Source organism: Notamacropus eugenii, chromosome 1 (genome assembly GCF_028372415.1).
Source record: "Notamacropus eugenii isolate mMacEug1 chromosome 1, mMacEug1.pri_v2, whole genome shotgun sequence".
NCBI lineage: Eukaryota > Metazoa > Chordata > Mammalia > Diprotodontia > Macropodidae > Notamacropus > Notamacropus eugenii.
Window position 1 is genome coordinate 585614747 of NC_092872.1, and position 72089 is coordinate 585686835.

General features: G+C 37.2%; 1 protein-coding gene across 2 annotated transcripts; it reads left to right on the forward strand.

Annotated features, from left to right (window-relative positions):
• The first annotated feature begins 7127 nt into the window (after positions 1-7127).
• Positions 7128-56676, forward strand: BTBD3 (BTB domain containing 3). 2 transcript variants are annotated; one of them, XM_072634470.1, is made up of 5 exons: positions 7128-7211; positions 45602-45860; positions 46347-46437; positions 47074-47192; positions 52798-56676. In XM_072634470.1, exons 2-5 carry the CDS (start codon positions 45718-45720, stop codon positions 53828-53830), a joined length of 1386 nt encoding a protein of 461 aa, XP_072490571.1. In that variant the 5' UTR covers positions 7128-7211; positions 45602-45717; the 3' UTR covers positions 53831-56676. The 2 variants fall into 2 exon arrangements, with proteins under 2 accessions (XP_072490571.1, XP_072490570.1); XM_072634469.1 differs by lacking the exon at positions 7128-7211 and having other exon boundaries at positions 43472-45860.
• The last annotated feature ends 15413 nt before the right edge of the window (positions 56677-72089 follow it).

Genomic DNA, 72089 nt, shown 5'->3' on the forward strand with positions numbered 1-72089 from the left:
AGCTCTACTCATCAGTAATCATTGGTTTTTAGGATTTAGGCTTTCATGCTAATCTTTATGAATTAGAAACATGTTAAGAAGTCAAATAATAGCTTTTATCCTCACTTTAGATTTCTTAAAGTTTTGCATAGAAAGTTTGCTCTGACTCACTATCCTAGAGCCAAGCTGTTTACACCTGACTTTCAGAGTTCCAAGAATACCATTAGGAGGTTGAGGGTGGTCTCCTCTTGGAGCCCCTTCTGGGCTCCTCCATCTGCCCTTCAATCTGTTAGTTGCCACTAACTGATTAGCACTCCAGTTCCATTAAACCACTTAACATCAATTAGCTTTTGGAAAAGGAATTTATTTTGAAGATATAATAGCAAAAGTACAGACATCTCTCCTCTTCCCAAACTTTGGCAGTATAATCTGCCGTCTCTCTTTGGTCTCTTGGGAGATAGACTAAAACTTAACTCAATTCTTGCATGGCATTAGTTCCACCGAGTTCACGTCCAGACCCTTTGTGCATTAATGCTGCAAAACCCAGATGCTGAGATGCTAGTATGACAGTGGCTTGCTCTCCTGACCTTTTAAAACTCACAAAGGTGCTATATCCTTTCTCTACCTAAAAGTTAAAAGAAAAATGCAAAAATCAAGGTAATTCAAGGTTAAATGTCACCTTCAGTGAGTACGGTCTAAGGGTTATCTGCTTACAGCATTGTCACCCATCAGACACTTTCAGTACAGAAGTTAAACCAAGAGCATAATAGCTAAGAAAACAAAAAGAAAAAAAACAATCTGATATTCTATTCCCTAGCGCTTTTTGAAAGCATTCACAGTTTCAACTACACAACAAATAGGAAAAGCTTCTCTTAATCATGTCATTAGCAGACTGGAACCAGTTATGGAATTACTCAAGTCTCTTTCAGGTACATTTTATTTCTCTCTAAAATAAACTCCTCCCTAAAGCAAGTTCTTTCTCATGGGTAGTAGCATCAAAGGCACATTCATCAGATCCTTTTACATTTTCAAAATAAAGTGAATTTCTAGTTCACTTGTTTCTCTTTCACACTTAGAAATACATTTGAATTTCACTGGGGGAAAAATACTGCTAAAAATAATGTGCTGGACCTAGATTTAATAAACCAAGCTATGACTTCCACGTCCAACAATTGAGGGTTGTGTGGTTATACAGCTTTATATTTCAGATTTGGTTTCCACATGAGTTGAATGGGAGCAATAATACAAAATACTTTCACCTAGAGAGAACTCCTACCCTGGTGCTCCACTGTTCTAAATAATGAGTGCTTCATACAATCCACTACATTTAGGTGGCCTCAGGCTTTACTTTAGAGGTATCAAACATGGGGACTGTGGGCCACACGAAGTCCACAATACCCTTAAGTACTGCCCAAACCAGATTCAAATGTAATTGGGAAATACTGAACAAAATAAAAATGATAAAACATAATTAATATTAATATGTAATTTTCTAAATCAATATGCCACCCACATGGATTCTTAAGATTTCTACTTAAGTCTGATATTACTGCGTTACTTTATGACCCAGATATATGCCATGTTGCAGTTCTAGAGCCATAATCAAATTCACATTGTCATTGCTACTGAGAAGGGTAAATCAATGTATTCCTATATATGACTCCACTCATTATCTTGTGATTTTTCCAGAACAAATTATCTATCCCTCCCTGAACATTTACCTATATGCCTTTCTGGTTTTGTTTTTGTATTCACTGTACTTAGCAAGGTGCTTGGTACATGTAGTAAGCACTTAATGCTTTTTCATTCATTCATATTTGCTACCTACCTTACCGATTTGTTGTGAGGAAAGCACTATATAAATCTTAAAGGACTATATAAGAGAGTTATAATTTTTAAAGGAGTTGTACTAACTCTAAATCTCATGATCCTTTTTCCTGGAGCTGTTTTATAGCTTTGTTGCTGATGAAGAAGCAAGTTCTCTGGTTATTTTTTTCTTTGACCAATCTCCCAAATTCTGACCATGTTTCAGTGGTGCATCAATCAATCAATATTTATTAATTACCTACTATGCATCAGGCCCTGGGCAATATTTCACAGATATCAGCTAAGAGATGTCCTTTGGAGGGAATAAAAATAGCCCTGGTGGGTGATTTGGAACAGCTTGTATTTTTTGTATTTCCCTTGCCAGAGTGAATACCTGACAGATGCATATATCTTTCTGTTTACTTGCTTCCCTCTATTGTATATGATTGACTTATGAGAGGAACAGAGTAGGTAGGGCAAGAAAGGGAGGGAAACTCCAAGCCAAAGGACCCTTTGCATCACTGAGTTGGGTGGGGCCAATAGTTGGCCCAGCAGGAGTTAGATGTTTCCATGACACCCTTTGTCTTTGTTCCCCAAGGGCGATAAAGTAAACTCTGGTAGGCCAGCATTCAAAAGGACATCCTCTTCCAAGTTCATTTCTCTTCTGTTAGAATGCTTTCTCCAGCTGTGACATTTGGCTTTTCCTTCCTTGTGGAGATTTAAATAGAAGTAACCCCTTTAAAAGGGCAAACATCATAACATAGGCAGGTGTTGTTTTCTTAGTCTATTTTTTTGTCATCTCACATTGGCACTAAATACTGGGTGGCAATTCAGAACTCTTCGAATGGCAATTTATTCCTTTAGGGTTATAATCTAATAGCAAATAATTCAGCATGCCTATGTAAAAGAAAGAAATGGATTGACTACAGGATTCTGAGGCTCCAAGAATGTCAAATAAGTAATCTCAGAGCAAGAATTATGCCTATTTTATGTTCTTAAAACACAGCTTAGTCTTATGCTTTATTGATAAAATAAAATGTACTTTACTTTGATGGCTGCTTTTAAGAATATATTAAATTTCCAGCGTGTTTTAAAGAGCTATTGGTTTCAAGTGTGCAAAAAAAAATGATATAGGTCACTGACTCCATGATATTTGAAATTTGAGTGTACCTTCAAAGGAAAATAAAGAGCCTTCACTGCCCCACTGAACTAGAATTCCGAATATAGAAAGGAAGGTTTGAATATTTATATGATTAAAAAAAAACACGTCTGATGAAGAATATGTTTACATCTCATAGAGAAGATGAATTTTTTTTTCAAGAAGAATTCATCTTTCAGGAAATGAAGTAGCTATTACAGCAGGGATCAGCAAAATGCTGAGCTTGGTTGTGCTGTTTTGCTGCTGGTTACACAGGAAAATTTAGCTTATTATGCATCTCACTTTTGGTACAAATGTTTATTTTTTTGAACCATAGTTCCTAATTTCTACTGAGGTTCTCCTTAGCATGGAAGTAATCCTCTATTTTCAAAGGCATTGCTAGCAGAATACACTTTCTAGGAAGTTCTCCACCAGCGTGGAAAGATTTCAAGAATGTACATTGTGTGCTTCGCTTTTTCTGTCATCAATTGTAATGGGTTTTGACCAATTGGGAGCATCGTTTTCAGAACATTTGCAGCGTGCTCTGTCCCAATTACACAACTAACAAATTTTCTGCTTTATATTATTTTAGTCAGTCAACAAGCATTTATTAAACACAGTGTACTAGGGACTAAGCCGAGTGCTGAGAATATAAATACAATAAAAAATATAGTCCTTGCCCTTGCAGTCTAAGAGAAGATAACACATAAAAGGTAAGGAGAAGTCTGGAGTACAGTTTGGTGAGAAATGAACTGATGTCTGGTCTGACCACCTCCTTATATGGAGATTCTAGGAAGAGTCATTCAATCAAAGGGAGGGACTGCAGGGGCAGAGGGTACCTTTGTGGTGTGAATTCTATGGCTGAAGCTGTGTTCCAGGATGAAGGGGTTAAAATTATGGGTTTATACTAGTCATTTTGTGGGTAAGTATGGTACCATGGGGAAAAGCACAGTCTGAAGCCAGAGGACACCAATTCTACCATCAGCTTTGCCATCTACTTACCTGTGTGATCCTGGGCAGATACCTTCTATGGGCTTCACTTTCCTCATCTGTAAAGAGAAGAGGGAGTTAGACTAGAAATCCTCTAACGTCCATTTCAACTTTAAATGTATGATGCTATGTTTTTTAGGGAAGAAGAAGATAATGGCATTTAGGATTTTTAAAGATAGCGCAGTCATCTAAGGAACTTTTCCTTATCAGATTCATTTAGCCCCATGCAATAATCAAAAAGTTGTAATGTTTTATTTAGGACAGTGTTTAAAAGAACAACACCACTGACTAATTAGTAGAGTCTTTTCATGTAACTATGACATTTGATAATTGCTATTTAACATTATAATGATCTGTGATTTGGGTGGAAGGGGTACTCCTTCCACTGCCATAAATTGTAATCTCTCTCTGCCTTCCCTGTGCCTTTGCATAGGCTGTTTCACAACAGTGCTCACCTCCACTCCCAATCTCTTCTTCTCATGAAGAACAATTTGAGCAAAACCCAACAGACCAAGGAACTGACTCATGGCATGTGCAACCTTTCACACCTGTAGTCTTCACAAGTCAATCCATGTATTTTAAAACTGAGCTGGTAAATCTCCTAGCTCAGTCCCTCACACAACACCTATTACAATCTGTAGCATTTTTCAAAGTTTAGCTCAATTACCATCTCCTACCTTATATAAAGCCTTTCCTGAATTATTACCACTCCCCGCCCCCCCCCCCAAAAATAACCTTTGTGTTTGCTTTCTATTTGTTTTGTCTTCACTGATACAAATGTACGTTGTTTGCCCTGATAAAATGTAATCCCTTTGCTTTATATCTCAGCTGTCTGGCACATATTTAGAGACTAACAAGAGCTTGTGGATTAGTTGAGATGTTTTAGTTGATAGTTTCTAGGAACTGCTATGTAATATAAAAATCATTCTACAACTAAAATGATGATAGCCTTTCTGGACTTAGCTAGATTCTTCTTCAGGTGAGAGATACTTATTCTGTCACTGGACCATACTTGAGTTATTTCTGAGTATGGGTATGATCTTCCAGGTTTTGTTGATGTTGCCTTCAAGACTCCAGGGCCATTTTGTAACAGTGATCTAAATACAAGAGGAGGAATCTGTTGAGTGGAATTCAGTAGACGTTTCCTGGAGGACTGTTATTTTGTGACCCATGAAATGTCTTTTCTCTATTTGTTCACTCTATCCTGGTCCTAAATACCTTGGAAAAAAGAAACAACATGCTAATGCTCCTTTAACAGGAAGATTGTCCATGAAGGCAAATATTAGGCATTGCCAGAACATGTTAAGTATCTCTGTGAGTTAAAAAACAAAACAAAAACATCCATTTAAAATACATGTTACAACTAGAACATCATCATTAACATTAATCATAATTATGCTATTACAAATCTTTATTGGGAATCTACACTGATAAAGGCATAATGGAATCAATCCATTGTGGAGTGATCACACTTGCCCTGCAGGGTATCAAAATAGGCAGGGTTTTATTTGTGTTGCAGTTTTTAACAGTTTATTGAATAACAAACCATAAGCTTCAAGAGCACGTTTCCAAAAGAAACTTAAATGTTGTTTTTCATGGGGAGAAATCAGATAATTCAGGGAAATAATTGGGTTATTTTGCAGAACCTCAGGGTTGTCTCAGAGGCTAACCCCTATCCAAACAAAAATCCATCTATCACATACCTGATATACCAATTTTTCCTTAAGAAGCTCTTGTAAAGGGCAGCCTTTACAAGAAGCAGTCTATTCATCTTTTGAATAGGAGGGATCTCCCTATACTGATGAAAGCACTAGTCCTGTTTGAAAAAACAGGTAATGTGTCTTTGTAAAATAAATACTAGCTCTTCATTTACTCCATACTTTATGTCTGCCTCTGTCATGGTTTCAATAACGTATGGGGCATTAATCCATACAATACATATACACATACAAATACATACAATAACGTATGTATTTTTTTAAATTTATTTTTCAAATAATAATCTACACTTTTTTACATTACGTTCCATTATATGCTCCCCTCCTCCACCCTCCCAATCTTTTCTTGTCATGAACAACAATTTCAGCAAAACCCAAAAGACTAAGAAATTGACTCATGGCATGTACAACCTTTCACACCTGTAGTCTTCACAAGTCAATCCATGTATTTTCAAACTGAGTTGGTAAACTCCTAGTTCAGTCCCTTACATAATACCTATTAAAGATGGTGGTAAAATGAAACTAGACTGCCTGATTTTCAGGACTTCTTTGGATGAAACCTTAAAAGACCCCCAGCTCTAAACCAATGCATTATGAAGTCCAATGGAACTTGCTTCAGTGCCTCCTAAGGATGCCTTGAACATTGCATGTGGTGAATGCAATGTCTCTCACACCTGTCTTTACCTTTCCATTCCAATGATCACCGCTATAATTCGGGGTTGTTTTATAGTTACAACAATACTCAATACTCCAGCTTCTCCTTGGAGACGTCTATGAAGGGGGCACCCCCCCACCTCTCTAAACAACCCATTTCCCTTATGAACAGCTCTCATGGTTTATGAAGTTTTCTGTTTTTTTTTAACCTGACATTAAGCCTAAATCTGTTTCTTTGCAGTTTCCTCCTTGTATTCTGAAGCTCTCATAGTGCGGATAAAGCTGTCACGGCTTGGAGATGGGAAGAGCCCGGTCCAAAGTCACCGAGGGGCCCGTCGGGCTATCCGGGTGTTTGTGGTTGGCACCGTTACCACCGGGGTGCACTTCACCACTCGCTGCCTCTGCCATCTTGCCTCTCTCTGGGCCTCAGTTTCCTCCCTGCTCCGGCCCCAGGTCCCGCACTCCGGTCTCAGGCGTCTTTGTCTTCGGCCCCGGCGGACACAACGCCTCGGGGGTGCCTCGGCTCCGTTACGGTCCGCGGACGGAGGGTGAATGAATGAACAACGGGCCCCGGGTCCGAGCCAGGCAGGGGATGCTCCGTCCGCCGCCGGCCCTCCTCCTCTTCTCGGGCTCAGCCTTCCTCGCCTTCACACTCGGCCTGGAGCGTTCCAACCCCGGCCCGACCCGCCCGAGACCCAACAAAGGCGAGCCCCCGGGGCCGGCCCCGGACGGGACTGCGCACGCTCCGCGTCTCCTCTCCCCGGGGAGCTCGGGCTAGCGCCGCCTCGGCCGCGCGCCTCGCCTCGCCTCGCCTCGCGCCCTCGCCGGAGCGTGCCCTGCGTGCGGGTGCCCGCGGACCCCCGCTGGGCGCTTTCTCCTTAACTGCCCCGTCCTCGCTCCGAGACGGCCCTCGGACCCGACGTACGGTGAGTGGCGCCGAGTGGGCACTGGCGTGGGCAGCCGCGAGGGGGACGGGGCGGGGCACAGCCGTTCCTCGCGAGTGGGATGGGCAGGGCGGCGGCAGCTGCACCGCGCCCTCCCAGCGCGTCTGGGACCCAGAGCCGAGGGTGCGGGCCCGGGCGCTGGGAGCCGGAGCGACCGCGGAGGGGCGGGGGCGGCCGAGCATCTCCTGGAGCCTCGGGCGGGGAGGAGGAGGGGCAGAAGGAAGGGGAGCAGGGGGGCCTTCCTGAGCCCTGGGGGGGCCGCGGGGCAGCCAGGGTGCGGGGTCCGGCAGGGAACGACCCTCCAGGAGCGCCCCGCTCCCCAGCCCGGACGGGGAGAGCGAGAGCCAACTTTGCACGAAGTGGGCTGGAACTCCGTCCCCGAGTGTCCCAGAGGCGTCCTCCGCGTGCCCAAGGGGGAGCAGCCGACGCTCAAGCCCCCTGCTCGTGGTGCGGGTCCCGGGACTCTGGGGCCGTGCCTTCCTGCGGTAGCGCCCAGCCCGGGGCCACGGCTGCACGATCCCCGTTCTAGAGCACGGTCTCGATGGTTGGTCCTGCCCCCCTGGCCCAACCTTCCCCCTTCTACGGGAAGCCTCCCTAATCTCTGCTCATGTCCCTGCCTTCTCTGTTGGTACCTCCAGGGTGTCTGTGCTTGTGTTTGTAGGTATGTGCATGTTTGTATTTCTTTCTGTGAGTGTTTGCATAGATGTGTGTGCACACATTGTACACACCTACTTGTGTACATGCATGTGTGTGTGCATGTAGACATGCATGTGTATGTGTATGGGTGCACATACATGGTGCCTACTTGTATATACACCTGCATGTATATATCCATATAGGTGCATGTCTGTATATGGGAATATATGCTTCTTTTGGTTCGTTGGTTGTTTCCGACTCATTCTGACCTCATTTTGGGGTCTTCTTGTCAAAGACACTGGGGTGGTTTGCCATTTCCTTCTCCAGCCTATTTTATAGAAGAGGAACTGAAGGAAACAGACTTGCCCAGGATCTCACAACTAGTAAGTGCCTGAGATTGGATTTGGTCTTCCTGATTCCAGGGCCAGCGCTCTGTCCACTGCTGTGCCACCTAGCTGTTGTGTGTGTGTGTGTACATATATATATATATGTACACACATGCATATTTGTATATGGTGGTTGGTTGGTTGGTTGGTTGTGGTCCTTCTCAAAGAGGACCAAAATGACCTCACTATGTTAGAGTCAAGCCACAGGCTACAGTGTGTCGACTGTGACTGATTAGATCAGTAAGAGCTCAGAGTGTTCTACCGCAGGTTGGACATAATTGGTTCACATGAACATTTGGGGTGAATTCTCTAAATTTGTGGATCTCTCATTTCTTTTGAGCTGCTTCAATTCTGCTTTGCTCATACAGCACAGCACCTTCTCTGATGTGGGCACATCATGCTGAGCAGTTCTGTGCCTATGTCTCCCATGTTGCACAATCATTTCCAAAGTTCTTGAGAGAGACTTTGAGAGTGTCCTTGTATCCCTTATTCTGACTACTATGTGAATGCTTGCCCTGTGTGAGTACTCCATAAAATCCTCTTTTTGGCGAGCATATGTTTTGCATTTGAACTGCGTGGTCAGCCCATTGGAATTGTGCTCTCTGAATCAGTAGAATTTGAATGCTTGTCAGGTTAGTTTCAGTAAGGACCTCAGTGTCTGAAATCTTATCCTGCGAGGTGATCTTCAGAATATTCCTAAGACAATTCAAATGGAAGAGATTCAGTTTCCTGGCATGGTATTGGTATACTGCCCAGGTTTCATGGGCATACAGCAATGAGGTCAGCACAATGGCTCTGTAGACCTTCATATTTATATATGTGTATATACACATATGAGGCAGCTAGGTGAGCTGTTTGACCCAGGGTTAACCTGTTTGCCTTAATCTACTGGAGAATGAAATGGCAAACCACTCTAATAGCTTTGCCAAGAAAACCCCATGGACAGTATTGGTGTTCTGTGTTCCACTGGGTCACAAAGAATTGGATGCAACTGAATAATAATACACATAAATATTTTTTTTATATATGTGTGTGTACATGTACATATATTTGTACATTTATTTGCATATGTGCATATGCACATAGTATAGTAAGGGGCAGCTAGGTGGTGTAGTGATAGGAATTCTGGGCCAGAAGTGAGGAAAACTCATCTTTGTGAGTTCAGATCCAGCTTTAGACACTTACTAGCTTTGTGACCCAGAGCAAGTTACTTAACCTGTTTGCCTTAATTCGCTGGAGAAGGAAACAGCAAACCGCTGCAATATCTTTGCCAAGAAAACACCATGGTCAGTATTGGTGTGCTGTGGTCTACAGGATCACAAAGAATTGGACACAACTGAATAAATATACACACCTGTTTATGTGTATGTGTACATATATATGTATGTGCATGTACATGTACATATATTTGTATGTACACATATTTGTGTATGTGCATATGCATATAGTGTAGTAAGGGACTGCTAGGTGGTGTAGTGCTAGGAGTTTTGGCCCAGAAGTCAGGAAAACTCATCATGAGTTCAGATCTAGCCTTAGACACTTACTAGCTTAGTCACCCTGGGCAAGTCACTTAATCCTGTTTCCCTCAGTTTCTTCATCTATAAAATGATCTAGAGAAGGAGATGGCAAACCATTCCTGTATCCTTGTCAAGAAAACCCCAATGGGGTCACAAAGATTTGGACACAACTGAACAACAACATATTCTCATATATATCTGTACATTTGTATATACATATGCTTGTATGCTTATATATTTCTTTATGTGAATACACATATACATATGCACACACATAATGGCTGTTTAAGTGCACAGGTATTTGTATAGGTACACATGTGTATATGCATATGTATATATGTATCGGCATATATACGTCTGTGTATGTGCATATGCTTATATGTGTATGTATATATATGCACATATGCCTGTATATCTAGTTTGTATATTTGTCTGCTTATCGATATCTTGTTTGTACATGCTTGCTTCTCGCTTTATACTGCAAGCTCCTTGAGAGCAGGGAACAGTTTTTGCATTTACATCCCCAGCAATTGGCACAGTCCTTGGCACAGAGTTGAAGCTTAATAAATTCTTCTTGACTGTTCTATTGTCATGAGTCCTTCCCGGTGAATGAATGTGACAGACATCCTGCAGGAGGTCGTATAATATATGAGGTGAATGTTTGCGTGTACGTAGTGGAGAGTTAGAGAAACTCTCACAGATACTGGAAGTCTTCATTAAAAATAACAGTAACACACTAGGCAGGCAACTAGGTAACACTGTAGCTAGAGTTCTGGTCCTGGAGTCAGGAAGATTTATCTACATGAGTTCAAATCTCGCCTCAGATACTTACTAGCTATGTCACCCTGGCCAAGTCCCTTAAGCCAGTTTCCTCAATTTCTGTAAAATGAGCTCAAGAAGGAAATGGCAAACTACTGTAGTATCTTTGCCAAGAAAATCCCAGATGGGGTCACAAAGAGTTGTACATGACTGAAAGTGATTGAATAACTAATAACAACATGCTGGGCAGAGAGGTGGTTCCTAATGAATAATACTGGAAGTATTTTGAAGATATTGGTGAGAGCAGCAAGTTAAAATTAAGGGTATATCAGTCTCCAGATTCTTAGAGGTTTCTTCTAATAAAGTGGCAAAATAATACCTTCTTTATGTAGAAACAGCTGCAGTTATTGAGAATTTAGTTAGAAACCCAGAAGGAAGAACCTCCCCTATGTTCTTAAAAAAGAAAGAAAAACCTCAGAAGAGCCAAAATGTTACAGAGACCATATTAACATACTCTGTTCATAGGAGAGGCTCCATTCTCGTTTAGAACCTATTTACTTTTCTTTCCAATACGATTCTGACAGATTTAGTTTTCTGTTTGTAGAACTGTAGAGTTGGAAGGTACCAAACAACAAATTAGAAGAGGCCCCGGTGGAGACAGACATGGTAATAACAGGAAGAAATGGTAGTTATCCTCTTGACAGGGGAAAAGACAGGAAAATGAAATCACTCAGAAGCTTAGCAGTCTGGAACATTTAGTGGAGGGGTGCTTCAGAAATGTTGGAAGATGATGCAAGATAATTCCAGCATAGTACATATTGATGTCCATAATCATGACCCTGAGAAATCAAGAAAAAGGTTAAATTATGTTCCATATTGTTTATGAAAACGGGAAAGAATGCCAAACATTTTAGGAAAAAAAATTGGAAATAGTAGTTGAAATTAAAAAAAATTTCTCAAGCTTCTGGAAAATTCTTATATCTGAAAATTTAAGTTTAAGAGTTCATATATTTGCAATAAATAAAGCATATTGAGTTTTGTGATTCATAAAGCTATAGAATTTTAGAAATGGAAAGCACTTCAAATGATTAATTTACTAAAAATACTTTATTTTACCAGTGAGCCCAGAGATACAGTGTAACATATCAAAGTCACATAGCTAGCCTCTACTGGAATCCAAATCTCCTGCTTCAGTGATTTGTCCATTATAGCATATTATTTGTACCTAAGAACCGAATTTCTCATAGAAAAAAAACTTATAAATCTTACAGTCTCAAGTAAAAGGCTATTATCATGTCGTTTATGGATTGTTACCTATACCAACGGAGAGAGAACCCATATCCATAAAGTTGTCTCTCTTGATGCTATAGCTGAACTGTTCTTCACTAAAGTCTCATTCTGATGCCATGTTTTGGGGTGAAGGTGGTGCTAAGTTCTTAAAGCCTCTTCTATGAAGTACAAATTCTAGCAGACATGTGTTGCCTCGTATTTCACTGAAAAGGGTGTGGCCCTTTTCTTTCTTCTTCAGTTCACATCTCCCAGATTCTTTCTATGTCTACGTTCATCGTTGTCTTACATAATTTCTCTTTGCCCAGGCAGAGCCCTCTATGTACATAAGCAATCCCATTCTCTTCCAGCAGATTGTCACCTTTATCATCCCTCCTCTTTCACTTAATTTTTAGTCTTTCTTTGTCAGCTGGCTGCTTCCCTACTATCTGTGAATGTGACCATGTCTTGCCCATCCTCAAGGATTCATCCAATCCCCGTTAGCAGTCATCCCATAATTCTCCTGTCTTTTGTGGCTAAAATTTTTGAGGTCATTTGCAATAGCTGCCTTCACTTCCTTTCCTATCAGTCCCTTAATTCTTTATATTCTGACTTATGACCGCATCATTCATCTGAAATGAATTCTAGAGTTACTATCAATCTCTTAATTGCTAAATTTTCAGTCCTTTTCTCAGTCCTCACTTTTCTCAACCTTTCTGCAGCTTTTGACATGATTACCCTTTTCTAGGTTATTTTTTTTTTTAATAATACAACTCTCTCCTGGATCTCCTTATCTGTTCCTTTTAAGTCTGCTTTGCTGGATCTTAGGTTATGCCAACTATGGATATCCCTCAGGGTTATGTCCTGAGTTACCGTGACTTCTACCTCTCTAATATTTCACTTGGTGATCTCCTCAGCTCTCATAGATTGAATTATCTCTGTGCTGATGAATCTCACATCTACTTATTTAGCCTTCGACTTCTCTATTGACCTCCAGTCTTGCATCTTCAACTACCTTTTGAACATTTAGAACAAGATAACTCATAGACATCTTAATCTCAGCATGTCCTCAATTGAACTCATTATCTTTCCTCCCAAACTCTCCTTTCTTTTTAACTTTAGTGTTACTATCCAGGATACCCAGTCACCCAGGCTCAAATATGTCATTCTCATTCTCATTCTCCTTAGCCAATCATTTGGCAAGACTTGTGGAATTTACCTTTGTTGCATTCCCTCCCCTGTGATACTGCTACCGCCCTGGTGCAGGCCCTTATCACCTCATGCCTGGACTATTGTAATAGACTGCTGTTTGGTCTCCTTCCTGCAAGTCTCCCTGCTCTAGTTCACCTTCCACACAGCTGCCAAAGTGTTCTTCATATCTGTAGTGGCTCCCTTTTACTTACATGATCAAATGTAAAATCCTCTTTGGTGCTCAGTGCCCATGAAACCTTCTTTACTTTCCCCCAGCCCCTGACCTCTTTCCAGTCCTCTTGCCCCATACAACCCTCTGCCTGCACGTACTCTGTGTTGATCACTTTAGCATCTTGTCTACTCCTGTGTTCTAGTCTCAGAAAATAAGGTGGTCCTTGTTCTTATTAATGTTATTTCCTGTATTTGTGGCCTTTATTTCATCCTTTCTGATTTTTAGGAGGTTGACAATGCCCTTTCTCTAATTTTCGACATCTCCTTATCCTTTGGTGCCTTCTTTCATGTCTACAAGCATTGCCAGACCTGAATGCATCTTGTCAAGCTATGAATCATCTTCCTTTCTCCTCCCTTTTCCAGAGTGATAGCTGTATGCCAGTCATTGTGCTATCTCTTAATGATACAAATGCAAAATAGATGCCTTTGTCTTTAAGGAACTCCATTTGAATATGGGAAGACAGCACCTATTGGGGAATGGTGGTTGTGGAAGGGTGCTTTGGTCTTCTTATAGGGATAGTGAGTATGTATTTACTTCTGTCTCAGTTTCCTCTTCTGAAAAATGGGGATAATAATAGCATCTTGGCAAATGCCAGTTATTATTTTTATTATCTTGTCCACTTCAAGTAATGGTCTTATTCCTGGTTTGATCTTTTCCCCAATATGGTTGGTTAAACAGGACTGGACCTATGATTCCATTCATTTAGGAACTCCTACCAAAGTAGATTCATACCTTCTCTGCAATTTAGAGTCTCTAGACTGCTTTCTTCCACCAAGTACTTTTGAATAGACAGTTTTCCAGTAGTTTGGAAATTTTTTAAACACTGGACTTCTGTATTTGTTTCTAGGTTTTGGTTAGCAACTCTTTTTCAATAATCAACTTGTGTGTATCTGTGTGTGCCTATGTGTCTATCAAATATGAGATTGTCTAAGTACTACTTTGTAATATAGTTTTAGAACTGATATCACCAATATAATTTTCTTCCTACTTTTTTTCATTATATCTTTTGTATTATTGATGTTTTCTCTTCCAAATGAATTTTGTTATTTTATAATTCTATAAGGTTTATCCTTAGTAATTTGATTTCCATAATATTAAATCTGCAGAGTAATTTGGATAGTATTATCAAATCAAATTGTTTATGATAAAATGATTTTGTAGTTGTATTTATATGAGTCTTAGCTGTGTATTAGGTTATACAATTTATCCAGCGTTTGACAAAGCATATCATATTCTTGTGGAGAAATTGAAGAAATATGGGCCAGGCAATAGTCCAGTTAGGTATATTATGAACTAGGATAGTGACAGCACCCCAAAAGTAGTCCTTAATGGATTAATGTTAATCTTACAAGAATTTATTAAGCTTTTCCTTTACGCAGGGTATTGTGCGCAGGGCCGGCAGTCCAGATACTAACATGAAAACAAAAACCCCCACAGGAGCTGGCATGTTACTGGAAGGATATGGCATTTGAACAGATAAATGCAATATAATTTGTGAACAGAAATAGCAATAACAGCTAGGGGCATCAGGGAAGATTCCCATAGGAGATGTCATTTGAATCAAGCCTTGAAAGAAATTAGAGATTCTAAGAGGTGGCAGTGAGGCAAGAGCTCATGACAGGCATTTGGGAGAGCCTGGGCAAAGAAGGCACAGGAGTTGTGAGGATGAGGTGCTAGATTCAGAGAATCCATCAATCTAGTCTGGATGGGAGCAAAGTGAGCCTGGAGGGGCAGGCTGGAGCCAGACTGGGAGGGATTTCAGATGCTAAGGAGGTTTGCATTTTATTCTTGAAGCAGTGGGAAAGGGGAAGGGAACAGGCTCTTTCGAAGATTTACAGGTGACATAGTAACTGTCTTCGAGTACTGGAAGAGTTGTCATGTAGAAGAATTAGACTTGTTCTGCTTGGTTCATGGGTGTAAATTGCCCAGAAGCAGCTTAAAGCTTGAGGAAGAGAAAAGCTTCCTAACACAAAGAAGGCTATATGTTGAAGAACAGTTGCTGATCTACTTTGTTAGACAGTTTCCTCCTGGGAGGTTCTACACAAATAAATGAAATGGTCCCTTTCAAGTTGTGATTTTTTTTTGCAGTTTGAACTTTCTTCTTTTTCCCATCAAATGCCCACCACAACATTCTGCGCTAGATGTGAAGGTGTGAATTAATGTTGAATTAAAGAGGTCTGAGTTGAGTCATTGTTTCTTAAGGTAAAGATGTTTTTCGCTCATTTTCAAAGAATTACCTACTGTACAGTCCAACAGAGTGGTAAGTTGGATCATCATGACCAAGCATATTATAGAAGTTTTATCCAGTCTGCAAATCTTTGATCTTGGTACATATCTTGAACAGTTTTAAAATGTGGAAACCTCAGTTGTTTTTCAAACCCCTAGAATAGAACAGTATGTCTCTTTCTGCTTCAGACTTTCAGTTCATTTTTTTTCTGTACAGACTAAACATAAGAATTATATTAGCATTTTTACTTCAAAATTCAAGATCAGTAAACTATTTCATATATAAAGAAGTGTAAAATATGCTGTTTTAAAATCTTTAGTAAAAAGAATTTCACAAATTTAAGTACTTTCTATGAAAGATGCATTTAAACAGTCAAAACTCAGCTGTTCCTAGGTGACTGTTAGACCCCCCCCCCCCCTTTTTAAGTTAGGGTAATTACAAGGTGGTGATAGTTTAAAATAACAAGAAAAAGGAACATTTAGCCCCAAACTAAACTATAAATTTTCTTCTCCTTAAAAAGAAACTCAATACAAAAACAAAACTCCATAAACAAATTAGTCATATATCCTTGTTGGATTCCTAGGACATTGTTAATAAGTGGATTAGGATTTTAGTTTTAAAATATTTGGTGAATTTTTAAAGACTTTTAGACTTTGTCATACAAATAAAGGTCAAAACTCTACAAGCTGGTTTTAATTTAGAGATCTGTCAGGTGCGAAGCTTTAGTCATCAGTCATCTTTTACGTATTACACATTTGATACTATTAGTTTTGCATTTATGGTCATCTCTCAATTTATTCAATAGATGCATTCCAGCAAACTTGGCTGTAGAACAACTTCCATAAAACCATTTTCCTGTTACATCATAAAATTACCTTTTGACCCTTTTGGCTGGGTAGCAGGACACTTCTGTAGACGTTCAATCAGAATGAGATGAGGTGACTCCCTTGCTTTTGATGAAAACACTACCTGGGCCCCTTCAGCAATCAGTTTCTTGCACAAGATAGATCATGTAGGCCTTTCTCACCTGAGTCCTGAATTATTGCTTCCTTGTTGGTCTCCCTTCCTCCCAAGTGTCTCCGCACTTCACTCTGTCCTCTGCAGAACTGCCAGAGTGATCTTCCTTAGACCCTGGTCTAATCAAGTCATTCCCCTTTTCAGGAAATTTCAGTAGCTGCCTATTCCCAGGATTAAATGAAAAACCCTGTATTTGGAATCTTTGTCCTTTTCTGATCTCACACTTTATTCCCTTCCACATTATCTTTAATCCAGGGACACTGACCTTACTTTTCTCATATATTATACTCCATCTTCTGAATCTGTGACTTGTGACTGGCTGTCCACTATGCATACAATAATTCTTGCTCTTCACCTCAGACTCCTGGCTTCCCCAGCTTCACAACACCATTCAAGTCCTACCTTTCACAAATAGCCTTTCCCATTCCTCCCAATGCCCATGGCTCCTTTCTATATTGTGTATGTACATAGTTGTTTCCATGTTGTGTGCTGTATTAGAATTTGAGCACTTTGAAGGCAAGGACTATTTTTACCTTTTTCTGTATCCCCAGTGCTTAGCGGAGTGTTTGGCACATAAGTACTTAATAAATACTTGTTGACTTTTTCTTTTTAAGAAAGGGAAGAATAATAATATATTGGCCATTATCAAGGACCAACAATATTATAATAGCCTACTAAGAGTAGTAATCTCCTATCATCATTTCCCTTTTTTTCTTTGCAGTTTTTTGTGATGTCATGACTAATCAGCTTGCTTTGTAACAACCTTCCTGCTCTTACTTTTGACTATAGAAATTTGTCTCCTGCCTTCAGGATTCCATGATTCTATGCTCATGACATCAGGAACTTTATTTCTTCTTTTTCCTGTTTGTTTATAATATGCTAATAGACTTGGAGTATCCCAGTTAGAATCTTAAAGAGAGAGAAGCACAAGGAATCATTTTTTCTAACCTCTAGCCTCTTCGGTAGGCTGAATCATTTCCATTTTTATAGGTGAGGCAGCTGAAACTCCTAGAGCTCATGAGACTTCTCACGTGGCTAGTTAAGTGGTTGAATGAGGACAAGAATCCAGCAGTATTTTTCCATCGCACTACATTGTGTCATCATCACACCATTTATGGCCAGTTACATTCCAGGGGAAAAAATGCCATGAGGAAAATCTTTATTTTCTTCCGTAGAAATGACTCGAATCAGTTCAAGTCATTGAACATTTATTAAAGCACCTACTATGTGCTAGATGCTGTACTGTGTACTGGAGATTAAAAAAGAGGCAAAAGACAGTCCCTGCCTCAAGGAGCTCAGTATGCAAATAGGATATGTACAAAGCCAGCCATAGACAGCTTAAATAAGGAACACCTGACAGGGAGGGCACTGGAATCAAGGATTAAAGACCGCTTCCTATGAAATGTAGGATTTTAGTTGGGACTTAGAGGAAGCTGCAGAGGTCAGTAATCTGAGTGGAGGAAGGAGAGTTCCAGGCATGGAGTTCAGTCAGAGAACATGGCCACAGCTGAAAGATGGAGAGGCCAGGGTCTCTGGATGGAAGAGCAAGCTGTAAGAAAACTGGTAAGAGGAGGCTAGATTATAAAAAGCTTTATCTACTCCGGGAGGCAATAGGAAGGCACTGGATATAATTGAGTGTGTGTATGGGGGGGGTGGGGGGGGTGTATGTTATATAATCATGCCTGTGTTTTAGGAAAATCACTTTAGTGGCTGAATGATAGACTGGAGTGGGGAGAGATGTGAGGCAGTCTGATGTATGAGCAGGCTATTGTAATAGTTAAGGCATAAGGCGATGATGCCACCAGTGTAGTGACAGTGTCAGAGAAGAGAAGGCTGCATATTCTAGATATGTTGCTAGGATGATTCACAGGCCTTGGCAGTAAATGACTTGGAGTGGGGTGGGGTGAGAAAGTGAGGAATCCAGGATCACTCTTAGTTTGTGAGCCTGAGGGACTTAGTCACTACCAGGAATGTGTTGCCCTGTACAAGTAATAGGTAAGGTAGGATGTTTAGAGGGAAAGACATATTGAGTTTCAGGTATCATTGGATATTGAGTTTAAAAGAGTTGTAGAAGTGAGATTGGAGGTCAGCAAAGAGACTGGGGCAGGATAGGTAGATGTGAGAAACATGAACATAGAGAGAGTAATTAAATCCATTGTAGCTGATGAGATCACCAAGTGAAGTAGTGTAGAGGAGAAGAGAAGAGGATCCAGGACAGAACCTTGAAGAACACCTATTGTTAGAGGGTTTGATCTGGAGGAGGATCCAGCAAAGGATTGAGAGGAGTGGTTAGATAAGTAAGAGGAAAATCTGAAAAGAGTGGTGTCCTGAAAACCTAGAGAGAAGAGAGTTTCAAGGGAGAGAATGATCACCACTGCAGAGTGGACAGGAGAATGAGATTGCAAAAAGGTCTTTGGATTTGGCAATTGAGACATCATTCGGAGCTTTGGAAAAAACAGTTTTGGTAGAATGATAAGGCCAGAAGCCAAATCATAAAGGGTTAAGAGGAAGGTGAGAGGAGAGTAAGTAGAGGGGCCTATCTATAGATGACCTTTTTGAAGAGTTTAGCTCCAACGGGCAGAAGAAGAAGAAGGATGGACAGCAGGAACAGAAGGATTAAGTGTGGGTTTCTTTCAGGATAGGAGAGACACAGGCATGTTTATGAGCAAAATTAATTGAGAGGGAGAGATTGAAAGTAAAGAAAAGATTGGGATTGATGGAGAGGGCAGTCTGTTGGAGGAGACAGGGTTGGAATAGTATCACTTAAACAACTAGAATAGTTAGCTTTGGTAAGGAGTGAGGTTGTGTCATCAATCTGGGATGGAGGAGAAAGTGGAGGAAGTCCTCAGAGAAGGGGGAGTTCGAAGCAGATGGCCTCAGTTTTTTCTGTAAAGTAGGAGACATAGTTCTCAGCTGAGAGTGAGGGGAGAGGAACCCATGGGAGGTTGGAGGAGGGATGAAAAGATTTGGAAGAGCCGCTGAAGTGAGTGAGGTAGTGAGATTGCCTAGGTGCAGTGAGCGTCCACTTGGGGTTATAGAACATAAATTTGGAACGGACTCAGAACTGTTGCTTGATTTTCTCCACCTTTGTTCAGCAGCAGATGTGTAAGAGTGAAAGCTTGGCTGAGTGTCACTGGCAATAGTCTTAAGGAAGCTAAGCAGTTCAAAAGAGGAGGACAATGTAGAGTTGAGTTGGTTCACTAAGGAGTCAAGATGAGGAGAAAAGGGGAGATGGCCTTAGAGAGAGTTGAGAGGTAAAGGGATTGTAGGTCACAGTGAAGTTGAAGAGAAGGGTTATATAAGGAAGGGGAAAAGAGAGAGACAGAGACAGACAGAGAGATATATGAAAAGCCAGTAGTTTGTGGTTGGTTTGGGGTAGCTAGACGGTCTGGAGTCTTGGACCTGGTGTCAGGATGACGTGAGTTAAGATTTGACTTTAGATGCTCCATTATGTATCCCTGGACAAGTCACTTAACCCTGTTTGCCCCAATCATCTATACAATGAGCTGCAGAAGGAAATGACAAACTACTCCCATATCTTTGCCAAGAAAACTCCAATGGGATTACAGAGAGTCAGACACAAGAAACAACAAAGGGATTTCAGAATTCTTGGACATGGAAGTGGTGCATTTGTGGATGATGGCAAGATTGAGGATGTGGTTATCTTTGTGTGTGGCTGAGGTGGGCTGGAGGAGCTTATGGGAGGAGGAGAGAGTAGAACTGATTGGTTAGTGTTTGAGGGAGAATGAATCTATGTACATTGAAGTAACCCAGTATTAGAGCAGGAGAAAAAATTGTAAACCATTGAATTCATTGAAGAAAGAAGGGGAGTGATACACATAGACAAAATTACTTTTCAAACCAACTAACATTAATTTCCTGTTTTTGTCACCTTTACCAATTTTCTGAATGTGAGGTGAAATATCAAAGTTGTTTTGATTTGCATTTGTTTAGTAATTCAGTGATTTGGAGAAATCTTTCATATATTTATTAGTAGTTTGCAATTCTTTTGAGAACCTTTGAAAAACTTCTTAAAAGAAGAAATGCACCTATGAACTGTATGCAGATAGGCTTCAAATCACTAATAATATAAATATAAGTTAGGACAAATGTGGTTTTATCTCACACTAGAATGAAAATTAACAAAGACAGAAATAATCAATGTGGGAGGTACTGGGAAAAGATAGGCACATTAATGCACTGTTGATGGAGCCATGAACACACACACGCACGCACGCGCGCGTACACAAGCAGAGTTGTGTATAGAATTCTTTCTTACCCAACAGGGAAATAAAAGGGAAAGGGGATAAGAGAAGGCAGGGACACTGATAAAAGGGAGGGCAGATTAAGAGAGGCAGTGGATAGAGGCAAAAACAGACTTTTGAGGAGGTACTGAATGAAGGGAGAAGGGGAAGGCTAACAGGAACAGAATGGAGGGAAATACAGAGTAATCATGACTATGAATGTGGATGGGATGAGCTTGCCCCTGAAATGGAGATGGATAGTAGAATAGATTAGAAACTATAATCGAATAATACGTTGTTTTTACAAGACACACTTGAAACAGATACGCAGAGTTAAAAGAAGGGGCAGGATCAAAACCTGTTATATTTTAGCTGAAGAAAAAAGACAGGTTATCAGTCATGATCTCAAGAGAAGCAAAAGCAGGAAAACTGCATTTTGCTAAAAGGCGCTATAGACAATGAAGTCATAAAAAAATTTTTATAGCAAGATTTTCTGATAAAGGCCTCATTTCTTAAATATATAGGAAACCGAATCAGATTATTAATAGAAGAGCCATCCCCCAATTGATAAATTGTCAAGGGAAACGAACAGGCATTTTTCAAAAGAAGAAATGAAAGCTATTTATAGTGAAATGAAAAAAGTGCTTTAAATCACTCTTGATTAGAGAAAAGCAAATTGAAACAACTCTTAGGTATCCCCATACACCTGTCAGGAAGGATAACTGCTCGAAGGGATGAGGGAAAATAGGTATACTAATGACTTGGTGGAGTTGTAAATGGTTGGCTATTCTGGAAAACAATTTGGAACCATGCCCAAAGAGCTATGAAATAGTGCATAACCTTTGACCTACCAGTACCATGGCTATATATAAGTGTATATCCTAAAGAGATCGGAGGAAAAAGGAAATGAACCTGTGTGTACAGAAATACATTAACTCTTTGTGGTGGCAAAGAATTGGAAATTGAGGGGATGTCCATCAGTTGGAAAGTAGCTAAACAGAGTGTGGCACATGGTTTGGTAGAGTACTATTATGCTGTAAGACATGATGAAGGGGATGGGAAGATATCTATAAACTCATGCATCATGAAGTGAGAAGAACCTGATCATGGTACACAGGAACAGTAATATTGTAATGATTATCAACTGTGAAAGACTTGGCTGCTCTGATCAATCAATACAATAATCCAAGACAATTCTAAAAGACTCAATGAAAATGCTGTTCACTTTCAGAGAAAGAACTGATGAGCTCAATGCAAATTGAAGTATATTTTTCCTTTTCTTTTTTTGTTTTTCTTGCTTTTTTGTTATATAGCTAATATAGAAATATATTTTGCATGATTTTACATGCATAATTAATGTATTGCTTGCTTCTCAGTCAATGGAGGAAGTGCAGTGGGGAAGTAGAAAATTTAGAACTCAATTTTTTAAAAACGAATGTTAAAAATAAATCAATAATAAATATATATTTTAAAAACAAGCAGTAAATAGACATGAAAAGGGTGACATTGAAGTCTGAACACTATTGTATGGACAATATTGTATCTCATCCGTCTTTGACATATCTCACCACTGTTAAGACATCAGATTTCTTGAATTTATTTAAGATAATGCCAGAAATATTTCCATGATCCTGTAGCTTCTATGGAAATAATTGTTGTGATAGTCAGAAAGTTTGTTTTATTGGATATATAATAGAGGATCTGTAAATGAAAAAAGAATTGAAGATGAAATGAAGACTATTTTTTTAAAATATGTAAAACTAAAATTTGATACTTACATACAATGATTATTAAATTTTGTCTTTGCATTTTACTAATTTTATTTTTAAAGTCTCTCAGGGTTCTCATGTGTTTTATTTTTATTCATTCTTTTGAAGTAATTGATGAGTAAAAGTGATATTGCCCTGTCATTGAAGCTAATATTTCTGCATTTAATTTAAACAGGTAACTACGACTTGTGCATATGGCTGAAATAAAATATCAGGAGCAAGACAGTTCAAAGTACAGCCAAGCTCTAAGTTTGCTTTTTCTTTGAAACTTCCAATTAGGATCAAATCTGTGGTTTAGTAATATGAATAATGGCCAGTGTGAAAGTACCATATTTAAAATCCATTTGATCTAGAGTCTTGAATGGTAAATTATATTGTCATGGGTTGAATTAAAGATCTTTAGGTGAAAGAATATGCTTTAATTCTGCACTACTATTCTTCTATTATGATCACTTATGAAATAGCTCAAATGGAAAACATACTTTGTTTTCATAGAACTTAGAATTATCCTTTAGTAAAGTCATATTCTGATCCTTTTTTAAGGTGTGGACATGACCCTGGGTTCTTGAAAGCTCTGACGGTAGTAAACACATCTTCCCAAGCTAGGAAGGCTTGGTATAGACTATGTCCCTCTGAGGATCAATGTACCCAAATTTATAATCAGATGAGTACACATTTAAAAGCTAGTAAAAGATGGGATTTTAGTTGGAACTTACGGAAGCCAGGGAGTTCAGTAGTTCAAGTGGAGGAGGGAGAGTCTTCCAGTCATGGGAGGCAGAGAACATTCCTGGGGCAAAAAAATGGGGTATCTTGTTCATGGAGCAGCCAGGAAACCAATGTCACAGGTTCAAAGAGTATATTTTAGAGAGAAAGGTATAAGAAACTTGGAAAAGTAGGAGGATACTAAGTTATGAAGGACTTCGAATGTCATACAGAACATTGTTGTGGGAATGGAATGAGCTTTGCAAATCTTAAAGTGCTATACAAATGCCAGCTATTATTGTCAAAATTTGAAATATTTATTCAAATTAACCTGGATTTTAATTTATCTCCTCCATGGAGCCATCAGCAATACTCATCCACCAGCTGAAATGATGTCCCATTTCCTCCGAACTCCCATTAGCATTTCATGTGTAGCACTGTTATGTACTTATTATATCCTACCTTGAACTACACAGTTATTTGTAACTATGTCTTGTCTCCTTTACTATAAACTCAGTCACACATGAGAATGTGTTTCTTTCTCATCTATCTCCCTCAGCACCTAGGACGGTACCTTGAACATACTTCAGAACATTTGAGTACTCTCCTCCATAAACCCTCCACAGAGAGTCTACCCCAAATGTTGGGCACCTCCCTTTAGACCTCAACATTAAATGGGCCTCAGTGAAGCATACTGGCTGTGCTATACAATCAGTCCACTTCCTTACACTTATCAAGTACTTAGATGATTTTTAAAATGAAGAAGCTTTGGACATTAAAATATAACGGGATAGATTTGGGGCAGGCAAAATCATAATCAGTTTTCAAGATCTTTTTTTTACTTACCTAAAATTATTTTTAAAAACTAACAGAAAAAAAAAAACAAAGCAGTCACAAATATCAGGCTTTGACCAAATCTTCCCAAAATATAGGAAACTAGATGAGTTTATGAAATGAACCAAATAAGTGCCAAGTATCATGGCGCACACCTCTAAACTCCCTATTATTGGGGGAGGCTGAGGACTGTAATCATTTGAGCTGAAGATTTTTGAGCTGCAGAAAAACAAAAATAATCAACTGGATGTCCACACCAAGTCTGGCACCAATATGGTTGTGATAACTGTAACCTTTACATTGTTTGATGTTATAGTTATAATAATAGGATTCAAATATGGCATCACTTAGACTTGAGTGGCCATGAAGCTTACAGGCAAAGACAAAGTTTGTACTTTTCTACAGTTTTGATTTATATTGACTGTATCAGGAAAAAATGCTCATAGCTTTTGATTGGAAGGAACTTTTGACAAGCTACAGGGGTCTTAAGGTATCCTCCTACTGCTGCCTTAGATAGCCAGCTTACATCCTGCCCTTGTTTTGGTCCCAATAAGGAAACTCTCACTACTGAAACCTCACTTGAGCCTAGTACTGATTGATAAGTGACCCCAGAAACTTCATCATATCTGGGTCTGATTACAAATATCCCTTCCATATCTGGTACCAATGACCTGTTTTCAGTCGAGCCCATTCTTAGGGTGTATAATTTTGCCACCTGACCCACAATTTTGTGTGTATTTCTTTCCCCACAGTGCTGGGTGATTTTCTTGCACCACTGGAGACAAACTTGTCTGTTTATATTGCTATATAACGTGTAAAGCTTTTCTTTGCCTGCTTGCTGCACCACATAATAAAGGTCTTTTCTCTATCAACTTATCAAGTACCAGTTTTTTGCAAATTCTTGACACCAGGTCTTGGCTTTACCTGAGGTCTGAAGCCAAATAAAGCAATGATGAGGCCAGAGAGAATGAGACCACCAGGTTTCTTAAGGTGCTTAATATAGGTTTACTGACTGACAGACTGACTGACTGAAGCAACCCACTTAAAAAAGATGGGTGCTCAAAGCTTCCTGGATAATCAACCAGACGGGCCCACAAGTGGCCAATACAGTTCTGTCCTGGTTTAAGATAGAAAGATCCAGTCTCTAAATGAATAAATGAATCCAAGTTAAAAGGGGCTTTCAAATAGTTAAACATGTTTTGATCTGGTCCTCCACACTCCTCTCCCCACCCAAGCAGAGAGCACAGAAGAACAGAAAACTTCAAGGCTATACTCCAAGCCAACCAAAACCACATAAGATTTATTCCCTTCTCAAACATACAAGAAGATAGAAATGGTGTTGAGAGTTATCACTGGACCATCATGGAAGAAAGCCTCTCCCTACTACAGGTGAAATTTTTGTGAGTCGAAGAAGCTAGACTGGAGGTCTTTTCCATACATGGTAAGTTGTGATTTTAGCAAGCATTCTCAAACTTTATTTTTGTCATAGCACAACACTGTTGCACGTTGAAGATTTAATTTGGCTACAAAGAAGGGTTTTCATGCATTTGACCCTCCATACTCATTGCCTCTTCTTCCAACCCTCTCAACCATTTCATCTGAACCATAGTGTTCAGAAGTAGGGAGCAAAATGTATTTTAATTTGTTTGGACTCTGACAGGTCATAACATTAATTTCATGTTCAAAAAGAACTGATTTTAAGGTCAAAAGGGATAGTTTATAATTAATAATGTTTTAAATGTATAGGTCGAAAGCAGATTTTCATATGCCATTACATACCATTTGAAAGCAGTGGAATAAAGGCTTCTTTTTTTAAATTTTAAATTATTTTATTTGTTTTCAGTTTTCTACAATTCCATATATCTTAGATTTTTTTCCCCTCCCTCCCTCTCCTTCCCCCCTCCATCCCCACTCCCTTCCCAAGACTACGTGCAATCTTATATAGATTCTACACATTCATTCCTATTAAATACATTTTCACCTTAGTCATGTTGCATAGAAGAACTAAAATGAATGGGAGAAATCATAAAACAAAACAAAGCATAACACAAGAGAAAATGGTCTGCTGTATTCTGCGATCCAATTCCATAGTTCTTTCTCTGGATGTGGAAGGCATTTAGCCTCAAAAGTCCATTGGAAATTTTTTAAGTCTGTGAAGGACTGAGTCTACCAGAAAAATTCCTCACGTACTGTGGTTGTTGCTGTGTACAGAGTTCTTCTGGTTCTGCTCCTTTCACTCAGCATCACTTCATATAAGTCCTTCCAGGCCTCTCTGAAGTCTTCCTGTTCATCATTTCTTATAGCAAAGTAGTACTCCATTCACATACCACAACTTGTTTAGCCATTCACCAGTTGATGGGCATCTCTTTGATTTCCAGTTTTTGGCCACCACAAAGAGAGCTGCTACAAATATTTTTGTATGTGTGGGACCCTTTCCCATTTTAATGATCTCTTTGGGATACAGTCCTCGAAGTGATATTGCTGGGTCAAAGGGTATGCACCTTTTTGTAGCCCTTTGGGCATAGCTCCAAATTGCTCTCCAGAATGGTTGGATCAGCTGTCAGCTCCACCAACAATGAATTAGTGTTCCAACTCTTCCCACATCTTCTCCAACATTTATCATCTTCCTGTTCTGTCGTTATTAGCCAATCTGAAGGTGTGATGTGGTACCTCAGAGTTTTGATTTGCATCTCTCTAATCAGTAGTGATTTAGAGCATTTTTTCATATGACTGTAGATAGCTTTAATTTCTTCCTCTGAAAACTGCCTATTCATATCCTTTGACCATTTCTCAATTGAAAAATGACTTGTATTCTTCTAAATTTGACTCATTTCTCTATGTATTTTAGAAATGAAGCCAAATAAAGGCTTCTTGATATAACTATGACATAGTCATTTAGATTTCTTTCCCTATCCTAGAACCAATAGTTTCCATAGGACCCTAGGACCCTGGACCTTAGATAGTTTGGCTTCAGGTTGCTGGCAGAGATGGTTGATATCTCTGGTCCAGCAGGATCAGGCAAAAACAAGAAGCCCTTACTCAGAATTCTTGATATATATTTAAACTAAGGCTCCAGGGGAAACTACAGCCACTCTGCTGTGGTAACTTACCTCAGATGCCTGAAATAATTAAGCTTTAATATCAGAATTCACACTTATATGTTCGTGTTTTTCAATCACATAATTTTAAAACACTAAGCACCATGATGAAATTTCTAGATGCCAAAGCAAGTTGATGCGTGGTATTTAAGAACTAGAAAAGCTTCATTTACCACCCACCCTCTTTTCATTTACGCAAGTATATCTAACTAAAACTAAGTTTATTTATTTTAGACAAACTCAGAGGAAAAACTAAAAATACAAGGTCTATATTTGGTGAAAATTAGCAAATTTTCTGACAAAAAATAAATCATATGATATTTCAGGGCATTTCACACTCAGTTCCTAAAATAACAACTTATATATTTGATACTACATGAGGGGGGGAAACAACAAAACCTTCTAAACTTCTAAGCTAAGACACTGTAAAATTTCATTCCCTAACAGAATTTTAAAGTAGAGTTAAAGGTCTATGAACAAACAGAGGGTTATTATGGAAATCAGCTTCTGGCTAAAACTCAGAAAGCCAAATCTGTTCTGATTTTAAGTCTAAATTAAAGAAGGCATGTTTTATGCTGCTTTTAATTAGCTTTATATTACAAAATTTCTTAAGTCTGTTGTGAAGGAAGCTATATAAAGGCATATTGTACTATAAATGTTGGCATAACCTTAACTACACTGGTGCCATTATAACTAAACTATTTACAGGCCTACTTCAATTGGATTTAAGAAATAAATTATTTGGCACTGAGAAAGTATTTCCGATGTTTAATTTCACATACTGCTGCAACAGAAATAGTTTTAGTACAGTCTACATTTACATTTACCTTAGCCCCATGTAATTTCTTAAGAGAAAAAAGGAAGCAAAATTACATATTAACAATATTCCTAATAGGATTTTATTTGTTAAAAAGCAGAGTACATACAAGTTAACATAAATATTGAAATTTTTAGTAGGATCTGATAATGTATCCACCCAATAAAACATAAGCTCTCAGGGCACAGTTTCTCTGTAATCCCCATGTACTAGTATACTAGTACTAGTATACTAGTACTGCTAGTTACAGCTATATTATCTTAGACGAGTCACTTCACAGCTATCTTAATTTTCTCATCTGTAAAATGAGAACAGCAACTTTATAATTATATAAATGTTGGTTATCATAATATTTCTTGGATATACTCTAATTCCAATGGTTCTATGATCTCATTGATGTGAATATTCCCTCCAGCATAGCAAATTTTAACCCACCTCTGCCATGTGACTCTTGTTGATTTTATTCCAAAAACCTGTCATATTGGGTCCACCCAAAGTGTGGGGGTTTCTTCAAATTCTCCTGAGATTACATGATCATATTACTAAAATAAAGGCATGACATCTGAGCCATAGGGGAAGAAAGGAAATGGCTGCTGCCAAGGCCCTAGAGAGGGCATTAGCCTCTCCCCAACACTAAGGAAGCCAACTGTCAGTATATAAAATTTGAGAAATATAGGAATTCTTTGCTGGTGTTCATAAGTTGTGTTATCATACTACTATAATTAAACTAGTTACCTTCTTTAGATGCAAAAGATAAAACCTGAATGTGTATTTTGTATCCTCTTACAATTGTGTTTCAGTGTGTGTATGCCTGGAGAAGTCTAGACTACTAAGCTGTCTGGGGTTTTGGACATAGAGAATATTTAAAGATTTAGTAATACGCCTGTCATAAAGTGAACAGAAGCATTTTTGACACGTTCTGAGTCATTTCCTCTTTTTTCATGTATGTCTGTGTCAAAGGTCTTAGAATCCTAACAGCTCAGTTTTTTATGTAGAAAATACTTTTTATATTTGAGCTTTTACTCGTACTCTGGGATAGAACATAGTGGAGAGATGCTACTCGTGCTATACTTTTTAACAATAAAGAATGAATTTCAAAACAGTAAAATCAAAATGTACATTTCCAAAATAGGTGACGGATAGTTACTCTCTTCCCACTTTCCAAAACACAGTGGAACAATCATTTCACCATTAAGTTTGATAGCTACACACAATGGTATAAGAGCCATAGCAATTATTATGATTGGAACCAGACCAAAAATGACTAGCTAGTCATAAAATGGTAAACAAAATGTACATCTGAACATAGGTCTCACACTTGGTAGTTTTTACTAGCCAGTATACTACATGCTCCAAAGAGTCCTAGTATAGGAGACCAGGTTAATACTATTATCTTCTAACCTATTTCTGCAAATCTGAAACTGTAGCCAGAAAAGGAGATGTGTAGAAGCACTAAAAAGTTGATATACAGCCATTTTTGCATCAAATCCAGATGGTATACAAATCTAAAATAAAATGTGATTACTTAAATATTTATTTTTCAAGTTTTCCTTTCCTTTCTTCCTCCCATTTCATGACACAGGCATTATAGTCAACTGCCCTGTCATACAGTAATGAAAGCAAATCAGCATGGATAATAAACTGAAGATATATTGGCAAGACTTACACATTTTAGAGAAAAATTATGTAGAATGGGTCCTGTTTTGTGGAATAGGGCAAGGATGGTGCTAGAGGTCAGTGACAAAATGGTTTTATTTTAATGACAAATTAATGATGTTTTTATCTTTACGGTAATTTTATTTCTAATTCTTTAGTGAATATATGATTAAATACATACCATTCATTATTTACTGTTGTTTAAATATTATTTATTGTAAAGTTTAAATAAATGAAGAGATTTTGTTCTCATTATACCACAGTACTATATTTCCTCAAATAAAGGCTATATTAAAATTCAACTTGATGTAATAAATATACAGTAATTATAAAAACAAGAAACAATTACTGATCTTGGGGGTCTACTACAGAGAAAAAAATTTTTTATTTTTTATTTTTTATTTTTTTTAATGTTTAACAATCACTGCCATACAATTGCGATTTTATCCCTCCCCACCCCCCACTACCTCCCACCCTCCCCACGACTGCATACAATTCTGTATAGATTCTACATATACTTTCCTATTGAGTATATTTTCACTATAGTCATGCTATGTAGTCAGACTAAGATAAATGAAAGAAATCATATAACAAATCAGAACATGATACACAAACAGATACACATACACAAACATGATCTGCTACATTATGTGAGTGACTTCCATATTTCTCTCTCTGAGTGTGGAAGGCATTTTGCCTTGAGGTCCACCATTGGGATTTTTTTTTTTTTTCAGAAGTTCTTGTGTTATTACAAAAATCTAAGTCTACCAGAAAAAACTCTCACACACTGTGGTTGTTGCTGTGCATAAAGTTCTCCTGGTTCTGCTCCTTTCACTCAGCATCAGGTCATATAAGTCCTTCCAGGCCTCTCTGAAGTCTTCTTGTTCATCATTTCTTATGGCACAATAGTACTCCATTACATTCATATACCATAATTTATTCAGCCATTCCCCAATTGATGGACATCCCCTTGACTTCCAGTTTTTGGCAACTACATAGAGTGCTGCTATAAATATTTTTGTACATGTGGGACCCTTTCCCATTTTTATGATCTCTTGGGGATATAGTCCTAGTAGAGATATTGCTGGGTTAAAGGGTATGCACATTTTTGTAGCCCTTTGGGCATAGTTCCAAATTGCTCTCCAGAATGGTTGGATGCGCTCACAGCTCCACCAACAATGAATTAGTGTTCCAACTCTCCCACATCCTCTCCAGCATTTATCTACAGAGAAAAAAATTGAACAAACATGTACACAGGCCATCACCCTTGCCATCTGTCCTGCCACTCACACCGTAACTTGTTACTTTGAACTGTATTGTGACTGCACTTTATATACATATCTCTTACCACAGACCAAAATCTCTTCCCTGGTGACCAGATTTCCCTGTGTTTTGTCTACCCCTGTTAAAATGTAAATTCCTTAAGGGCTGGAACTGTATTACTTTTGTAGCTGTTTCCTTAGCACTTAACACTGGACTAGGTATGCCAAGTTCAAATATCTTTCAAAATATCTCTGATTTCACCAAAGCAGGTAATATCTCCATCTCATTGAGATCTTAATCTCTCAGTTTCTCTACAGACAATATTTCAGTAGCTGTGGTCAAAGTGAACATTACTTGGTGATCAAATTTCTGATTCTAAATGTCTATAACCTTAGAATATATATAGATTGCTCCCTCTGTCATCCCCACTCTTAACTTTCAAGCTCTCCCTCTCTGATAGCTCTTTTTCTACTGTCTATAAATGTGCCCATGTCTTCCTTATCTTCAAAACAAAACACTTCACTTGATCCTTTTGTTGCCTATAATTATCTTCCTATACATCCTCCTCCCTCTGTAGTTCAACTCCTTGAAAAGGTCTTCTGCAATAGATGCCTCCACTTTCTCTTCTCTTTTTCTCAGCCCCTTACAATCTGACCTCCACCCTTATTCCACCGGGGAACTGCCCTCTCCAATGTTATCAGTGATCTAGCTGCCAAATCCAATTGACTTTTCTCAATCCTGACTCTTCCTAACATCTCTGAAGCCTTTGCTACCGCTGATCACTTCTCCTTCATACATTCTTCTCTCTAGGTTCTTGGAATAATGCTCTCTAGTTTCTCCTCCTACTTTTCTGACCACTCCTCTGCTGGATCCTCTTCCAGATCAAGCCCTCTAACAGATGTCCCTCAGGATTTTGTCCTGGGCCTTGACTTTCTCTATACTACTTCACTTCATGATCTCATGAGCTTCAGTGGATTTAATTCAGGATGACTGGTGGAAATACTAATGAGAGTTCAGAGGAAATGGGATATCATTTCAGCTGGAGGATGAGTATTGCTGATAGCTCCTTGGAGGAAATAATTTAAAATCAAGGTTAATTCAAGTCAATATTTTGATAACAATAATTGGCATTTGTGTAGCACTTTAACATTTGCAAATCACTTTGCAGGTTCATTCCATTTCCACAAAGACTCCTTTTACATAGGAACTACTAGTGGTTCCATGAACTAAGTCTCCATTAAAATTGAGATTTGAGAGAGATACCATTGAATCAGAAGCCTAAAATTGAAAATTACTTTAGAAGTCATCTAATTCACCACCTTCATTTTATAGGTGAAGAATCTGAAGCCCACAAAAGTAGAATTTCTTTCCAGATACCTAGTTGTGCAACTGAGAACATTAATTTGTATATTCCAAATATCCATTTACCCATATTCTATGGAGAAAATTTGTAGAAATGAGAAATCCCTAAATCTCCTAGATAAGAAACTGATCCCTGCTTGATTTTCCTTAATGAGCATCCAGATGTTGACCATTAAGATGAGATTATTGGATATTGCCTTGTCTTGACAGAAGCAGTCACATTCACTACTAAAACCAGAAAGATCTGTGAAGCAAATACTTTCTGCCTTTGGGTGTCCACTCAGCTAACATTTCAGACTTTTCTGAGAGTGTTTATAAAGTAAATGTAGGATGGAGATTATCCACTACAGAATTTTTGATAGAGTTTAAGTTCTAGATAGTAATCTTGTTCCACCAGTGCAGCCTAGTTTCCAATACTCTGATAGTTTTAGGAGGGCAAGGATTGTGGTTGTTTTTTTTTTTTTTTTTTGACAGAGATGTGTTGCTTTGATGCATGTAGAGAACAAAGCATGTAAACAGTGTCATATGTGATCAGTGTTACTTTGTGATGAGGCCTATTTCTGTTCTTAGCCTAACATTTTATGTAAGTTCTGTTTATATGAAAATAAGAGATAACTGTATAGATGTAATCATTTGTCACTGTATTTAGTTTGTGAAGATTGGGTGCATTTGTAAATATCTGGTTGTTTGATGGAATGCCTTTGACAAATGTAACTCTCCAGGACTTAAATGTGGCTCTTAATTTCTCTATATTTGTAGTTATATATCATAAGAATCCATTAGCAATGTGAGAGTGATAGTAGGTCTTTACAAGCTTAATCAGTGGAAATTTCTCTTTTGGCATATGTATCTAGAATTTTTACCATACCAACAGTTGTCATAGTAGCAGCCCCAGTTGAGAATTGTGATTATATACCCTCTCATTCAGCTTGATGATAAAAGCACAATTATTCTAATCTATTTCAGTCAGAATTTTATTTTCCCAAGGGGGTAGTTGATGATCAGCTTATCAAGAAGATATTCCTTACCTTTGCTTGAATAAAACATTAAAAAATACCATATTTGGAGCACACTGATAATCAGTATATTATGTCATCAAATTAGAATGTAAAACAAAGTCATTATACCCAACCATAAACTGGGGTATCTCAATTTGTATAACTTTTTATATATGAAACTCTAAAATTATGTTAAACAATTGGGGATTTACTATTTCTTTTTACAAAAGACTACCTTTCACTTTACAAAATTATTCACAATAAAGTTCCTCTAAATAAAAATCATTCCACATTATTTAAAATATAATTTAGTTTACATATTGCATAAAAGAAGCATGGTATAGGCCAGGGGATAAAATATGGGTCTTGTATATAGTCTGGAATCCTCCTTCAGATACTTGTTAGTTTTGTGACCCTGAAGCAGATTATTTAACATTGGAATCTCAAATTTCTCCTCTGTAAAATGTGAATAACAGTAGCCCTTACCAGAACTTCAGATCTGGAAGGGACTTTAGTGGTCATCTAGTCCCAATCCTATTAAAGAAAAAGAATTTTCTTTACAGCATACCTGACAAGATCATTATCTAGGATTTTTGAATACATCCATTGAGGAGGAACCCAGTACCTCCTGAGGCATGCCATTCCCACTGTGCGTAGCTCCTTACATCAGGCCTTTTCAGATTTTCCCCATTGCTTGTGGTACTACTTTCTGCAAGAGGGATTCAAACTCCAATCCTTTTTCTACACAGCCCTTCCAACAACTGATGACAGTCACGTCCTGTATTCTACCTCCTCAGTCTTCTGTTGTCTGGTTAAGGACCCTCAGTTCCTTCAGCTGATCTTCGTATATCATGAACTCTTGCTCTTTACCATTCTGATTGTTCTCTTGTAAATATTCTCCAGCTTGTCAGTTTCTTTCCTGAAGTGTGGAATCCAGAACCAAATAAATGTATAGGCAGCACTTCACAAAACTGGAAATCAGCTATAATTAGCTACACAGATTTTTCAGAAGCACCTCTGTTGCTTGAAGATAGGATACTGTGATATGATTTAATTCAAGTGATTTCACAGCAGTTATTCAATAACTGATTTTTATTGAATTGAAATTAGCGTTTTAAATATGCTTTAGTGTACAGGTAAACTGTGTTCAGACCATTAAATAATTGAGTAACCCAGTGGCAATGGCATCATGTTAGATTTTATTTAGAATAATAATAATTATTTAAAGGCATGCTCCCTGCCTTTCATGAGTTTTCATAGAATTATGAGCACTCAACACATTAAGGCATTTTTCCAAATTAAAAAAAAAAACAACACCCCACAACCATTTTTTTCTAGATTTTATTTTGCACAGTGGCAGGAAGAGGTGATTCATTGGGAAAATAAGCCTCTAGCAGGTTCTACCATTTGTAGACAGTATTGCAGTGGGACTATATTTACTGTCTCATTATGTCCTGTTTATATAACCACTGTCTTTTGTATTAAAGGTAGCATTGCTGTTGTTTTTACTATAGTGGAATGAATAATGAAACCTTTTATTTTGTAAAGTGGAAGCTTTACAAAAAAGCTTCTAATTTTTCCAAAGTGCCCTTACATATATTATTCTTTTAGATCCTCATAATAACTGTTAGGTAACACAAGTTTTTTCTCTCCTTGATGGATGAGGAAACTGAGGTACACAGGATTTAAGTGCCTTCAGAAAGATCATGCAGATGGTTAGTGACAGAACCTGGGGTAAAATCCAGTTTGACAATTCTGCAAACATTTATTTAGTGCTCTTTGTATGTAAGTCTTGGTTCCTAGAATAGGATTTCTTCCTCCTGCTTGTGATTTCAAATTTATGAAAATATATAGGCCATGCTTTGCTTTTATTGCTCTTTACAGTGATTTTTTTTGTTCAGAATGAACTACTTTGCTTCTCATTGTTGTACATCAGATTGCTATCTACTACCGTCTTCCTTCAGACCATTAGATATTGTATTTTAGCAGATCTTGCTATATTTCTTTTCATTCAGTAGGCATTTCTAACCTGAATTGATCTAACCATGTCATAGTTATTTATGTCGCTTCCTGTCATACACACACATGTCCAGAGAATCACAATTGAGTTGTAACAATTTTACCATTGATTCCTCATCTTAGTAGTGTATTTGGATCTCAGTTGTCAGTACCTTATTAATTGGTCGAAACCATAGTAGATCTGTTTTCAACTTTCATTGTACCTGTAGAATCTCTTCCTTTTTTGCTTTTATATACTTTTCATATCAGTTATAATCCATCTCTAGCTGTAATTTGTTTCCTTATTGAATTGACAACATACAGACTACACAGAATAGATATCTTGCTGACATTTGCAGATGTAAGTCTTAAGGAGTCTTAAAGAATCCCCTACTGTTGCACTTTATAAAGGCAGCCAGGGATATTGTGAGTGGAAAGAACACTTCTAACCTAGAAGCCAGGAGACCTGTGCTGTGCTTCTGATGCCACCAAACAGTGCTTAGCATAATGATTTACTCATATTAGATATTCATTGAATATTTATTTAATGTGTATTCAAGCTGGTTGTGTGACATTGGGCAGATTACACAGGCTTCATCTACAGTATTGGGGAAGAACCTAGGGAGCCAGCTCTACCATTCAGCTCTGAAATGATCTGCTCTATGAGTAGGAGGTCAGATGCTTAATTCTGAAATAAGATGATTGAAAGCCCTACAGATTGTCGTGATAGTAAATAGTAGACTATATGCTCTGTTTTAGGACTTTATGGATGATTTTTTTATTTTTAAAAATGTGCATGAAGCAAATAGTAGCATCCAATAATAGGCTAAATTTTAGGACTGGTGCTGTGCTGATATATTGCTCTAGATTCTCAAAGATTCTGTTAGCTTTTAATTATATTATCTAGGGTGGATCAGAAATGTATTTGGCCTCAAAATTCAGTAGTTCATTAAAATGATGGCCAAGCTACTAGATGGATAAAAATTCTAAGAGTAAACACAGGTCTTGGAGGTGGCCCATATTTTCCCATTTAAATGGATATCATTTCTGAGTTATTATTATTATCCCTTGTCTTAAGCACTGTTAAATGGAGATCCTTTATTTTTATTATTAATATTTCTCTTTAAGTCCATGTACCTATAGAGCTTGACAAGTAAGGTCTTTACTGAATCTTCTTGGGTTCAATTTTGATTTTTTTCTGCATTTCCAAATATATTTATTATTTGAGTATTAATTCTGATGTCATCAGTGCTCCGTTTTAAAACTCTACTTTCAGACAATAGAGTTAAAAGAAGCAGACAGATAAATAAAAAACATATTGAATTGAAACAGCAAGTTGTTTTTTTTTTTTAATGTCAGTAAACATTTATTAAGCACCTAGTTTGTCCCAGGCACTGTACTAATTGTCACTTTGACACCTGCATGGAAGATTGATTGGAATAGGGGAGAGATTTGTGTCAAGGAGATCTAACAGCAAGCCATTGCAGTGATCCTGACATGAAGTGATGAAGGCTTACAGCAGGATGGTGGCAGTGTCAGAGGAGAGATAGGGATGTATGTGAGAAATGTTATGAAGGTAAAATTAACAGACCTTGGTGCAGCAGATTGGATGTGGTGGGTGAGAGAGAGAGTTGTGGATGATGCCTTGGTTGCCAGCCTGGGGGACTGTGAAGATGGTGGTAATCTCAACAGTAATATCTACTTGAGGTTTGTTTATGAAAAAAGAGGGATGAAAAAAATTGATACCAATTTGGGATGTTTCCTTTTAAAAAGACCAATTATTATTAAAAATATTTCTATAGCACTTTCTTGTTACAAAGTACTTTCATATGTCTGCCTCATCTCAGTTGCTTCTTAAAACAACCCTATGAAGTAGGTAGGTTGTGTGGATAGTAGTTGTTCCTTTTTTACAGAGGAAACTGAAACTCAAAGAAATGAAACAACTCATCCAAAGTCACATGATAATATAAGTAACAGAAACAGAACTTAGTATTAAAGATTGAGACCTGAAAATGAGGAAAGGAATAAATAGCCTCTGTTATGTGCCAGAAACTGTGCTAAGTGCTTTACAGGCATTACCTCATTTGATCCTCACAACAACCCTATAAGGTAGATGCTGTTATTATCCTCATTTTACAGGTGAATAAACTGAGGTAAACAAATTAAGGAACTTGCCCAGAGCTAGTCATTGCTGAAGCCAGATTTGACCTCAAGTCTACCTGAATCCAGGTATCTAAAAAGATACTTTCGTGGTTAACTGATTCACCTCCCCATTTTTCAGATGAAGAAACTGAGATCCTTGAACTATCCATGTTATGATTCCGGGGCTATTGTTTTTCTTCCCATTGCACTGCTTTTCATAGAGCATCCTCTGTCCTTGAAGATATATCTTGAATTTGTCATATTGAATATTATCCAATTATAATTAAGTCCTATAAAGCTCTGTCCCAGGTTGTTGATGTTAACTCATGGCAGTATGTTCTGTGACTGATTTTTTCAGTGTCATAATTATTATTTTGGATTTTTTTTTAAACAAGTCACCCAGATTTCTCCTTTTGTTCTAGAAGTTGAGAGTTGAGAAACAACCAAAAATGATTTCCATAGTCATCTCTATTGCCCAACTTCTTTATCAAAGTAGAAATAGGCAGTGCCCAAATAAATACTCAGTTGTTTGAACTAGACACTTTGTCTGTGGCTTTTAAATAGTATTTTTTCTGGTAGAGAAATTCATGCTTGTGAAAATTTAAATTCCTTTGGGAAATAAATTCATTAGCTATTAAAAACATATCCTTGAAGCAACCATGAAAATCAGTACTCTTGGCAGTGTGAGGAGAAGTATAATAAAATGATTATCCCCACAAAGAAGTATAATGTAATGATTATTGCCCCAAAACCTTAAAATCTAGATATAATATAGATAACAGTAAGTTCAATTTACTTTATTTCACAGGCTTCCTTTCTCCTCTTCTCCTTAAAACCAATTTTGACAATGCAGAAAAAGTATAGAATATTAGATCTTCAGGAACATATAACTTGATTTCTAACACAACTGTTATCATCTTACATGTGTTTAATATTTTTAAGTTGGTTAAAGTATTTTTCATGTATTCTTAAGGTTACATAAAGATTTTTGAAATGAAAGTAGTTATCTTTTTCTTCTTGTTATGTGATTCATATCTTTTAGATCTTCTAGGATCTTGCCAATTTATATAATCATGTAGCCTTCTAAGTATATAGCCCTTCACAAAATCTTCAAAGTACAGAGTTGGAAGGAACCTCAGGGACCATCTTCCCCAACTCAGACCCCATAAAAGAACCCTGCCACTCAACTGATAAGTGGTCATCTAGCCTCTGCTTGTACTTCCCCTCTCTTTCCCAGCACTTTCTCCCAATCTCCCATTCCCCTATTTTATAACTTGAATTAGATAAGTTTCTTTCCCCCTGACATCAAACTTAGATTTGTCTCTTTATACTTTTTGAACCGCCTATTACTGCTGCCCTTGGGAGACAAATAGAATTGAAGACTCTAGTAAACATAACAGTCCCAGTGCTTGAAGACAGTTGTCAGGTTCCCACTGAATCTTCTAGAGGGCCTGAACTGAAAATTCCTTTCCATTTGAGATATTCTGTAGTTTTTCTATGTCCTTCCTAAAATTGTGCTATTCATAAACCAACTAGTGTGTAATATGGAGTCTCACTAGGATAAAGTACAGAAGGATCTTCACATCTTTACTTATGGAAGTTATGCTTATGGTAATTTTACGTTGGTTTTTTAGCTTCTGTATTGCACTGCTTGCTAATTGAGCTTGTTATCTACTGCTTTCCCCCTGCACCCTTTTCTTCAGACAAATTGCCATCCAATGATGTCTCTCTCTTTGTACTTGTTAAGTTGAATTTTTTTATATCCAGATTTTTGACTTGATATTTATTCACATTCAGTTTCATCTTAATAGATTCAGTTCAGCGTTCTAGATTGTCAAAATTATTTTGCATCCTCTCAACAAGAGCACCATCTACTTTTATCTTAGCCATTGACAAAAAATGTTTGTACAAGCTTAGCAAAAATCTTAGGGGTATTTTACTGTAGATTTCCTTCCAAGCAGACAGTGAACTATTGATGACAGTTTTTTTTCAGCCCAATCATTTAACTAGTTCTAGATCTATCTTTAATAGTGTTTCTAAAATGTATTTGAGAAGTAGTATGCTCCCCTAGAAAGATTTCAGAAATAAGGATTAGTTGGTCTCTCTCAGTCTTATTTTTCATATATATCTATATCTATATATAAAAGTTTGAATAGATGTACTAAAAAAATCTATTCTAGCTATAAAGTTATATGCCCTATATTCTTTATATTTATGATGGTAATGAATATAACATGCTTTTCCACCCTCTACTTGCTTACTAACATCTTTCTTCTCTTTTCAGATATAGTAATTTCTTATTTTTTTCTAGGCTCTCCAAGAAAAAGTTAATTCAGTGTTGATTGTGTTTGTGATTTTGGTCAGTTTAGGTCTTTTCTCTATGGATGCTAATTATTGACATTTTAAGAATTAGTAATATTCTTGAAAATTTGTATTGTGGAAAAAAAAAATCGTTATTTAGTGGATAGCCTGGGGATATGCCTCCCTGAATGTGGGTGGTTGTATATTAAATATATGTCACCAGGTCCATTCTAGTCTTCCTTGACAGGATTTAACAGAAGTTTTTTCTTTGATGATACAGCCTTCCAGAATCTAGAATCTTGTCATGTTTTGGCTTTCACTTATTCAGTGATCTAGGAACATTGTGCTCCTTGCCGTTGCTCATATATGACACTCCATCCCTTGAATCTTGATATTTTTATTGACTTTTCCCCAAGCCTGGAATTGTCCTCATCTTTGCCCCCCAGCTTCCCTAGCTTTCTTCAGGTCCTACCTTCTGCAAAAAGCCTGTCATGACTCCCCCTTAATGCTCACGGTTTCCTTCTGAGATTCCTGCAGTTTGCCCTCTGTGTATGTTGTTTGTACCTAGTTGTTTGCATGTGGCCTCCACCATTAGACTGCCCCTTGACAGCAGGGACTGTTTTTTGCCTCTCTTTTCATTCATTTATTTATTTTTATCCCCAGCACTCAGCACAGTGCCTCAGGCACTTAAAAAGTGTTTGTTGGCTTGTTCGATTCCAAATTCTTATCACTGTCCATTTGTAGCGTCCCCCACATACATGCTTAAGGACAGACTATAGAGACATTGTATAGGCATTAATTGCCGTTGTACTGGTGAGGAAAATGAGGCTCGGAGATTTTGAGGGATTTGATGTTGAATACGCAGCAAGTAAGTGGCTGAGGCAAATGATGAATTCAGTGAGCTGATTTTCCTTTCCACTATGCCATGTTTTTTCCATTCTAGTATGGGCTGGCAAACAAAATCACCTTATTAAAATGGATGCACTGGAAAGATCCGGGTGGAGGCCCCCCAGGGCTTTGGTTGGCGGGTCACCTCCTGGACCTCTGTCTCCTCACATGTAACGTGAGGAGGTTGGGGTTGGAGGGCTGACCTGCGAGATCCCATTCAGAGGGTGCTGCAACACCCGGACTAGGGTTAAGGCTGCGCCGCTGCGGGTTCAGCACCTGGACTGCGTCTGACACAAAGTAACCATATCCTTGCGAGCGCCTGCAGCCAATCAAATGAAAGCTGATGGGTTTGCTTCGACCTCCGAATCCAGATATAGACCCATCTGGCTCAAACCAGTCAGGGCTACGTTAAGAGGCCAAAGCGCAACCGCGCATGCTTAATGAGCTGTTTCGGCAGTAACGACACACCTTAAGGGAGGAGGGCCGCCGGTGTGGGATACAGGATGTGTGCCGAGGTGGGGTTACGGCTTCCCCACGGGAGGGGAAGATTCCGAAGGTCGCACCCCGAAGGGAGGAGCCTGGCCGCGTCCGGCCGCGTCCGGCCGCGGGGCTCACTCCTCTCCTCCAGAGAGGAGCAGGGCCAGATGTGCCGTCCTCCAGGCTCTCCACGAGAATGAGCCGGTGTCAGGTGCGCCTCCAGCAGCACCTTTGAGCCTCTGAGGGCTGTCCGAGGTCGGAATTGAGTGAGGAAAGGTCTGAGGACGTCTGTGAGCGTCAGGCACTGGGGCCCAGAGATTTTTTTTGCTTTCTGCTGGTTTTTTAAGTGTTTTTCATATTATTTGAATTGGCCCAGTTTGATTCAGCAAACTTGCAGTATGTATGTACCATGTGTGAAAAACCTCTGAATAAATAAGTCGTGACTCTGTATGGTTTTCTTATGCAAAGCAAAGACAGGATTCACATATTTTGCTTTACTTCCTGAAATGCCTTAGATACTGATGTATACTTTCAGAGTTGTTGATTTAAGTTCTTGATATTTGTATGGCTTTTTATTTGCAGGCCTCATCTGAAACCATTCCTTTGTTTACATTTGTACGGCAACTCTGAGTGTTTGTTTTGTTGCAATAAGTAAGCTGAAAGTACTCAGTCTTTTTCAAATAAAAGTAGAAAAGTTTACGTCAAAGATTGTGGTTTTATCCATGAGTCAGTGAGCCAAGAAAGAGAAAACTTTTCTACTATTAATATTTCTTATAGTGGCCCTGACAAACTGCTGTGACAGTTATGATGATGAAAACAGGAAACCTTAGCGTCTAGGAACATTTCAGTTCAACTTGAGATGTAAGAGTACCATAGGTGTTTAAAGGCATAATTCGAGGTACTAGAACTAGAGATGAGTCAGATGTAGGGATGAGACATGTACCTAGTAAGGATGGTATAGAGTAGACAGTGATTTGGGCAAAGGAGAAGACTAAACCACATACTCAAAGAAGTATGAGGAGGGACACCGCCTTCCAGCTTGAGAGATCAGGAAAAACAGTGTCATCTTAACTGGACTTTCAAGAGTTGGATTTCATAAGGCAAAAATGAGGAAGAGAGTACATCTTAGTCATGTAGGAGGTCATCTGAGTGAATGCACAAGGATAAGAGTGAGCAGGTCAAATTCAACATTACTTGGAATGTAGAGTACATGACAAGAATTGAGTGGAATAAGGCTGAAAAGGTAGGTTGGAAGCAAAGTGTTGAAGGCTATAAGTCTCAAGCTAGGAGTTAATGTTTTATATTGTACACAACCATGTTTCTGAGGAGGGGAGAGATATTATTTTGACAGCTTTTGAAGGATAGATTGAAAAAGGAATAGACCAGTGACTCTCAACAGAGATACTTACAGAGTTTAAGTGAGAAGTAATAAGGTTCTAAAATAAGGTAGTGTAAGTAGAACATACAGGATAAGTTGTGAGAAACGTTGGTGGAAGAGGATTCAACAAAGTTTGGCAGTTGCTGAGGTGTATCGGTGATGAAAAAAGGGAAGTGTCGACAATGCTAAAATTTTAAACCAAATAATTGGGAACAGGATGCTACCAGCAGAAATAGAGAACTTGAAGAGATGGTCAGATTTTAGGGGGAAATGATGTATTCAGATATTGGCCATGTTAAGTTTCAAATCTGGTGGAACATCTAATCAGTGTCCAGTAGGCAATTGGAAATGTGGGACTCAGAGACTAAGGTTGGATTTATTAGTTTGATAATCATCAACATAAAAATGATTCTCAAAAACATGAAAATAGATGATATTATCAAGGAAAAGAACAGAGAGGAAGAGGGTTAAACACACACACATACACACACACACACACACACACACACACACACGGATTATATTTGATCCGTAAAATCTGTCTTCTTGGTAGGTTCAGAGCTAGGGTCTGTGGAGGAGTGGCAGTGAGGATGAAATGTTCCTGCTTATATAAAGGCAGGCAAGGTGGTACAGAAAACTAAGACCTGGAATCAGGTGAACAGACCAGCAGCTTAAAGGAAGAGATAGGAAGCAGTATCAGAGACAGAGATAAGATTAAAACTACAAACTCTGACTTAGATTCTAGAAGGACTGGCCAGAGATAAAACTGAAAGTTGTGAGTTCAGTTTACCACAATTAAAGACCAAAGAGACATTAGCAATTTTTAACTCTGACCACTACTGTTTAATCCCATTTACCTAATGAATCCCAATGGGATTTTGAGGGGTGGGGACAGGGGAATAAGGAAAAAGGAAGTGAATTAGCAAAAATGATGCAGTCGTGGTCAGACAGATGGGAGAACCAGACAAGAATAGTGACGCGGAAGCCAAAGGAAGAGAAACTATCAAGAAGGTATAGACTGGGAAGATGAGGCCTGATCAGATTCTGCCTTTGGATTAGGCAATTGAGGTCACTGGATATCTTGAAGTTTCTAAAGTCCTTGCAGGGTTTGAACAAGTGGATGTTGAGGAAATGGAAGCAACAGATCATATAGTCTACTATTTCTGGAAGCCTAATAGTAAGAAGAGGAGAAATATAAGACATTCAGATGGATTCCAGGGTGGGGGAGGGAGGGCGTGTGCACACATGTGTGCATGTGTTAGCGTAGAAGAGACATCAGAATATTTAATCAAATCACAGGAAAGATTGTGAAGGGAGGGAGGTAGAGAGAGAGAGACAGAGAGACAGAAAGAGATCATCATGAGTGGATTGAGGTTTTGTAGAATAACAAGATATGGAATCGAGGGTACAAATGGGTCATGTGGTCTTGACAAGGAAGAGGGCCCACCTCGTCCTGCAGAAGCAGGAAAGAGAGGAGGATAGATAAGGATATAGCTGAATTCATTGTGGAAGATGGGAAATGAAGGAACAGATGATGTATGATTGCAGCTTTTTGTATGATCTTTAGTAGGTTATTCGTAAGGATGGCGTAATAGGGAACAAAAGAGTAGAGAAGAGTAACAATGAGATACATGGAGATAGAAAATGGCTTGTGTTTTGAATGAGCCAATGGGGAAGCAATCAGAATAAATATGGGGATAAGATTAAATTATCCTCCTTATCAGCTCCTCTTTACAAATAAGCATGTTAAGAATATAGAACAGGTGCTTTGACTGTAATACTCCTTTTTTCCCCCCAGGAGCCGGAAATGAATGTTAAACTTATATATGCCATTCAGTAGCTCCTATTTTTATGACTTAGAGCAGGAAAAACCTGCATGTGTCATTTAAAAAACAAAATAGTAGTGTACTTAATGTTTTAAATGGGCTTATTATTAGTTTGATATTAAAAGCTTCTGATTAATTTGCTTTAAATTTATGACAAAGCTAAATAAAACTATCAACTCTGAGTTAAATTTCAAATCCTGAACTCAGTAAATAACGCCAGCTTGTGTATTTTCAGTGAATTACAGCCTTTAAACAGCAATATATTCTGTCTCATGAATATTATTTGTATATCTCTAAAAGTTTTTTTTAAATGATGTAGTACAACCAGATCTCTATAAGTGAGTCTAATTAAATGTGTTGAGATTTGGGATTCCTGTCAATAAGCATTATTGCGGCTAGAAACACAGTAAATTAAAATAAATGCATGATCTCATCTCCTTCTTGTTTTGTACTATAGTATAACTTGCATCAAAAGAGACTATTAAAAGATTTTCCTTCAATAAATTTCTTTAATATGGTTTTACTATTAATTCTTTTAGGCTTTTAGGCTTGAGAATTGTGTTAAAGTACTCTGAATTAAATGCTGCCTGGAAAATTATTCTGGTAGAAATAAAAGGAGAAAATGTGTTTTGTTAATTGGTGCTGTTTGTTTTTCCCTGAAAAAAATTATCTGCCTATAGAGGAGGCGAAAAAAAACCACTACAGGGCTAAACTCATTTCTTGCATTTTAAATATGCTCTGTATGTAGTTTCTTTTTTGAATGCACAGTGAGCAAGAAAAAGCAATTGCTGTCCCTTTAACATAGGAACTGTGCACATTACAATAGGTGTCACTGTGTTTCTTGGTCCAATCATTGTCGGTGACTTCAGCTATTGGCTCAAAGCACTGGCTGTCTGACTCCATCTGCAGGGCTGTAATACCTACTCTCGTCCGATCCATTCAACACACAACTTCAGCCAGCTGAACAGACTCGCACTGCTACAGCAAGCACATCTTGTTAACCTAATTCAGAAAACAAGTGCTACAGCTCTATGTATATCTTCTTTGCACGGTGTAGCATTTTCAGGTGATCTGGGAAACAGAGAAAGGCTTTTAGAAGCAAATAAAAGAATCAAGAATCATAATGGAGATGTATTTAACAAATCAAGTACTGGATCAAACTTAAAGCCAGTTTCTTATTCATCATAGTGAAAAGGTCACCTTGCCTCACTGGAAGAGAAGCAAAAATCGGCTTTGTTGCATACTTTTAAATTCTTGGCATCCATTCTATTTTTCTTAATGATCTTACCTATGTAGGCTAACTAGCTACACAGACAGACATACAGCCCTCATGGTAGATGACAAGGGAAAGAACATGAAATGTCTCACCTTTTTTTTGATGCTTCCAGAGACTGTCAAGAACAGGTCCAAGAAAAGCTCTAAGAAGGCGAATACCGGCAACAGCAGCAAGTTGCCTCCAGTTTGCTATGAAATCATTACCTTGAGGACCAAAAAGAAGAAGAAGATGGCTGCTGATATTTTTCCCCGTAAGAAGCCAGCCAACTCCAGTACAAGCACTGTCCAGCAGTACCACCAGCAGAATCTCAATAACAATAATACTATTCCAGCCCCTAATTGGCAGGGGCTTTATCCCACCATCAGAGAAAGGTAAGTACACAGACCGTTCTGTTTACTCTAAAAGTTTATATTCATTTGAAGTTTTTACTTTGGTACATCCTGCAACTTGTTTTTAACTCAGATATGTGTTTCCTATCCTATTCGGAAGCTTTGTTGGTAATGAAAATGTGTCTCATCTTTTCCAAATAGTACAGCTGTTTTCCTCTAAGATAAAAATGTTTTTGCAAGCTGTAATATTTAACTCATGTAGTTGTGCCCATGAGACATGCATAGTTAAATTCTTAGATAATGGGAACTCTTTGCTCTATAAAAAGCTTGGATGAGTTTTTTGTTTTAGTTCACAAACATTTTTAGTGATTACAAGCATGGTTATATATTTTAAAATCTTTGTTGATTGTTTTACGTTGAAGTAACTGAAATATTGCTTGGCTTCAATCTTTGTGGCCAGTGGGAGTGTGGACCGGGTGTATAAAAAATGCTGGATGCTGTGAATTAATGAACTGCCTCTGTTTGTAGAAATGCGGTGATGTTCAACAATGATTTGATGGCAGATGTTCATTTTGTGGTTGGGCCACCAGGTGGGACACAGCGGTTGCCAGGACACAAAGTAAGCAACAGCTGCATTATCAGTTTCGACCTGGGAATAACAAAGAGGAAACTTTTAACTAATAGGCTGGAACTTAGTGTGAACAGATTTCCTTTGACAAGCAGTGACTGCATGGTTAATTGTATCTAAGCTTTATTTATTTATTAGAGGATTGGGGAAAAGCATATCAGGAAGGGAGCTGCTTCTGTGTGGTACTTTGGCTGCTTAATAAGTCTTTGCCCCCATTTTTTTATTTTTACAACCCTCGTCAATATATGCACACTCTTGAAGTTTTAGTCATATGATAAAATCTGTTGTGACTGGAAGTTGCTATGACAGGCTGGCAAAGTAGTGTGTGTTTACCACTCTCTGAGAGTTGGTTTGTTAGATAAGATTTTTCTGTGGGTGCCAGTTCAGTAGTCACTTTTAAACATTTGGGCAACTATCATAGAACTCAAAGGCTGTTTTTACATGTAAGATTTATATCACAACTGTAAGATTTTAATGTTTTTGCTTTTTCAGATGAGCTGGTGTTGGTGCTACATAGCTATTAAAACTGATTGTTCATAGTAACTCTCCTGTGTAGATTTTTGTTTTGTTTTTTGTTAAAAGTGCTTTCAATTTAGAGCATGAAATAAGATTTCCCTTTCTCCACAGTATGTTTTAGCTGTTGGGAGCTCTGTATTCCATGCAATGTTTTATGGAGAGCTTGCTGAGGACAAAGATGAAATCCGTATACCAGATGTCGAACCTGCTGCTTTTCTCGCTATGCTGAAGTAAGCATCATTTATGTGTTGGAAAAGAGTTGTTTGTGTTGTCTGGTTACTCTGCTAGTGGCACAGGTAACATGTGAGTTAGATTTTAACATCAACAGAAGCATGAATAGAAGAAGTTTGCTGTTTTGATATTTACATTCAATACCCAAAAAGGACTGTACATGATTACATTTAAAAGTGTGTTGTACAATATAAGCTTCTTAATTGAAAATTTTATCATGTGGTCTTTGTACACATGGCTCTGAATTGATTTTTAACTCAGCATCGATAAAACAATAGATCTGGCTAATTTAAGCTTTAACTTTAAAAAAATGTTTTGTCCATTAATGGAAAGAAAACTGAACTGGAAGTGAGGAGAACTGGGTTCTGATCCTAGATTTGTTACTAATTAGTGATATGATCTTGAGTAAGTCACCAGGTCTTTCTAGGCCTTCTTTAGTTACCCCAACTGTAAAATAAAGAGTCGGAAAGGGATGTTTTTTGTGGGCTCTAAAACTCAATGACTTTTTAAGAGTGCAGAAAGTTTTTTAAACAAATATTACTTAGAATATCTAACAGATTTAAAGCAATAATGGAGAGAACTACAGCATTATTGTATTTATCATAGTGCCTTAATTCATATGCTGATTGCTTTTAACCATTTAATCTCACATAATTCTGAAAGATTAGTACCCATAGATAATGTCATTATTTTTAAAGCTATACTTGTATTTTGAACTCATTTCCTTAGAAGACAGAGTATAAGATATTTCAGTGTTTTCTAAGATTGTCATTTTAGGATAGTACCAAGATCTAGAACATGAACTACCTTTTGAAATATACTAATATTCATTTTATACTATTGTTTTGATTCCAACCTACACTTTCAGCAGTATGGAGAACTCCTGGTCTAGAAACTCCCTCCACCAGTGAATATCTGCAGCTTATCTCTTACTCATATCTTGGGTAAAGTGACTTGACCATAGTTATACATTTAGTATAGGTAAGAGACAAGAGTAGAACCCAGGTCTTCCTGCCTCTGAGGTTCCCAGAAAAACCATCTCTTTTTTTCTTTTAATGTTGAAGTTACAATATAGAAACAGAGAGTTACATAGTGTTGTTGTTTTTTCTTTTTGTGTTTATTAAAGAGTCATTTGGTATGTGATGAACACTAGTATCTCCCAGAATTATGTGAACATTAAGCTGTTAAAAATAATCAGCCTATGTAGCATGGTACTAATGCTGTATAATATAATGCTGTAGTTCTCAATTACTGCCTTTTAATCCATTAGTCATCCTAAATAATGCTTGCCAAATATCTTTTCTTAACCTTTACTATACCACAATATAGTAAACAGAGCAAAAGATAAAGTACTGCTGCAGGGATTTCAGTTCATTGGAATAAAAAACATATATACAAAGCATACATGTTGACAACTATTCACTGATTTATTGTGTAACTAACCTACCACATTCTGTTGTGATTCCATGAACAGCTAAAAATAAATGTTACATTTTACATGCTCTCTACTGAAAATAGAAATATTTTTGATATCTTTGAAACTTGTACTTGAAAGTATTTAGGTCCTCATTTTAGCTGTGGTTTGAAAGCCTGCTAAATTTTGGAAGCTGATGAGTGCTGCTGGATGTAACTTCAACATTAGAGTACAGTGAAATTAGACACATAAGGGAACATATAGCTTCAAAATGTCATAAAACAGCCATTTCTTTATTCCCTTTGCAGTCATTTTAGATATGTCCATGTGAAGAAAAAATAAATTTCACCTTCAGATTATTTCTGCAGTGAAGTTCCGGTCTCTTACATTTGACATTGCCTTCTATTACTGAAGAAAATAATAGTATGCCATTAATTCAGCATTCTGACTTAACTGCAGAGTCAAGTAACACATTTGGATCAGTATATAATCTTCAGCAGTTAGAGAATATGACAAGAAAAGCAAAGACAAAAGAAATATATTGAATGTAGCTTATGTAACATATATAATAAGATTTTATATAAAACCACAAGTTTTACCTTTTCTTTAAAAAGTCCTAGTAATCATTTTTGCTTCAAGATTAAGCTTTTTATAAATATATTAATATCTAAGGGAGTTGTTTTATTTAGTTTTTTAAGGAGCATATTCAGTTTTCTATCAAATTGTAAAATATGGGCTTATGCCAAATAATACTAATATAGCTGATATGTTATTTTGTTAAAGTCAAGGGAAATGGAATAATTGCAACTTCATAACTTTGTAGTCAGCATATCATACTCCTCATGACTGGGCTCAGATTGGACATTTGGTAGCACGACCAAGGAGGAATTACTAAGTATTCACCATACCTAAAGGGATATCAGCATGTCCTCATTCTTCCATTAAAAGGGAAAGAGGTGAAAGAATAGACATTTGTGTAGTGCCTGCTATGTGCCAGGCACTGCACTAAGTGTTCTACAGGTATCATCTCATTTGATCCTTATAACAACTTTGAGAGATGGGTGCTGTAATTTTACAGTTGAACAAACTGAGGCAAACAGGGTAAGTGACTTTCCCAGAGTCAAGCAACTAGTAAGTGTCAGAAGCTGGACTTGAACTCAAGTGGTCCTGACTCCAGGCTCAGCATACTGTCTGCTGCACCACCTACCTGCCTTCAGCTGATGCTAAGCATCAGTGCCTCACTAGTCCTTTGTCATGTGTCGCAGTTGGTATATTTATTCAACATATTAGTCTAGACTTGATCCTTAGTAATAAAAGATCAGGGATATGATTTTGGTTATTTAACTTCACTTGTCAACTACCATCCTTATTTCTTTATACTGTTTCATTGAGGATGGGTCTAACTTTTTGAGTTATATTTTTCTTAAAGTTGAATCATAATAGAAAAACCAAAGTAACTTTCAGAAATTCAGTGCTTTCAACTAAGAGATTCCCAGAGCAGGTGGCTATCCCATAATAATTAAAGCCAGTTCATTTAAATATCTTTTTTGTCAGTGTATATCTTTTCATCCATGTAAGTTTCTCACTGATTAAAAAAGTACTTCAGTTACAAAAAAATTGAAAAATATAATGAATATTACTTGTTTATTTTGTTTTGAGGGTGGAAAATGGTGATCTCTCTGATCAGGGGAAGGGAATTAAGTAAAGATAGGAAACCAGTTTTGGAGATCATTTGTTGAATGTTCTGTTATATTGAACGTAAGGGGCAGATAATAGGTTCTAGGTCTGACATATTGTTTCCAAAGTGTACTATAGATCTGGGTCATTCTCTGGTTCTGGAGTTGGAGGACCTGGGCTCAGATCTTACCTTGCCTGCCTCTGTGAAGGTAGGCAAGTTAATTTATGTTCCTCTCCTTCAGTTTCCACATCTATAAAATAAGGGGGTTACACTTGATGGTTGTTTTCCATTTTGCCTCCAATGTTCCTTTCAGGTCTAAATCTATAATCCTGCAGTCCTTAAGCTATGATCCTAAGCTCCTTGAAGGTATTTGTCTCTAGAAATGACAGTGGAAGTTTCACAAGGTCCCCAGAAATGTGTAGAAATTTGAATTGGCTTTTCTTCACATTAAAAACATAAAGTTTGTCAGTAATGTGCTATTTATTTTTAAAGTTGGAAGGAATACATATAAATATATTTATGTAATTATTCCAGACTCTTGACAACTTAAGGAAATTTCACCCAAGTTGATAGCTTTGGTTAACTGCCAGTTTGGGCTAAAGACCCTTTTTCATCATTTACTGGTCCTAAAAATCACAACTTTTCAGAAAAATCTGAGATTTTTTTTAAAAATTAGGATGTATATCTAAGATAAGCCTCTTTGTGAATGGGAGGAATTTTTTTTCCACTTTTAAATGAGTTTACAAAACATATCATTTATAGAAAAATATATCTCCACAAAAGAAAACAGAAGTTCTCTGCTGAAATACAGTAGTTGCTCACATTTGCGTAGCATTTTATTGTTACAAAGTACTTTATGTGCATTATCTGATTTATAATCATAAGCTCTACTTGTGCAAGAAGGTAAGCAGGGCAAAGTTGTTTTAGACGTGCAGAATCATAGGAATGTCAGGGTTAGAAGAAACCTCAGAGACCACCTCATTCAAGCTATGTCTGACTAAAAATGCCAGGTACACTAGACTTTACAAATGGCCATTCAGCCTTGGTATAACGTTCTCCAGTAAGGGAAAGCCACTAAAGCAACTTATTCCAGTATGTAGAATGAACTTCTGCTTTGTAATTTTTAGAATGTTTTTCCTTGTGATCCTAAGTCTACCTCAGTGATTTACATTGATTGCTCCTATTTCTGTCCTTTTGAGTAAGCAGAAATAGTCTAAGACTTCTTTTGCATATTCTCCTGTAAAATAGTTAAAGACAACCATCCTGTCCCCTGGATCATCTACAATCTAAACCAGCTTTTTTAGCTGATTCTCATACTGGTTGATGTCAAAGTTCTTAACTGTCCTGGGCACCTTTCCCTTACGCTCTCCAATGTTCTCACCCTTATCAGTGTCCTTTCCAAAATAGGACATCCCCAGACCGAATGTAATACTTCAGATGCAGTCTGCCCAGTAGAGTGCACACTCTGCCAAGCACAGAAAGGGTTCATTTTTGTCTCTCCACCATTTTCAGCATTAGATTATTTTATTTTTGGTGCTGATAGCATCTTAGAAAAACCTTACATAATAATTAAGAAATTTCTCATGATGCAAGGATTTCTCCATAAAATAATTGCAAGAACATTTTCCCCTTACCCATTGTAAACTATATTGAGCATAGACTTTCTTGTGAAATGAGAAAAAGATTTTGAAGGGAAGCTAATATGCTCAATAAACACAGAAATATTACCTTATACTTCAGTAACCATATATTCATAATGTTTAATCTCTGAATTGTGTTAGACTAATACTGTGATGGAGGTTGATTCAAAGGATCTGATAGACTCATTGTAAACATCTAAGACATCTAAAACAAGCTGTTCATTTCACCTTTTTGTCCAAGTATCATTTTCTCAAGTATCAGTTAACTACCAAATGGTTTGTTTCCATTTTGCAAAAGATCTCTTCTTTAAGAAGTCCTCCTCATTTGTAATATATGTTAATGTTATAATAAAGATCCTTGTGTAGTGAAAATCAGTGCTTATCATCCTATAATGATGTTTTTTATTTCTATTGTGCTAGCCAACCCTTCCACATAAAGGATGTATTTGCCTTACACTAGAAAAGCTCTCAGGCTGTTATTGCTTCATTTCTATTCATGTTTGTGTGATGTTTTTTACATTTGAACTTTTACTTTTTCTGGTTACTAATTGAACATTGATTTTATTCCTCTTTTTTCTGTTTGTCACCTGCCATCTTACACTGGAAATATCCTTTACTACATTTTTCAAAGATGAGCCAAGATTGAAAGAAACCTTAGATAGTTAACCCCTGCTTTTGGGTTGTTTTGCTTCTGTACTCATATATTTCAGGAAGAATAACTTACCTAGTTAACTACTTTGGTGCATTCTCTGTGATTGATATACATTCAGTCCATGTGTGTTTCCATACCACTTGCACATTGTTGGTTTTTCTGGTGCTGATTATATTGGACTCTGCTGGAGTCCCATTCACACATTTGTGTTTTGTTTCAGATACATCTATTGCGATGAAATTGACTTGGCTGCTGACACAGTGCTTGCTACCCTTTATGCTGCCAAAAAGTACATCGTCCCTCATCTCGCCCGCGCCTGCGTCAATTTCCTGGAGACCAGTCTAAGTGCGAAGAACGCTTGTGTGCTGCTTTCCCAGAGCTGCCTCTTTGAAGAACCCGACCTGACCCAGCGTTGCTGGGAGGTGATCGATGCCCAAGCTGAGCTAGCGCTCAAATCTGAGGGATTCTGTGATATTGATTTTCAAACATTAGAGAGTATCCTCCGCAGGGAGACTCTGAATGCCAAAGAGATTGTTGTTTTTGAGGCTGCTCTCAATTGGGCTGAAGTTGAGTGTCAGCGCCAGGAGCTGTCACTGAGCATTGAAAATAAACGGAAGGTCCTTGGAAAGGCACTGTACTTGATTCGAATTCCCACCATGGCCCTTGATGACTTTGCAAATGGCGCCGCCCAGTCTGGAGTTTTGACTCTGAATGAAACCAACGATATCTTTCTTTGGTACACAGCAGCCAAAAAGCCTGAGCTAGAGTTTGTGAGCAATGCCCGTAAGGGCCTTGTTCCACAGCGCTGCCACCGCTTCCAGTCCTGTGCCTACCGAAGCAACCAGTGGCGATACCGGGGTCGGTGTGACAGCATTCAGTTTGCTGTGGACAAAAGGGTCTTCATTGCTGGCTTTGGTCTCTATGGCTCCAGTTGTGGTTCAGCAGAATACAGTGCCAAGATTGAACTCAAACGCCAGGGTGTCATTCTAGGACAGAACATAAGCAAATATTTCTCAGATGGATCTAGCAACACTTTCCCAGTGTGGTTTGAGTATCCTGTGCAGATTGAGCCAGACACCTTTTACACAGCCAGCGTCATTTTGGATGGCAATGAATTGAGTTACTTTGGACAGGAAGGAATGACAGAGGTTCAGTGTGGTAAAGTGACTGTGCAGTTTCAGTGCTCTTCAGACAGTACTAATGGTACTGGTGTGCAGGGAGGACAAATTCCTGAACTTATATTTTATGCTTAAAAAATCATTTCCAAAAGAAAGTGTGATCTGTGAAGTGCATATCTGGTTCAGACATGTTGATGCTTTACTTATCTGCAGATAGGTGATCAGTACAGGTAATTTGTAATTAATAATGCTATGGGCAGTTCATAATTACTTTTTAGCCTAAAATGCAGCTTTCTACTCCTAACTAGATTCTCAAACAAGCCACATTCTGATTAAGGCTACATTATTTGAAGAGTTGCGTCTATATACTAAGAAAAATTGTGTACATTTTCTTTACTAATTTTGTCTAGTTAACAACCTTTCTATAATTGTCTTAAATTTCCCTCTGGGCTTTATTTTGATCATAGTGTAAATATGTAGTATAAAATAGAGGGGAAGGGTTATTTTATTTTTAAGACTCAAGAAAAAATTGACTAGTTTGGAAGGAAATTCTTTTACCTATAAGTAATAGTTTTGCATTTAGTTGAATATATAGCAAGTGGGTAATAATCACTTTTAACTTTTATTTCTTTTCTCTGCTTTTCAGCTTTTACTTTGTAGTTGCTACATAAATTAATTGGACAGGTACATATTAAGGTAAAGGTAGCAATTTCCTTGGAGGTGTCAATGAAAAATTGAAAGGCTGGATTTTTCTTAAAGGGACTCCTTGAGAACAGTTAACTTCTTTTTCTTTAATCTAGAAGGACAGAATTTTGAAGCACATGTATTTCTTTTGGTAGTAACTTCAGAATCATAGTTTTCATTCATAACAGCAGGCTTTGTCACTTATTGGAAAGAAGAGAAATCTTAAAGTTACCAAATTGATAACACATGCTAGAATTCACAATTTGGAGGGAACAAAAGCTGGAGCTTTGTCCTGTGTAGCTCTTCATACAAAACAGTTGTTTGTCTAGATTATTTACTATATACTATATTCCATATCCTCTTTTAAAAGATGACCATGCAATTGGTTGAATGCCAGTAAGTTAACAGAGCACTACATATAACAGTTTCACCTAACATATGCTTTGAACATATGATAATATATCCACTAGTGATAATTCTTTTAAATTCCTGGATAGCTAGAATAGTGCCCCCTGGCTACCCTAAAGTGGTATTATATGCCTACAAAAAATAGAATATGATCTGGAGGGATTAAAGTGGACTTTACCTAATATCCAAAATATCATTATTGTATCAGGCTTTCTCATGTGCTGTATGCACAACATAAAAAAGGGAATGTCTGCTTTACAAGAAATCATCTTCCTTATTAAAATGGTTCATGACACTTTGGTACCTACATTATTGGTAATATTGAATATGATTGACCTCCTGGCTATTTGCATGTGAATTGTCCATGCACTCCTGGGTTGCTTTCCTGCCCAGTATGATCCTGAGATGGCTTCCCCCCCGCCACCCAGAGTGCGGCTTCTGGCTGCCTCCTTCCCCTTGCTCAGCACAGTCCTAGACTGGCTTTTTGAAGCTAGGGGTTAGTATTGGGGTGTGTGTGCGTGTGTGTGTTTGCACACTCAGGAATTTACTTTTTTCCATGTCCGCCAACTAGGCAGTGGAACAGAAATATTCCTCTGTTCACCCTAGTATGGTCCTAGGCAGTTTTCCTTCACTCTCTTTAGTGTGCTACCAGTCCACTTTCTTCCTTCTACCTGTTAAAACAGATGTGACTTTCTTATTACCTAATCTAATAGAGGAGGACAGTGAATTATCTAAGATTTCAGAATCTTCTGTGCTGCTGGCCCCACCCATACAATCAAGAGTTGACTGTCACTGGTAATTAGAGAATACCTCCAGGACAGCTTTCCCAGAGCTTTAACAATTACATGATATTGTGGATAGGGAGAATAGCCAAAATACTAATGGAATAAAAGGAAATATTCTCTAAAAAACTACTGCAATTTATTTTGTAATATAGTTAAATTGCCTGTTACTCCTTGCCACCACAAAACAAGAACAAAAAATGAGCCTGATTAGACATTGTACATTCTTTTATAAAAAGCAAAGCTTTGGAAACTAGGAAAATGTCATTGCACCAAGAAGTTGAGGTAGACATGATGACCTTATTCTGAAGTATGCTCAGTTCAATCCATGCTCTTCTTAAATAGTTACATTCTTGGTGGCTTTAAGAATTAACCTGATGACAACCAGATGGAATAATTCCCCTTTTATGCCTGCCAGCAAACTCATTCTCATTTAACATTTACCTTCGTTCCTTTTTTAAAGTGTTGGTCTACCATGTGATGAGGTTAGGCAGATATTCTTGAGTTAAAGTTGGACATCCTACTTACAGTGGAAAACTTTATTTTAAATCTGTTATCCCTTCAATATTTTAGACAAAGTGAAATGAAAACTGATGTGCTTGCTTTAGCTTTTCTGAATATATTCTTGGTAGTTATAGATTATAAAACTAGACCATATTTCTAACAAACCAGACAACTTTGGTATATAAACACAACTTCACTAAACGGAACATGCTGTAGATGCTATTTTTAAATGTACCTGGCAGTCTTTGTATTTCAGTGTTAATTCTGGGGATAGAGAGAAACTAGGCTAGCATTCTAATGTAACATTCTTTATATCTTAAATAGTATTTAAGTAAATGATTTAATTTCTACATAATTATTGCACTGAATTTTTTTAAGGTGCTTAAGCTAAGCTAATTTCAGATCACAGCAGCCAACTGTGCTTCAGGGTGCTTGAATTTAGCAGGCTTATAGCATTATTTATGAAGGACAAATATATAAATATGAAGTACCTCATGTTGAATGTTTATTGTACTGTATCTTTAATGTAACAGTGCAGATCTTGTTAGACACATGAATGTGTATAATCATGTTAAATACAAATAAACATAAAACTGATTCGTAGAGTGGCTTTCTTCATTATTTTTTAAATTCTTGTGAAATAAGCAGGAACAGTGTCTACTTTTAACATTTTTCATTTATATAGATATTTATACAGAATCACTTGTTTTGCTCAGTTTTAAGTTAAATTGGATCATCAAAGCCGGAATAAGTCTGGAGACAGAATCATTCAAGAACAATAAATATGTTAGTCAGTTACATTGTTAAAGGCTGTTAAGCTAATGAGATGGAGTGCATGGATGTATACATTATATATATATATATATATATATATATATATATATATTCCTTTTATTGACTTCCTTATTGGCTGACATTTTGATACTGTAGCTTCAGAAATTTTTTGTAAATCTTGCCAAACTAGAAAAACAAATGCATTGTGCTCACGCTAAGTGACATCTTGTATTAGATATGAATACGCTTCTCGTCCCTGTTACGCCGAGCCAGGAAATATTTCAGAATTCAGATATCATATTGGAAGTTAAAAGATAAATATCCTTACTAAATCAGCTGGATTGTTTTCCATTTTATGTTCCTGTATAAAGTTAAGATCATAACCTCTGTGCATCTTTCTGCTGCCTTTCAACTAGAGTTTATTATGGAAGCCTCTACATATTCACTGACCCAGTTCATGTATTCAGAATTCATCTTTTTGAAGCAAATATGCTATAAAAAGGATTTTTGGAAATATTCCAGAGAAAAAACTGTCTTCTCTCTTCACGTTAATCCCAGATACAATTTGAATTGTAAAAAAATAAAAAAAAAAAACACCAAAAAACAAAAAAAAAACCCTTTATATCCATGAATGTCTTAGCAGTTGCCTCCATCGTAGTCTACTTTAAAGTGTATAAATTCCTCACCATTGGCTGATGTCTATTGTAGTGAACCTATCCGCCCTTTTCTGTTATTTGTGAACCTACTGGTTATTAGAATTATCTTTTTTTTTCTGGTGAGTGTAGAAAAATAGTGCTAAAACTGTTTACCTGATGATGACAGAAAGAGTCAAGAGGGGATCACCCAGTTAACATGTATTAAGCATCTACTATGTGTTGGACACTGCACTAGATACTAGATGGCATGGAGGACAGAATATCCAAGAAAGAGCCACTGAAATTACTTTATAAATATGATTTCTTTGACCTTTTGTTGAATTGTTTTAAATTATTAAAAAAGAATAAAATTTTCATTTGTAATGCCTTACTGAGAACAAACATTTAAAATTTCTGATTAATTTTTCATAATTTTGATCAATTCATATTTATTGGAAACCTATTTTGTATACACCATTACATGTTATCTCATATGAAATAGATGTATTATAAAATAGGTTGTCTATGAAGCACAATTCTATAGAATGGGATCTTACTAACCTCTCATTAAAATCAAATATATATATTTCTATGGGTAAAAAAAAGCTTTCCTATTTAGCTGGACTGGATTTTTTTTTATTGAGAAAGAGATTAAAATGATGGCTAACTCTATAGGGATACTGGGTGTTGTAGTAAACCAGCACTTCTTTGCCTTCTGGGAATATCTGGAAGCACTTTGCAGCAGTTTTCTATTTTTGTATTCTTTTCCTTGCCATTGACCCTTAACATCATCCACTACCATAGACTCATAGGAATTTCAGCTGGATTTCACATTTGTGATTTCTGGAATTTAGTTCCCAGCACATAGTAGGCACTTAGTAAATTGTAAATGTTTGGCAAACTAAATTATCTTCCCCATTCTTTTCTTATGGTATTTATGATGTATAGTAGTGGTGGACTGATTTATTACATTTTAGTAATAAATGCAAATTTTTAGTAATAAATGCACACGATATACTCGGAGTACAAAAGTATCTTGAACATTGAAAAATGAAAACTGTTCCTTATTTTGTCAAGTTGATGTTTGAGTATTAAAGTATTGATATTAGAATTCTGTATATGAAGTTTTTTAAATGGTGACCAGTAATAAGTGACATTTAAACACTAATTTACCATTTAATAGTAGATATCCTTGAATTTCAGAATTGGAAGGGACCATGGAGAAAATTTGTTTTCACACTCCCACCCTGCATAGGCCATTAAGATAGTAGCCTCCCAGAACTGTTTATTTTATAATTGAAGAATCTGAGACACACAAAGCTCCATATATACTGTTAGAGTTAGTCCTGGAATCCAAGTCTCTTGACTTCTTGTCCAGTAAACTCTTTCTCTTTCAGTGTAATAATTTAGAGAATATAAAACATCTAGGCTCAATGTTTCCTTGTTAATAGTGACTGGACTGAGATTTATACAGAGGCATATATTATAGAAGATATTCTGAAGTCTCCTGTCTTAGTTGACTTTAACAACAGTGATGAACATTATACTTCAAAATTAGGTCATACATTTTGATGATTTTTCCACAGTTTAAGTGCGATATACTATTCCCTTATGTCATAATTATTGCTTAGAATAGTAATAATGGTATATGTGAAAGGAAATACATTTCAAAAGTATACCAGTAATTTATAATTTAAAAAAAAAACTAAAGCTTATTAATAAATCTGTTTAAAATGACCAGCATATAAGAGTAAACAGTTCACAAATTAACATGAACTATTTTACCATGTATTAAATTCTTAGCATATCAGATATATTATGGATGGAAGGTTAGCATTTTTCATTTTTAAAACTATGTTAAATGTATCTAAGTGAAAGATAGTGACTGTTAACTACAAAGTAACTTTTCAAGGCACAGAGTATGCCACCTATTACTACTTTAATGGTAGCATGTATGAAAAAGACTTGTTAGACTATTACTAGTGAGATGACATAATAATAACAGCTAATATTTATATAATGTGTAGTATGTGTCAGTATGTGTTTTACTCTTTTATTATTATCTCCTTGATCCTCACAGCCGTGCTGGGTTTTTTTCCCATTTTACAGGTGAGGAAACTGAGGCAGAGGCTAAGTGACTTGCCAGATCTGAACTCCTGACTCAGGCTTGGCACTCTATTCCCGGCACAATCTATCTGCCCAATTTGGAAGATATGTGTGGTATCATAAAATTTTTGAAGTCTGGTGTTTGTATCAACTAATTCTGAGCTTTGTTGTTTTCATTAAACCTCCCTTTCCCCAAAAATGTTACTATATAAATATAGTAATGGTGGCAATTAACCTCCTTTTCAAAGCACTTTATATATTGTTTGATCAGATAGTAATTTGAAGTACACCGCAGCAGCATAAATGAGTTTGAGTCCCCTTTCCCCCTTAAAGATGATAACTATGCTTATATGTGTTTCCTTTTCTTTTCCTCTCCCTCTAGTGCTGCAACCATGAACAACCGCTATTTTTCCCAGATGGAGTGTGTTAATCTAATCCCCCCATTGCCCCACTCACTATCCCTATAACTGCATTTTTTGAAGTTTAAAAAACTATTTTGAACTTGGATATCCCTTCTCATGAGCGTTTTCCTATTCAAAGTAAAACACAAGAAGAGGATTATATATGGAAACGTTATATCCACTTCATATAACTTGTTTAAAAAAAAACTTCCTCACTTTCAGAATTCTGTTTTCTTCTGTACATTGAATTTTACAAATTCTTCAATGATTCTTTTTTCTTTTTGGCATCATGATTACTAACACCCCTCCTCCCAATGCCCACCCCTAATTAAACAAAAATACCCCCACAAAATAAAACAAGAGAAGGGAAATGGAAAGCCTTTGTAGTTTAAGAATAATGAGGGCACATATGTAGCCATGCCCCAAAATGTATGTCTGCCCTTTGATTCCATCACCTGTTTGTCAAGAGGGGTTGTATGCTTCATCATAGGCCCCCTGGAGACATAGCTGGTCAAAGCCTTGCTTAGAGTTCTTAAGTCTTTCAGAGCTGTTTTTCTGTACAGTGTTGTCCACGTTGTCAGTTGTACTGTTCTTGTTCACTCTATAAGTCCATGCTACCATGGATTCTCTGCAACCTCTTTGTCTTTTCTTAGGGCACCATAATTTTCCATTACATTCATATGCCATACTTTGTTCAGTCATTCACAAATGAAAGATCTCCTTATATTTTCTTTCCTCTTTCTTTTTCCTTTTAAACACCCCTTCTGTTGTTTTACTTGTGAATATTCCCTTAAGTCCTACCCACCCACTTGTTTTCCCGTTGAATTTGAGGTATTTCTGCATCAAACTCTGCTTGTCTGTATCTGGTTCACACAAGAAAATACACAGTCTAGCTGCTTTCTAGTTCTGGGAAGCTACTACCTTAATTGCCTATGCTGATGCTGGTTTGACTGGTAGCTCTATTGACTGTGGGCTTCTGGATAACATTTTGTCCAATTCTGTAATGGAAATAGTCACTGTAATTTCTAAGTGGATTTCTTGATTGTTGTTTGGTTTGGAGCAAATTTCATGTTTTTGATTAAGTTAGTAAGTGAGAAGTGAGCAATCAGCTTCTTGAAAATCCCTACTATACACTTTCAAATAGCCTTTGAGCTGGTATTATGCTTAAGCCCTGATTAATCTAAAATGTAAAAGCATAATAAATGAAGTCACCCATTTTCAGAGAAAAAATTAAGTTCTGGAAATATTTTTGGATACTAAATGAATTAAAGAAATGGTCGTTGTAGCTAAAGGTACAAATCCCAGCCTGCCTGATAGGAGTTACTATCCAAGATACCACATTCTTCAAAGAGGAAACGGAATAAGTATTTTTTTTCCCACTTAATTGGTATTTTATTTTTTCCAATTATATGTAAAGAAATTTCTTTTTTCCTTTGAGTCTCTGCTTATGGTCATAAATTGAGTTTCTTATCTTAGGTGAATTTTTGGGTACCCCTAGATCTTTATATTTTGTAGTGCTCAGTCCGTTTTTTGGTTTACTTATCTTTCCATCTTTAGTTCTTGAGCCAGGGCCTTGTGTCCAGTCCAAGGTCCACATCCTTCTGTGCTTGTAGGTAGAGTGGTTGGTGTGCCTATGTGGTCTCACCCTGGGTTACCTGTATTCCTGAGGTCCCTCTGAATCTGTGACCTTTGGGTCTTTAGGAGCCTCTACAAGAAAGGTGTCAAACGTAGCCCAAACCAGACTAAAATGTAATTGAGAAATATTTAACAAATAAAAATATAACAAAATATTATAAGATATATAAGATATTATAAGATAAAGTTACATTCTAAAACTAAGTCAATATGTGGCCCACAGGTATCCTTATTATAGATTATTGACCTCATCCTTTTAAGTTTGACACTACTACTTGATGTCTCAGGACCTAGTATTAGGGATGTTGGAGCCCTTGATGAGCTAAACTGCCCTAGTCTGAGCATTCCTTTTCCTTACTGTTCACAGCTGTTCCCCAGGCCTTCCAAAGTCCTTGCTTCTCACTGCTCCAACCCTCTGTTTTTCTGACAGCTCTGAGGCTTTCAGTGTAAAGATAATTTCCAGCATTCACTTTTATAAGATTTTGAGTTCCAAATGCTCCCCCGCCCGTTCCCTACTCACCTCTCCAAGACAGCATGCAATCTGATACAGGCTACACACTTACAATCCTATTAGACATATTTCCACATTAGTCATGTTGTGAAGGGAGAAGCAGAACAAAGGGGAAAAACCACAAGAAAAAGAAAAAAAAATAGTATGCTTCGGTCTACATTCAGACTTCATCGTTCTTTCTCCATTGTCCATTGTCCATTGTGACTCCACTGTGAGTCTTTTGGAATTGTCCAAGGTCATTGTACTGCTGAGAACTAAGTCTACAAAGCTGGTCATCACCCAGTGTTGCTGATACTGTGTACAGTGTTCTCTTGTCCCTGCTCACTTCACTTAGCATCAGTTCCTATAAGATTTTTCAGGTTTTTCTGAAGTCTGCCTGCTCATCATTTCTTTAGCACAGTAGTGTTCCATCACAGTCATCTATCACAAGTCACTTAACCCCAATTGCCTCATCCTGGATCATCTCTAGTCATCCAGATGAATAACTGGTCACTGGATTCAGATGGCTGTGGAGGAGAAGTGAGGCTGGTGACCTGCACAGCCCTCCCTCACTCAAAACAAAGTCAAACACAAGTCATGTCATCATTGCTCTGATGGCATGGTCTTCTTCAGCAACAAAGGACAAACACACACATCACAACTTGTTCAGCCATTCCCCACTTGTTGGGCATCCCCTCAATTTCAAATTCTTTGCCACCACAAAGAGAGCTGCTATAAATATTTTTGTGCATGTGGGCCCTTTTCCCTTTTTTATGATCTCTCTTGGATACAGACCTAGTAGTGGTATTGCTGGATCAAAGGGTATGCACAGCTTTATAGCCCTTTGGGCATAGGGAACAAGTATTTATTAACCTCCTACTATATTCTAGGCTCTGTGTTAACTGCTTTATAAATGTCATCTCATTTGAGGATTCTGGAGAGGCATTTTTGCATTATTTTGTGAGAAATAAGATTCATTTGTTTATTCCACAAACATTTTTGAGGGTCTACTGTGTGAATACAAAATTTAAGTAAGACTTCCAGTTCATGCCTTTGTGGAGCTTATGATCCAGTCAGGGATAAAACACCAACAAACCTCCATTGTACAATATTGCATGATAAGGACCTCAAAAGCTCGGGTGTTTAACTTCTTTTCCCAATTTCTTAACCATCTATAGACAAAACGATACATGACCTGACTTCATTTTTTTTTAGCACATTTGTTTTAGACCCTACATAGAATTTCGATTTCAAGAAAGTTGTTTAGGAAATCGAAAATAGACATATGTGAGGGAAATTCCAGGCCTAAGTCTGTTATCTTATGGGGATTTACAAAGATGTTTTAAGAAACTTATATGAAATTAACTTTTCAAGAGTGGCTTACCAAGCATTTGCCTGAAGTCAGAAGGACCTGAGTTCAAATCTGGCCTCAGCCACTTATCAGCTTTGTGACCCTGGGCAAGACACTTAACTCCAATTGCCTCCAAAAAAACAAAAAAAATAGTAGTTTTCACCCAATGCTAATCACACTTTAGAGAACCAGCTCTAGGTGTAGTGTAAGGAGTGCTAAACAAGAGGACCTGGATTATAATGTGGTTAACTTTCCTTTGCTGCTTGCTGCTCATGTGTCCTTAGGCAAGCCAGTTCAGTTTTTTTGAGACACAGTTTCCTCAACTATCAAATGAGGAACTGGGCTCTATGGCTTCTAGGGGATTTTTCTACTTTAGATCATTCTATGATTCTTAAGGTAATAGAACAAGGCAGAAGTCCGGTTATCTTTGGCAAAGCAAAAATGGAAAACTTGTAATTGCTGCTGCTGCTACTGTTACTTCTGCTCCTGCTACAACAACTACTACTGCTACAATTACTCTAACTACTACTGGTACAACTGCTACTACAACAGCAACTACTACTACTACTGTTATACAACTACTGCTACTACTACTACTACTACTACTGCTGCTGCTAGCATCTTCATGACTGGAGCCTAATATGTGTCAGGCACTGTACCTTACAATTATCTCCTTTGGTTTTTGAAATAGTCTTGGGAATTAGGTGGTATTATTTCCCCCCTTTTTACAGTTGAGGAAACTGAGGCAAGTAAGGGTAAAATGACCTACCCAGGGTTACGTGGTATCTGAGTTCGGACTTGAACTCAGGTCTTCCTGACTCCAAACTCAATGTTCTGCTCTATCCACTAGCACCTAGCTGAGATAGTGTGGTGAAAATAAGATTCTCACAGAGAGTCTGACTTAATGTAATTAATTTTAAAAATAGAGTACATGCAGCTATGAACCAGGGCAGCTAGAGTGTTAGGCCTGGAATCAAGAATGCCCAACTTCAAATCTGACCTCAGACACTAGCAGTATGACCCTGGGCAAGTCACTTAGCCCTGTTTTCTTCAGTTTCCTCATCTGAAAAATGAGCTGGAGAAGGGAATGGCAAGTCCTTCCAAGAAAACCCTAAATGGGGTCATGAGAAGTTGGACAGGACTGAAAAACAGCAAAAAAGCTAAAAGCCAACGAAGATGTAAAGAAAATACAAGGTGTTCCAAAAGTCTTACTACCATTTTAAGTATTAAGACTTTTGTGATACCCTGTATAAAATGAACCTGTATTCTCGAATAGGTTTTCTTTTTGTAGTTCAGCTTCCATTGAGTCTTTCCATTACAACCTATAAATTAGTCATGGGAGTGGTTCCTTCTAGCATGGGCAAGCTCTAGCTGATCACAGAGAATACTTTCTATTTCAATGAATGCCCTGGGATGCCTCAGAAGATTACCCTTGGAGAGCTCAACGTGTGTATGCATGCTGAGTGATTAAGACCTGCTCATGAGATGGTCTATGAGAGCATTTCATTTTGCAAATGAAAAGAATAGGGATTTAATTAGTTCTACCTTAGCATCAAGTTGACATGCTTTACTTTTAATTGAAATTTTAGACACTTTCTAAGTTCTTCCACACTCCAACCAAATTGTTGGAGGTTAAAATTGGTGATTTTACCAATTCAGTATACTCTTGAAGGTAGTTAACTAACTCGGGGGGTGTAGTACCTGGCCTGAAGTCAAGAAAAGTCATTTTCCTGAGTTCAAATCTAGTTTCAAACACTTAATTACTTTGTGACCCTGGGCAAGTCACTTAACCTTCTTTGCCTCATTTTTCTCATCTGTAAAATAAACTGGAGAAGGAAAAGGCAAGCCACTTTAGTGACTCGACCAAGAAAATTCCAAAAGAAATCACGAAGAATCAGACAGGACTAAAACAATTGAGTAACAAATATTTTAAGTAATCTGAACATTCTTAATTATTTTATTCTGGCTACTTCTAGGAATGATGTCAAAATAATATTTTGCTCATTATAGACAAGGTACATTAGTTTTCATAACCATACAGTGCACAAAGAAAATAGTACAAGCCTAAAAGTGCTAAGAAGAAAAACACTGAATTCATTAAACTAAATGATAACCTATAGGGTAAGGTGAAAAGTGATCTGATACTTTAAAAGTCTAATTAGTAGGAATTTATTTTCTAAAATGTCCCGTTCACTTTTTGAAGATAATATGTTCTGGGAATAACAGATCGTTTATTTAAAGTGACTTGTTTTTATTTTTTTCAATTTTTAAACAATTTTTATTTAAATTTTTGAGTTCCAAATCTTATCCCTCTCTTCCTTCCTCCTGACCCCCCTCCCTGAGACAGTAAGCAATCAGATATAGGTTATACATATGCAATTATGTGAAGCATTGGCATATTAGTAATTTTGTATGAGAAAACTCAAGTAAAAGAGAAAAAACGAAAGAAAGTGAAAAGTAGCATACTTCAGTTTATGTTCAATCAATATCAGTTCTTTCTTTGAAGGCAGATAGTGTGCTTCATCAACAATGCTTTGGAATTGTCTTTGATCTACTGAGCTACTGAGAATAGCTAAGTCTTCCACAGTTCTTCATCAAACATTAATGCTGTTATTGCTTACAACATTCTCCTGGTTCTGTTTACTTGACTATGCATCAATTCATATAAGTCTTTCCAGGTTTTTCTGAAATTATCCTGTTTGTCATTTATATAGCACAGTTATACCACATTTCAATCATATAACACAGCTTGTTTAGCCATTCCCCAACTGATAGGCATCCCTTTGATTTTCAATTTTTAGCTACCACAAAATGCTATAAATATTTTTGTACAGGTGTGTCCTTTTCCCTTTTTTGTATGCCTTCAGGATATAGACCTAGCAGTGATACTTCAGGACCAAAGAGTATGCACAGTTTTATAGCGTTTTGGGTATAGTTCCAAGTTGTTCCCCAGAATGGTTGAATCAGTTCACAACTCCACCAAGAGTGCATTAGGTGTTCCAGTTTTCCCACAAAACCTCCAATATCAAGCATTTTCCTTTTTTGTTATATTAGCTACTCTAATAGGTGTGAGGTGGTACCTCAGAGTTGTTTTAATTTGCATTTCTCTGATCAATAGTGATTTAGAGCATTTTTTTCATATATCTGTAGATAACTTTGTTCTATTTGTCTAAAAACTGCCTGTTCATATCCTTTGACCATTTATCACTTGGGAATGACTTGTATTTTTTTTTTTTGTATTTTATATATGTTTGAGAAATGAGGCCTTTTTCAGAAATACTTGTTGCAAAATTTTCCTCCAATTTTATGCTTTCCTTATAATTTTGTTTGCAATTTTGTGCAAATCTTTTAAATTTTATATAATCAAAATTATTAATCTTATATTTTGTGATACTCTTTATGTCTTCTTTGGTCCTAAATTCTTCCCTTATCCATAAGTCTGACAGATAAACTATTCCATGCTCTCTTAATTTGCTCTTCGTATCGCACTTCATGTGTAAATTGTACCCATTTTGACCTTATTTTGTAGTTATTGACATATCTCCTAGTTTTTCTAGTAGTTTTTGTCAAATAATGAGTTTCTTTTCCAAAAGCTTGAATCTTTAGGGTCATCATATACTAATACTGTGCTCATTTACCATAATATAATTTGTACCTAATCTATTCCCCTGACACACCACTCTCTTTCTTAGACAGTATCAGATTGTTTTGATAATTATTGCTTCATATAAAGTTTGAGATCTGGTATGGCTGGACCACCTTCTTTCACATTTTTTTTCATTGATTCCCTTGATATCCTTGAGCTTTTGCTCTTTCAGATGAATTTTATTATTATTTTTTTAATACTATATTTTTTGATAGTTTGATTGGTATGGCACTAAATAAATAGATTAATTTAGGTAGAATTATCATTTTTATTATATTGGCTCAGCTTACTCATGAGCAAATGACATTTTTCCAGTTGTTTAGTTCTGACTTCATTTCTGTGAAAAAAAAATGCTTTATATTTGTGTTCATATAATTCCTGAGTTTGTCTTGGCAGGTAGGTTTCCAAGAATTTTATATTGTCTACAGTGATTTTAAATGGAATTTCTCTATCTCTTGCTGATAGACTTTGATGGTAATATATAGAAATACTGATGATTTATATGGGCTTATTTTGTATTCTGCAACTTTGCTAAAGTTGTTAATAATTTTAAGTAAGTTTTTAGTTGATTCTCTAGGATTTCTAAACATAACATCATATCATCTGCAAAGAGTGATAGTTTTTTTTCCTCATTGCCTATTCTTATTCCTTTAATTTATTTTTCTTCTCTTACTGCTATAGCTAACATTTCTAGTACAATCTTAAATAATAGAAGTGATAATGGACATCCTTACTTCACCCTTGATTATATTGGGAAAGCTTCTAGTTTATCCCTACTACAGATAATGCTTACTGATAGTTTTAAATAAATATTAATTTTCATTTTAAGGTAAGCTTTCTGTGATCTCTGGTGTTTTTAATAGGAATTGATGCTACAGTTTTTCAAAGGCTTTTTCTGCACCTGTTGAAATAATGCTATGATTTCTGTTGGTTTTGTTATTTGTATGATCAATTAAGCTAATAATTTTCCTAATACTGAACCATCTCTGCATTCCTGGTATAAATCCCACCTGCTCATAGTGTATGATCCTTTTGATAAATTGCCATGATCTCTTTGCTAGTATTTTATTTAAAAATTTTGCAATAACATTCATTAGGAAAATTGGTCTATACGTTTCTATGTTTTGACTCTTCCTGGTTTGGGCATTAGCATCATATTTGCATTGTAAAAAGAATTTGATAGAACTCCTTCTTTACCTGTTTTTCCAAATAGTTTATATAATATTGGAAGTCTTTGCTCTTTAAATGTTTGGTAGAATTCACTTGTGAATCCATCTGCTACTGGAGATTTTTTCTTAGGAAGTTCACTGATAGCTTGTTCATTTTCTTTTTCTAACATTTGGTTATTTAAGTACTTTATTTCTTCTTATGTTAACGTGGGTAATTTGTATTTTTGTAGATATTCATCCATTTCATTTAAGTTGTCAAATTTATTGGCATACATTTGGGCAAAATCACTCCTAACAATTGTCTTCATTTTGTCTTCGTTGATGGTGAATTCACCTGTTTCATTTTTGATAATAGGAATTTGGTTTTCCTCTTTCCTTTTTGTAAAAATCAAATTAAGCAGTGACTTATCTATTTTATTGGTTTCTTCATAAAACCAGCTTCTAGTTTTATTTTTTAGTTGAATGGTTTTGTTACCTTCAACTTTATTAATTCCTTCTTTGATTTTCAGGATTTCCAATTTGGTGTTTGTTCTTTTTCAAGTTTTTTTTTTTTTTAGTTCCATGCCCAATTCATTAATCTGCCTTTTCTCTATTTTATTGCTGTAAGCAATTAGAGATATAAAATTTCCCCTAAATACTGCTTTGGCCGCTTCCCATAAATTTTGATATGTTGTCTCATTGTTGACATTTTCTTTAATAAAATTATCAGTTGTTTCTGTGATTTGTTCTTTGACTCACTTGTGTTGTTGTTTTTTTTTTTTTTAGGATTAGATTATTTAACTTCCAATTAATTTTTAATCTCTCTGTTGTCCATTATTGGATGTAATTTTTATTACATTATGATTGAAGATCATAATGTTTGCTAATTCTGATTTTCTGCATTTAATTGAGAGATTTTCATGTCCTGATATATGATCAGTTTTTGTGTAGCTGCCATGTACTGCTGAGAAAAAGGTATATTCCTCTCTATTCCCCTTAATTTTTTCCAGAAATCTATCATATCTAACTTTTTCAGAATTTTGTTCAGTTACTATTTTTCTTTTTTTCTTTTTGGTTAGATGTATCTAGTTCTGAGAGGGGAAAGTGGAGATCCCCCACTAGTACAGTTTTATTAAATATTTCTTCCTGTAACTTATTCAATTTCTCTTTTAAAAATTTGGATGCTGCAGTATTTGCTGCACATGTGTTTAGTATTGACATTGTCATTGTCATTGACATTGTCTATGGCACCTTTCAGCAAGATATAGTTTCTTTTTTAATCTCATTAAGTTAGATCTGTTTTTTTTTTTTTTGCTTTTGCTTTGTCTGAGATCATGATCATTACCCCTGCTTTCCTTGTTTCTGCTGAAGCATAATAGAGTGTGCTCCAACACCTTACCTTTACTCTGTGTGTATCTCTGCTTCAAATGTGCTTCTTGTAAAAGGCGTATTGTAGGATTCTGGTTTTTAATACATTCTGCTAATCACTTCCATTTTATGGGGGAGTTAATCCCATTCATATTTATGGTTGTGATAGCTAACTCTGTATTTCCCTACATGCTATTTTTCACTTGTTATCCCTCTCTCTCTCACCCCCCCAACCTTTCCTTCCTTACAAGAGTTTTACTTCTGATCACCACCTTGGACAATATACCTTCTCTTTTTTCAGTCCCCGCTACCTCTTCAATAATCCCTGTCCATTTTTACTTCCTTGTAGAGTAAGATAGATTTCTGTATCCAATCGAGTGTGTATGTTATTCTCAATCTGAGTCAATTTTGATGGGAGTAAGGTTTAAGCTTCACCCACTCCATCCCACCCCATCTACCATTCCATTATAACAGTTCTTTCATTCTTTTTTTATGTGGGATAATTTACCCCCATTCAGTCTCTCCCCTCAACTCTTCCACTGCAATTTTCTTTCTCACCACTTTATTTTATTTTTTGGTGTATCATCACTTCAAAATCATCTTATTTTCATGCCCTCTGTCTACATATACTCCTTCTAATTGCTCTTATAGTAATACAGTTGAGAAGGGTTACCAATATTATCTTGCCATATAGAAGTATAAACAGTTTAATCTTATTTTTTTTTATGTTTTCTCTTTCTTGTTTCTTTTTTACCTTTTTATATATCCTTTGAATCTGGTATTTGGCTATCAAATTTTTTATTTGACTCTAGTCTTTTAATTAGAAATGTTTGAAAGTCCTTTATTTCATTAAATATCCATTTTTCCATGAAAGATTATCTTCAATATTACTGAGCAGATGATTCTTGGTTGTAATCCTAACTCTTTTGCCTTCTGCTACATCGTATTTCAAGTTCTCCGGTTATTTAATGTGGAACCTACCAAATTTTGTGTAATCCTGACTGTAGCCTCACAATAGCTGAACTATTCCTTTTTTGGCTGCTTGCAGTACTTTCTCCTTGATCTGTGAGCTCTAGAATTTGGCTATGATGTTCCTGGGAGTTTTCATTTGAAGATCTCTATCAGGTAGTGACAGGTGAATTCTTTCAATTCTGCTACTGGGTTGCTATGGAAACAGAGTCTCTCTGCAAGTAGGCCCCAGGGACTGGATCGTGTTGTTGGTCAGTCCTAGGTTGGGACTTCACTATTGCTCAGCTGTGTGGTCAGGGCCTTGCTAGTGGCTTGCAGTGGGTGTGGGGTCACTGAGGTTTGGCTTTGCGCTGCTGCACAGACTGTATAATTGCCTAGAGGGCTGCTGGTTTGCAGGAGGGCTGGATTTCCCTGATGAATTGCCCCAGGCTTGGAGCCTTTCTGTAGGCCCCCTGCAGTGGGGCCGGCTGCTGCTGCTCTTGGACCTTGCTCCCCTCCTAATTCCTGAGACAGACCTTCCTTACCAGACTGATAAACTGCTTCCCTGCTCCTAGATAAATTCTGAGATGGTTTTTCTATTTGTTTGGAGGGGAATTTTGGTGATTTTCAGAAGGTTCCTTCCTCACTCTGCCATCTGGCATTGGAAATCCTTGGTAATAGATGATTACTAATTAATTTACCTTTTCACAAAACCATAGCCTTTGCCCATATTTGCCAGATAGCTATTTACCTTCAGTGTGACCTAAGGAGAAATAAAGCCCTGTTAGGAAAGGCACAGAATAAGGAGATGAGAGTCCTACTGTATTCTGTCCCCATTATGCCTCATCTGTGGTGCATCAGTCCTGTTTCCCACAGTTGAAGGACTTGATTTCCATAGAAGGGCAACCAGATGATGGCAAAAGGAAGAGGTAAAAGGTAAGGATAATAGTTGTCTTCAAGTATTTGGAAAACTGTCATCCAGAGGGGCAATTAAACTTGTTCTCTTTCACCAGGAGACTGAACCAGCAGTGGGTAGAAGCAAGCAGAGGCAAATTTCATTTAGGCTTTATGTAAGGGAAATTTTCATCACAATTAGAGGAATTTTCAATTCCTTGAAAAATGGAATACCTTGCCTTAGCAGATGATTATTCCCATTCCTCAGGGCTTTCCAGGCAGACACTGGACAATTGATCACTTGTTGGATATATTTTAATGGGGAGAATTCTTTTCTGTACACATTGGACTAGAGTACCTCTGAGGTCCTTTCCAACCCTTCAGATTCTGTCATTTCTGTTCCATAGAATAACCTTATACATGATAGTAGCATACAAATTCCCTGAATAACCTTCTTCATGATAGTAGCATACAAATGTCTGTCAGCCTTTCATTGGAGCTGATAAAAGTTCAAACCTTACCTAAATCCTCTGACTTCAGGATACCTTTTCCTATACTCAAAATACAACACTATTTCCAAGAATACAGCTCTTCCTGAAAACCTCTTATAAAAATTACCT

What these genes read in the sequence shown, in the direction of transcription:
- BTBD3 (XM_072634469.1), top strand. Translation starts at nt 45,544, where the DNA reads ATGGTAGATGACAAGGGAAAGAACATGAAATGTCTCACCTTTTTTTTG. An exon ending in TATCCCACCATCAGAGAAAG is followed by an intron (nt 45,861 to 46,346) that starts GTAAGTACACAG and finishes CTCTGTTTGTAG; the next exon opens with AAATGCGGTGATGTTCAACA. An exon ending in GCTTTTCTCGCTATGCTGAA is followed by an intron (nt 47,193 to 52,797) that starts GTAAGCATCATT and finishes GTTTTGTTTCAG; the next exon opens with ATACATCTATTGCGATGAAA.